Below are 72089 nucleotides of genomic sequence, written 5' to 3' on the forward strand. Positions count from 1 at the left end.
TCAAAACACCTGCTGCAGGTGTACAATGCAAGGAAAGTCTAGCGAGTTAAAATCAAATATAGTGAAAGACTTGCTGCAAACCAACATGCTATTAGGGAAAATATCGTGAAGGAAGTTTAAGGAAATTCAGCCAAAGGGGAAGAATATGGTTATGATGTTGTGAATGTTGTGATGTGTTGTCAAAGCAAGCAGTGTTGTCAAAGGAATTATGCAACCTGTTGACCAAAGAGGAAGAAATATCACAATGGACGACTATTTCGCCTCAGTGCCTCTTGCTAATGATTTATTTGTGAATCATCGTACAACAGTTGTAGCAACAATACGCAAGAACAAGCCTCAATTACCTCAAGAATTTGTGAACATCAAGGGAAGAGAAACCAGGAAGTATCATGTTATGGAAAGAAGCCTAACCACTGTCTTCTTGTTTCATGCGTCCCGAAGAAAAGTAAAAATGTTCTACTTATTTCTATAATGCACAATGATGACGCCATTGATCCTAAAACTGTGGACGCCCAGAAACCGGAGGAAATCTTTCAATCTAACCTTTTACAATCTAACTAAAGATGGAGTGAGTGTTGTAGACAGATTGAAATCCGAATATTTAGTGTCAAGAATCAGCAACAGAAACCGAATGACTGTCTTCAATGGTCTACGAAGTGTTAGTACAATCAATGTACATATTATCTACAAAAGTAGCACAGGAAGTATGACTACGAGAAGGTATTTCATAACAGAACTGGCCAAGAGTCTCAGCAAGCCTCATTTATTGAAACGTGCATCTCTCACTAACCTATCAACATCTCTTCGACAAAAAAATCAAGAATATTACTGGAATCGCAGCGGACCAAGCCAGATTGGAAGACAACGCAGTACTACCTAAACCAAGATGTGCTTACTGTCCTGCAATAAAGAACCACTTCACAAGTCATCGTTGTGATTCATGTGAACATCCGATCTGCAAAGAACTCACAGGGGTAACGAAGTATCTGTTGTGACTGCATGAGTTGCCAGGAAGACATTGGTGAATAAGCCAAAGTTTCTCATTGCGAAAACATGTTTAGTTCTGCAGTGTGCGTTTGCTTCCTAATATTTTAGTATTACTTTACCTGGCGAAGTTAAGGCTCCTGCATTATCTCCCACTTGACTACTACCCACAATATTGGTAGTAGTGAAAATACAGTGTCTATTAAGAGAACATTATCTGTTTAGAAATCTTCAAGATCTAACGGATTCACCAATTTTATTATGATTTTTCCTGAGTTTATTGTTTAGTTTATCTCGGTGTGTTTTAGTCTACTTTCAATTTTTATTGTCCTCCACTCGAAATATATTCTCTTGTCACTCTGTTCAAGAGACTATAAAATAAAATAAAAATACAAAAATGATAATAGCAGCCTGGACCAGTTTCATTATCCGTAAAATGTATATATAGTGTACTCTATTACTTACTTTCTTACTAAAACCGGAAAATAGATGTAGGAAAACAATAAGGCAACTCTGCAATATTTACGGGATGCTGAAAACGAGCGTGCCCAGAATTAGCAAGTATCCTAGCTTAATATGGATAAAATGGCGCGTTAGAAGACATATATACACGAGACCGATGGTGTTACTCCAGGAGGCGCGACTGATCGCGCGTTAAGAAACTCTTTCAAACAGTGATAATTTCAGGGGGTGACCTGAGGGAGAATTTGAGACGGTGTTGACCTAAGAAAATTGATCCTTGGTTAGAATCTTCTGAGATCATTGCTTATAAATATTTTTCATTACAAATCAGAGGATTAATGGAATATTGAACATATTGTTTTGTATGGATTTTTAGATTTGCAATTCATATAATGTTTTGCTTTAAACGAGTATGAAAGAAAAGTAGTTGCTAAAAAGTTATTCAAAGAAATGTTCTGAGTCTTCTCATGAAAATAGGAATAGACATTGAAAAACAGAAAAACAGAGACTTACTACGCAGTTTGGACACACAAACTTCTGACGATATAAACCTGAAAATAAAGGAAGAAAAGTGAATGAAGAAAACGTGTTGCAGAGTTAATTCTGCATTGGTTCTATACTTGATATTACCCGTTAATTTGGTGCATTTTTAAGTTGTTATTTGTTGACACTATATTCTTCCCTTTTCTCTTTGTGTCCCAATGTGTAAATTTTTACAAATATTATACAAATCAGGAAACCTTAGTTTATTTGCAACCTAACGTGAAATACGTTAATACGGATATCTTTTCCAAATCGTATGAGTGTTATCGAATTGCGCATTTTTAATATTTACAAATAAATTACTACATATCAATAGTTAGGATTTTCAAAAATCATTTAAGAAATAGTAAAATCGGAGAATTTCTTCTTTCGAAGTAGTATTATGTATCAATCAGTGGCACCGGTACCTAGGAGCTCAGGCCCTTTTCGACCCCCAAAATTTTCATTGGTGTTGAGTTCTTTCCCCCAAATCATCCATACTTTTAATTGATTTGCTGGTAGGACTACTGTAATAGTTTCAAAACTCAGCGCAAAGCTTTAAGTTAGTTACAAAATAACCTACTACATATACCGCATATTCTATCCATATATTATTGGATACGCGGATATATATATATATATATATATATATATATATATATATATATATATATATATATATATATATATATATATATATATATATATATAGTTATTTGAAGTAAGTAACTTCTTTTCATATATAATCCGTCATTTGAGTTGATTGTAAAATCAACAAAGTCCCGACTGTTATATTGATATCGTCGTTTCTAGTATCCGTATATATTTGTTTGAATTGTCTGTGTATAATTTTACGGGTATATCATACAAACAAGAATTACTGTGAGTACAAGGATCCACAGACTCTCTTTTTGTCATTCATCAGCCAGTGTTTCGCTCTACTTCTGCACAAAAACACTCTTAACTATTTGTGCTTTTAACAGGTGGGGACAACTTCATGCTGCTGTTCTAGCTACTCCATCAGACATAATTAATCTTGGAGCGGGCGTTAGTAGGGTTACCCAACTCACGGATTTTGTACCTGAAGAATGTATGTGGTTCATTGTACACAGTATGGCAGCCCACATCAATCTACCGAAACCGGAAGTTGTTGAAATGAACTATTTCTTCCGATATCAATATGATTTCAGTAGAGCAAAAACGATAAGAAATATTGTGAAACGTGTTTTCTGCAATAGTTTTATCTTTGTCAAGAGTAGGTTTCATCTCCTCATTTAACAATCTCTGCAATCCGGAAATAGTACAAATTGATGATTTCCGATTTCAATATTTATCGTATTCGAACAAAAGCAGGGGATACTGAATAGGTTTTCTTGGAATGGATTCAGCTTCCGAAGAACAGGCTCTATCTTCGTTCTTATTTATCTATTGCAGTACTATTTCAAGTTTGAGTATTGAATTGGCATAGTTTAGAAGTATAATAATCTCACCTGTTTATTCTTTTTTGTTTTTCTATAGAGAATTAAAGCGTTTATCTTAACGGAGTTTGTGAATTGAGTTAATCCGATTTTGTAAATGGTGTTAACGTCTTAATGGACAAGGATGACTTTAACATTCGTCTCGTACTATACATGATGAATCTGGAACTTAAGCAAAGTCTCATAAATACAATCGACATCTCGGCCTAGATTGTTAATTGAGCGAATCCCTTAATATCATAAAGGGTAGAGTTGACTTTAATGTCCATATGTTACTATAGCCTTTTCATTTCAATTGTGCCACTACTGGTGCTGCTGTCGATATGCGGTTTCCCTTATCTCCCTCGAAAGTGGAAGGATAAATTGTTGCGGTTGAGGTCTTTCAATAGTTGATTGCAGAAAGCGTTGTCACAATGATTTCGCCATTCTAAGTTACTGTGTTGTTAGGCATTTTAATTAGGCTAACGATCTTCACTCAGCAAGATCAACAACTGAATGACACGTTGGCAACATAACCAATGTTATTCACTTCTTTCCTCAAAGCAAAGGGAAGATTTCCTCTGTTAAAGGTCAACGGTCATGGAGCCGAAGTATTTTTCACATATTTTCCAATGGTACAATGGAAGTTGAAAAGTTCTATTGAATAAGTCTTTGTCAAAAACATTTAAATTTTTATTTGCACTTGATAGCTGTAGCGAGTGCGTCAGTAGAAGTCGTTAATGCAATAAATCGTTTAACATTCTAACGAAAAGCACCCTAGTTGCAGAGACAACTTGCAATACAATTGCTGTAACCTTGGATTGCTTGTCGGCGAAGTTTGCATTTAGCTTGGTTGGAAAATGTGCAAAGCATGCCTCAAGCTGGATTCTAGTAACAAAGTTACATGAGCCAATATTGCATTCAGTGTTCCGTTCAAGCTTGACGCAAGCGTTATACAAGTCAATTCAAGTCAATAGCCAATGAACGGCCAGTGTTGCTCTAACGCTCTGGGAAGGATCACTTGGAAGTATAACTAAAGGCAGATCGTATGAAAGCATGTGTTTCAATTGCAAACCTAGAAAGCCAAAAGCCAAAAGCCAATCTCGCGCCAACTAGCCGAAAGCTTTCTTACTACTAGGGCAGTAACGTTCAGATCGTTTCGATCACATAATAACTAGCAAACGAAACGGAACTCTTTCATTCGAGATAAATAGCTGTACCAATTATCTCAGGGAAGTTGTTAAGGAAATCAATGCGTTAACAACTTAGCAGGTAACGGTGACTTAAACTGTGGTTATCTATATTCCATTTAACTTCTGCGTGTTGAACTGTACCCTTGCTTTGACAGGGTTTATTTTACTTATGTATGTATAAACTTTTATTTCGTTTTTTCCATCAAAATGGGTATGAAATACTAAGGAAAAGAAACGATACCAATTCTTGCCGCATTTGGACAACCATGTTCAGAACTCAGTTTAACCACTAGGTCATGCCTGATATAGTATCAGTGCTCTAAGAGACAAAATCAGTCCCAAACTTCGAAACTGGTGTTATTCCTATCCTGACTCCCTTTGGTGCAAAAGAGCATGCATTTAATTTCCAATAAGATGGTCTTGAAATTTTCAGCGAATTTCAGTGATCCAAATTAAAGTTTTAACAGCCTATGTCTCTTATAGGCGGTAACTTCGATGTTGAAACAGAATGCTAAACTCCATCCACCAACCAGCCAAGTGAATCGTAAGAAACTTAACTCGTTCGCTACCACTTGACGCCATATGGCGTCATTCATACCTATTGCTGTGTGCAACTTAACGCCATATGGCGTCATTCATACCTATTCATGTGTGATAGTTAACACCATATGGCGTCATTCATACCTATTGCTGTGTGCCACTTAACGCCATATGGCGTCATTCATACCTTTTCATGTGTGCCACTTAACGTCATATGGTTTCATTCATAGGGGGATCTACCTATTGCTGTGTGTCACTTAACGCCATATGGCGTCATTCATATCTATTAATGTGTGCCACTTAACGCCATATAGCGTCATTCATACCTATTGCTGTGTGCCACTTAACGCCATATGGCGTCATTCATACCTATTGCTGTGTGCCACTTAACGCCATATGGCGTCATTCATACCTATTGCTGTGTGCCACTTAACGCCATATGGCGTCATTCATACCTATTGCTGTGTGCCACTTAACGCCATATGGCGTCATTCATACCTATTACTGTGTGCCATTTAACGCCATATGGCGTCAATCATACCTATTCATATGTGCCAGTTAACGCCATATGGCGTCATTCATACCTATTCATGTGTGCCACAACGCCATATGGCGTCATTCATACCTATTGCTGTGTGCCACTTAACGCCATATGGCGTCATTCATACCTATTCATGTGTGCCAGTTAACGCCATATGGCGTCATTCATATCTATTGCTGTGTGCCATTGACGCATTTGGCGTCAAGAGTTCTCATTGTAGACATTTTCTGTGAAGCGGCACGCAGGTGTAGAACTTTTATACTGTGGTATAGAAGTCAGCACGGGCTTGCGCCGGGCCGTAAATTTTTCATATACAACCATATTTCTCGGGCTTTATAGTGCCTAACTTTGTAAACATACTGGACAATGACATTTATGGTTCCATTTTTCCTGCAGAACTTTTAAAGCACATCTAAATTTCTAACTTGAGACGCCCACACAAAGACTCTGATTATCATTTGTAATTGAGAGTAAAGCTAGTCGTGTAATAGTGGAGAGAAATAAACAGATTAAGCTTATCTGGGAGTGAACGTTTGAGTAGCCAGAGTGTGGATTTAATTTTTTTCGTCATAGCAATCGATAATGACTTCTTTGGGAACTAACAGAATGAGTTCAGTTCACATCCCTTTCCATAAGAAGTTGCACACATTGTCACTTTGTTTTAAATATTTTGTGCAGCTGCAGATCTAGGACAGAGAGGGTTGTAAAACTGCTACTTTAAGAGCTCCAAACTCTGGGATGAGTTTTATTTATATGTAAAATAAGAAAGTTCCTCTTCTGGGGAGGGGCAATTGCCCCGTTCGCCCCACCCCCCTGATTAGGAGTATTCATTTCAAGTTGAACATATCATGAAAATTTATACAAATGAAATGAAATATTTAGTTTGACGTCCAACATTTATGCACCAAGGCTAAGGGAGACTGAATTTATATAACTGACCGTCTTCTTTAGAGAATTCATATAATTAGAAAGTGCAAATGATAAGCTTTCTTTCGTTATTCTCTCTAAATCATGTAAGGTTTTAAACTGTAAAATTAAACTTCTAACTGTTGTAAAAAAAATAACGTTAATTATTAAGTTTCTGTAATTCGGGCTTATTTCGGGCTAATTTGATTATCGCACAAGCTCGGAGAGGGCTCGGGCTTAAGAGATAAAGGATATTTCGGACTTGGGTCGGACCTCACAGTAATGGGCCGGACCGGGTCCGGGGTAAAAATTCCGGCTCGTGCAGACCTCTACTCTGATGGCAAACACAGTGTTGGAATGTCAGTTTCTGTAGTGTGCTTGGTTTCCGGTAGATGTAGCTAGTCTGTTGCAAAAGGCAGAATGTTGCGAGAATGTAGGTGGCACATTGGGTTGGGGTACTGAAATCAAGGTGGCAGCGAAAGAGTTAACACATCTTTCTTCTGTTAGTTTAATGATCTTCCTTCCCAATGGGATTTTACCCCTCGGAAATAACATATGCAAACATTTCCCTCTGACTTCATGAGTCATATCCTTCTTCTCTCCATCGTCTTACACTTTTACACTGTCATTATTTTCCTTCAAACGTTCTTATCTAGCTTTTCGTGAACGTAACAAACCCTTCTAAAAACTGGAAAGAGAATAACACGAAAAGTACGTTTGTTTCCATTTCAACAAGTTTCAATTTCATCCAGTAGGTGGCAAGTGTCCAAGGATGTCTGCTGCCATCTAACGGTGCAATTTGTAATATATTGTATCCTTCAATTTCATAATTTTATTTTAATTGCGGATATAGAATAAAATGAAAAATGGATATTTAGCATTAAAGTAATTGCCATATCTGAAGATATAATAATGGATAAGGGCTGATGTTCGTATTTAGTGTCAAAATCTTCAATTTTTGAAAAGTAACATTTTCCAGAATATTCGGTCTTTGAAGTTTCATTGCTGAAAGTTTCATGTTCGTACGACATCAGATTCCCTTCCGGAACTGCAAATGATTGTCTACTTCCATTGTATTTTCAATCTTAAATAAATCTATTTTCAGTTTAGACGTTCATTACAGATTGTTAGATGATTACAATTAGTGTATATCTTTCTGAAAAGAGTACACACACATCATTTTGTTCATTGTTGTTTACTGTTCTGCGTACACAGTTCTTTGTTCTCAGGGCCGGATTTCCCAATAGGCCCGGTAGGCCCGGGCCTATGGGCGCAAGCTCCCAGGGGGCGCACGGCCGAGAGAAAAAAATTTTAAAAAATATCTAGAAATAAAAATAATTAGCCATAACTTAACATATTTTTTGAATTGATTTTAAAAAATCAGGCTAATAAAACATTCTGATTTTGAAGTTCATTGGATCAAATAATTGTTGGTAAAGTTCACCAATCTTTTGTTAATACATTAACGGTATTTTGTTAAGCCCAGAACCAAGTAAATTCCTCAAAAAACTTGCAATGATAAAATTGCATCGTGGAGTGGTGTTTAATGGGCCATAGTACTGAATATACCGCAAAAATAACTGGAAATATGCAAAATCACTTGAATGAGGTGATGTGCAATATTGGATATCCAACTAGGTATTAAAACATTTTTCTTGCATCGAAGAAGGCTACAAGAAAGTTCCACATTATGTGGTGGCTGAATGTTAAAGTGATTATAATGTTTGTGTTTGAGAAGAAATATTCTGATTTTTGTACGTTAGAGTGAAAATTTTATGGTTTAATTTTTGTAAAAAGTTGCTGAAAATATACATGTTTCACATAGCATAAACAATATTATCACTCTACTTTACTGTAGTTCATAATATAAGATAAAATGCCAGTACAATGTGGTGGCCGAATATTAAAGTGAGTCTCTGTACATGTATGCGTACTCTCTAAATATAATAAAGTGTTAATAAAGTAACATAGTACCGTTCAGAATATACATTTTAAAAAATCCTCTGTGGACAACAGTAATCATATGCTGTGATATAAAAATTAATTCACCTTTGAAATCATAATATAGTAATAGAATGCAATTTTCTTTCTGATTGAACATAAATTCTCGGATAAATTCCCATTTTGGGAATCTTCCCGGGAATATTCCGTGGGAATATTCCCAAAAAATATCTTCCCGGGAATTTACCCATCACTAGACGTACGCAGGGTGGGTCCTGGGGGTCCGGACTTACCCGAAATTTCCATTTTTGGGCAAATTTAGCCTAATTTTAGGGGCAATTTTAGGAATTTTAATATAAAATATCCTAATATTGAGTTTGGACCCCTAACGAAATAGATTCCTGCGTACTCTACTGCTATCAAATAAACTCTTTTAAAATCATTTAGCTTTTAATGTTCGTTTCTAGCATTGAGATAACGTTATACGTTGTCTTGTAACTTCATGTAGGATCTAAACTCTATCAAACTCTGATCTTTTTGCACAATTAATCACATGTACAAGCAATATTAATCTGAAACACATTCTGACTCCTATGATGGATTAGCACAAGTTTCTACTTGTTTACACGGACTAGTGTAGGGTTTCATTTAAGAAAAGATCAGCTACCTTATATATGCTACTTTTCTTATCGTATTACGATGGCTCTTGGTACTATGAATCCAGTTTATACTAAAAACTACTAAGGGCAAATGAATCTAGTTTATGTAGAAAAGTATTAAGGACAACTTCTTTTAAAATTATCCTTGTATTTCATATGAAAACTGTAAAGAGATAAACATGTCATTCATTACAATATTTAACTTACCTTGTGTCATATATTACAGGTAAGACGGTGCTATAACACTTTAAGTAAAATAAATCATATATGCGAAAAATAATTAAATACGCATTATCAGTGGTGCTATTCAGCCGATTCGCATCGGTTCACAAGAACCGGTTGATAAAATATTTCGAGTTTGCAAAACCGTTTGTCATTCGAAATTATGAACTGACTCTACCTCACACACCCACACATGCAGATGGAAGAGAGAACTTATTGGATGTAAATTTTTCACAGCGAAAAACAATTTGTCCTATTTAGAAGAAATTCCTTTGCTCTGTACATACAAAAGTATTAATGACAGGGTTTGGAACGGTAAATTTTATTTTAAGTGTTTTTGTTTTTAGAAATTTTTATAGCTATAGGCTTAAACATATGATATTTCACAACAAGGTATAAGCATTTAGTTCTTAAGCTCAAATACTCAGATATCAAGAATGAGAACCGGAATCATATGAGTGAAGTGGCGAAAGTTATTTATACAGAATTGACACGCATACAGACCGATATCAACAATTGCCGATTCATTGCTGGACGAAAGTCTCTTCAATACTTTTTGGCAACCATCTATCTTGCACAATTCGTTTCCAATATATTCGTAGTCCTACTTAATTTCCTCACACCATCTTCTATTAGGATGCTATGTAGGTCTCTATTTGTTACTTGTGGTATCTAGTAAAAATTTCGGTTTTGCCTACTCTGTATCATGGAGCAGCACCAGTAACTACCTGTACATTTCAATTAAATTTGAATTTTCAAATGCCTTTAGGCATCTGCGTAAGTGAGAAATTAATCTTGAAATGCTCAGTGCCTTTTCGCGGGAGGCCAAGGAGTGACTTTCCGAAATCAAAGACAACGCTTTACTGAGCCACGACCGCTTTGTATCAGTTTAATTTTCAGTATATAATTAGTTGCTGCTTTAGATCAGAGTCTTTTTTTAAAAATCATGGACACTTATAATATAATGGATAAACGTACTGCACACAATCCTTAAGAAAGTTTAGCTACTTTCACTGCTAGCTTTCTAGTTTTAGATATTATATATTTACAACGAAGGGATGCGTATGCAAAGATGCTTCCCCCTAAATCCTGCACTACATATATAGGGTGTTTGGAAACAACACTGACAACGTTTGGAAGGTGATTCGTCACATCGAAATAAGACAAAAAGTATAGACCAACCTGCGTGCACAAACGCTTCCTCTCGGAGTTACAGGCTGCTGAAAACATGAAAAAATGAACTTTAAAGGTCCATAGCTCCAAAACTATGAGACCTACCGTAGTCGGGTCAAGACTTTACTAAGGTCCTAATATGTACTCTATCCAAAAATAAATTCTTTTGAATCCTGCAGTACTTCCGCTACAATTTTTATAGAGGTAGTTAGTGAATACTTCAGATTATATGCCTGTAACCAAAGTGCCTGTACAAAAATTGTTGCGTGAGTACCTTAGGATTCTGAAACTTGTATTTTTGGATAGATCACATTTTACTTCCTAAGTAAAGTCTTGACCCGACTACGGTAGGTCCCATAGTTTTGGAGCTAAGGACCTTACAAATTATTTTTTTTTTAATGTTTTCGGCAGCCTATAGCTCAGAAAGGAAGCATTTGTACACCCAGGTCGGTCTATACTTTTTGTCTTATCTTGGTGTCAGGAATCACCTCCCAAACGTTGTCGGTGATGTTTTGAAACGCCCTATGTATATATATATATATATATATATATATATATATATATATATATATATATATATATATATATATATATATATATATATATATATATATATATATTTTTTCAAGGTGAGTCAAAATAAATGTTACAAACCAATACCTTGCGAACATCAAATAAGAAAAATGTTAATAGTCAATGTATAATACTTATGAAGAGGACCGAATTAAAAATTTCAAATGGAAATATAGGTCGAGTGATACCTTGTTTGATAGATCGTGTAACAGCAAACACTTTAGAACAAAATTTGTTTTGATTTCGGGAAGCCTGTTTCACGATCTATCAAACAAGGTATCACTTGACCTACATTCCCATTTGAAATTTTCAATTTGGTCTCGCGACCCCATGATGGGGGCCCTGGGGACACCGCAACAACATCATTCCACGTTGCTTGTGGCTTTTTCCCTTTTTCATTTATTGTTTTGTCGTTTTCTACTCAGCCGTCTCTGATTTATAAGTAATGGAAATTTTCTTTGATACAGGGCCATTTTCGGGCGCCATCTTGGAAATCGTGGCCCATATAAAAAATTGTTTCCCATAAAAACTGTTGAATTTTCCTCTATCGAACGAGATATCATTCGAACTATGTTCCCATTTGAAATTTTCACGTACACCTCCTCCCCCCAAAATTTGGGGCCAGGAGGAGCCTCATGCGTGAGCTATTTTTAGGCCTCTCTGCATTGTACATTGACTCTTAATATTTTTCTTATTTGATTTATAGTTTGCCGCGAAATATTGGCTTTGAACACTTATTTTGACATATCTATATCTATATCTATATATATATATCTATCTATATCTATCTATCTATCTATCTATCTATATATATATATATATATATATATATATATATATATATATATATATATATATATATATATATATATATATAAGGTGGTCCATTAGTCTTAGTAGAGTGGATTACTTTGGAAACAAAAACAATTAAAGCAAATCTGAATAGCGGAGGGCAGACTAGGGTAAAGAAGCTACCGATTGATGCATCCGTGGTGAATGAGGGCCATCTTGGGTCCATGTTAAGTTTTTAAAATAGGAAAATATGCATTTGACACATCAATTAACACTGTTTTGTGCAGGGGAATGCAGTCCCGCAAGCAAAAAAGCGTTACCATGTCCCGTTCCAAAGTAATGACGCCCAAAGTTGACGGTTTTCTGTTTCTTGTGGTGAGAGCGACATGGCACTAACGCTCCAAGAAAAACGTGACGCCTCACATTAGACAGGTTTTCTTTTCGTTGCACGTAAACGAGATGGCGCTGACGAAGAAGGAAAGAATTGAGATCATAATAATGTCTAGGGAAAGAAACAGTTGTGTGATTGCCCAGGACTTCAACGAGCGCCACCCCGAAAGACCTGCAATAAGCCACAACACAGTTAGGTACCTCATTAGAAAATTCAGCGTAACTGGTAATGTTGCCAAAAGACCACAGTCATTTCCCCCACGAACCGCGACAGATGAGATGACATCCACAATGGTGCTTGCTGCGAGTGTGTAAAGTCCAAAGTGCAGCGTAAGACAACTATCAGCGATAACAGGCGTACCACGTGCTTCTGTGATGAGGATTCTCCATACGAACAAGTGGCATCTCTCCAAGCTGCAGCTTGTCCAAAACGTTTCAGAAGATGATCCAGACCGGCGCATGGAATTCATCAATTGAGCAATTGAGCTTTGTTACAATATGACCGAGATTCTCATTTCCCAGCCATCGTTCTCTTCACAGGAGAGGCAAACTTTTATTTGGATGTTAAAGTGAATCGCCAGAACATGCGATATTGGTCTGATGCAAACCCACATGCGATCAATCCCTGCAAGAGAGTTAGCCCTTTTCATATCATTAGGTGGTGTGCCATATGGAACACGATCATAGAACCCTTATTCATTCCTAGTACCCTAAATGGTGTCCTATATCTGAACATGTTATAGAAATTGGCGTTCCCGTTGCTTCTCCGCCCTGATGCCACATTACCGCTATATTTTCAGCAAGATGGTTTCCCACCGCACTATGCGCAGCCTGTGAGGGAATGCTTGGATCTGCACTTTCCTGGACGTTGGATCGGTCGCCGAGGCCCAGTGGAGTGGCCAGCCCAGTCGCCGGACCTCACTCCCTTGGACTTTTTTATGAGGACACTTAAAACACCTTGTGTACAAGGAGAAGATTCGGGATGTTGCACACCTATATGGACGTATTCAGGACGCCTGTGATTGTATTACCCCCACTGTGTTGTTACGGGTTCAGTAGAACTGGATTAAGAGACTCCGGTTGTGTGTTGCAATGAACGGGCAATATGTGAAGCAAATCATGTAGGTGGGATTTTGGCGCGTTATAACTATGGAACGGGAGATGATAACACATTTCTACTTGCGGGACTTCATTCCCCTGCAATGCTAATTGATATGTCACATGCCTACTTTCCCATTTGAACAAATTAACCTGGATCCAAGATGGCGGCCATCGAGATGGCTGCTGTTGACTACGCATGTATGAATCAGTAGCTCCTTTACCCAAGTCCGTCCTCCGAGTAGTCAGATTTGCTTTAATTATGTTTGTTTCCGAAATAATCCACTGTACTAACTTATGGTCCACGCTGTATATCAGTGTCTTCTTTTAGATCTTAACTTTTGCGTAGCAAAATGCGAAACATCACAATATGTAAGTTTTGTATCGCACTCTCGGCAGCAAAGGAAAACATTATTATTATTATTATTATTATTATTATTATTATTATTATTATTATTATTATTAGTAGTAGTAGTAGTAGTAGTAGTAGTAGTAGTAGTAGTAGTAGTAGTAGTAGTAATAGTAGTAGTAGTAGTAGTAGTAGTAGTAGTAGTAGTAGTAGTAGTAGTAGTAGTAGTAGTAGTAGTAGTAGTAGTATTAAATGAGAAGCAAACTAAGGAAAAAGTAACGGCAATTATATTCTTTTTGGGGGGAAAACAACAATTAGATTTTTAACTGTTACATTCTACAAATTGTAACTTTAGAATCCATAATATCTTGAAGAAACGGGTAATTGGAATTACTCACTTTACGAAGTCAACTTCATTTTTTGCGATAAAACAAAATAACTTACTTTACAAAAAGTCCAGTTTGTAATTGTAGGCAGTTGATAGTTGCGGATCCAATTCCTTTTTCATAGTTTAAATATTTTAATCCGAACACTGCGGATTTATCGTAACTTCTATGTAAAGTAAGCAAGCACATCTAGGTCAATTATATGAAACAAATATGAAAAAATAGAAGGGCAAAAAAGAGTACTGCTAAAACCTATTCTAGCTAGTAATCTAGTTTTTGAAAGAAAATAGCTCCAGTCTTGGATTTCAGGACTCGGTTGAACCATTTTCTTTTCAGATAGAGTCTAGTGTCGAAGAGGATATGGTATTTTCCATCAATTCTACAGGCTGTTTCTAATGATTTCGTATGTAGTCAGGAATACAGATTATGTTCTTGAGAGCCAACAGAAATCTAAAATAAACATCGGATTTTCAAGAAGATTAGTCACTAAATTCTAACCGTATGTAAGATCGAAAGAAAACCATTCTGTCATAAAGGAAAGACAAAGTGTTTTCTCTTGCAAAAATAGTCCGAAATTATGATCATGAATGCCTCGCATTTTGTGATACAATTTTTCATTTGCGTCGCGCTTCTAGGATTTTGTGTAGCAAACTCCGATGCGATACCCCTTAAATAAAACGCTGATATATACAGAACCGGTTGTTGAAAATCAGGAAATAACAACATAGGCTATTGTAGGCTGATTAAGTTAACAGATTCTGCTACAAAAAATCCTAATCTAATCTTATGTCTTCGTAACTGACGTTTGACGTGAATTAATGACACCAGAATATCTATTTTCAAATCTCTAATAATAGATTCCAGTGTGTGAATACAGCCATGTGTTGATAAGGTAATAACAGCATTATGTTAAGTTGACGATAGTGGGCCTCCAAACCACAGGATTCCTAATGTCACAGTAAAAGTTTGGTTAGCGTGACAGCAACTCTCATGATCAACTATCAATTTTTGTGCCACACATATATGACTCTAAAGTTCTCCGTTTATAGAAGAATTTTACCTCGCAACTGTTCTGTCACCTTGCTGCTAAATGCATTGAATCTTATGAGAGCGCACACACTCTGGCGACGGAGACAGAAATACTGTATCGCCAATATGTGACTACTACCCTTTCTTCAATGCTGCAGCTTGTGTTAAAAAAAAAAATCACTATATAGTGTGTAAATGTTTCTTTTCAGCAATCTCTCTCTGTATATAGGATGCACCTAGCATTTCTTTCTTTTTCGATTTTTTTTTAAATTTAGTAATAACAGAAACAAGAGCACATTCTAATAAATTAATCATATTGGTCTCATATTCAACCTACTTGTCAAACGCTAGGCAACATTTCTGTTGCTGTCGCCAATGTGCAAGTTTACGGCAATAAAACTACTTTGTTTTCGTAAAGTTGCTGAAACGAAATCGTTGTGCATCTGTGTATTTAACGGTGTTCGGAGAGCCTCAAGATTCTAGAAACTCGTACCTTAGAAGCAACGTAATTGTTTAGTCGATTTTGCCAGTGCAAGGAACTTTATTCAATAGTTTACCAAACACAGGGCAGTGCTTTTTTTTGTTGAGATAGGCACAGTGGATTCTAGAATTATTGAAAATAGAAATTGCGAACACTTAATATTACCTCGATATTCTGTTACTCGTTTACCTGTAAAACTATATGTCCCTGTTTAACTGCAGAACACGTATCTCCCTTCGGAACAGACATGTTTTGCATTTTTTTATCATCATACGACATTGAAATTTACTTGCTCACGCAACTTGATGTATCATCACTTCATCAGTGAGAATGCAAAGCAATCACATAACAAAGGGGCTCACTTCAGTTACAAATAGCTGACCATTCAAATAATCTTACATTAACACAATGAAAGGAAACACAATCATTAAATACGGATAACATTTTATTACATTTTAAAATTTTATTTACATTGAAATTTTGAGCTTTGCAATATTTGGAAAGTGATTCCACTGATCGACTGGCACATTCAAGTGAACATCAGCTGAAGTTCAAAATGCGAGGGTCATTCCATTAATCTTCGGATATAGCAACAGACTTGGCATAGGCATTACCTCCTTTATTACCAGGTTTGGGAGTAGGCTTTTCCTTAGGCTTTTCAGTAGTCTTTGTAGCCTTGGGAGTAGTTTTTTCAGACTCTCCAGGAGCTTAAAAGAAAGGTCAGAATTACCGCATTTTTGGCATACAATAGTATTGGAAAGTTAATCATAACTAAGATATAACAAGCGTGTTACACAGTATGTACTAATATTACATGAAACATGCCAAGAATATTCAAAATGTTACCTCTAGATCCGAACATACGGATTCATCGATCTGTTTATGCAAAAAAAAAGGAGTTATATAAAAATTATATAATTGGAATGTGTCTTATTAACAAAACAAGATGGCATTATTAATCACGAATAACAACATACGCCTTACTACCACATCGTATACTATTTACTATGAGATTCAAAAACTTGAAGATTGCTTTTCCCATTTCATTATGGTGAGTGATCGTAAGCTACGGAATAGTGCATTGTGAAGACAGGAGAGGAACAATCTGTAACTCGAATTACTTCCTAGGATATTATATGTGATTTTATCTACAGTCAAGATTCTAGCCAGTCCATTGGTTGGATGCTTTACCTTCAAAAAATGTCATGTGTATCACTACTACTTGTCTGCACCTCTTGACAACAAGACTGCATTCTGGCTCAGTGGTAGAGCGCTTATCTCTGGTGCGTAGGGGCCGTAGTTCGGTTCGGTTCGAATAATTTTGTGGGGGATACTATCGTGTCCGTGTGTTTTCTCGTGGTATTCTCGTTTCCTTCTAGATCTTCATTCCACCAATTCTTCCATCATTCACTTGCCTTAATGTCCATGTACCCTTAGGCTAAAGTACACAATCATGGAACGTTAAACTAGAAAATCACATTTCAGTTTTTCAATTTTTAAATCACACTTTTATGATTAAAAATTAAAATAACAAATGCTAAATTTTAGTAAGTTTATATACACAATAAATAATTACATGAGCCTTACAAAAAATCTTTTATGGTGCATAGGATTTTAGAACTAATTTTATGATATTAGTGGCTCTGAATCTAAATAAGAAAGCATGTTTTCTCTATCAGATATACATTTTTTAGACAATTGTTCTTTTAACGCGCAGTTCTACACGAAAGTGTATTCTGCAGTAGTAAATTATTTTAAAAAAGAGACACTGACCAAAGCTTAAAACCCACTTTATTTTAAATTATAATTTGTAACTGTTTCGGATATCTAGCACATCCTTCTTCAGACACTATCGAAAATAAATGAAAATACAGACATATATATAAATATTGTTATGACAAAGTTTAAATTGTTTAACCGTTATATATATATAGTCATTGTTGTATTTTTTTTAATTTTTTCTTTCTATATATAAGTATCTCTTTTGTTAAAACAATCAATCCAAAGCCATGAATAGTCTTACTAGTAAATTATATATAGAGAGATTACAAATCAAAGGAAACAGAGGTGATCAGGATAAAACCAGAACAGATCTTAAAATTTAGTACAGAATAATTCCGATGTTGGACCACTGGGAAAAGAAAGTGTCTAACAAACAGTATACTAATGGTTTAGACAGTGGTGCCCCCCCCCCTTATGTCCATGACGCACCCCCCTTAATTGTCTATCCATAGGTGTTCTTCCATGAAAAAAAATCTTTTCGATTAATTTTACACCACCTCAAGCATATTTATATCGATTTTTAACCCCCCCCAATTTCAATGACGCAGTTTGCGTCATAGCCCCCCCTTGTGGGCACCCCTGGTTTAGAGAGAACCCAGAAGCAACTTCAATGGCTTAATTCTGCCTACAAAAAATTACTGAACTCAATCGAAACAACAATAGTAAGTGGTCTAGTCTTATTTATTCTCTGCAAGACGCCCGTTTCCTCATTCAGAGGAAGTGCCGATCCCTACCAGACCTCTATAAGGACTAATGTTGTCCCTCTGATGAACATTAAGATACTAATAAAAGTGATAGTGATTATGAGGAAATGGTATTAAATAATTGGGAAAAGAATGTCATTAATAGGGCTCGGAAGTTGAGGAAAAATCCTACTTTTCACGAGTGCCAGAAGCGATGCTTAACATAATATACGTATATTCATTTTGGTCATTGTAGACTAGAAAATGGTTGATTTTACTTGTCCCTTTTTGACTTTTTTCGACGTTCTCTGATTATTGGCCTTTATTTTAAGCTTTTCATAGGCCTTAACGTCCTTTTTTGCACTTCATCTTTCGACAATAAATTTACTGGTTATTAACTCTAATCACCACCACCTCCCTAACATCTCATCTGAATTTTGTTATAAGACATTCTTCAACGACTGGACTGTTAAGACCAGATCTGCAACAATCGCAAGTCAGATAAGAAGGCATAACAATGTCCTCCAGCAAGGGAGGTGAGATGGGGAACTTTTCTTATTTTAGTTTGTACTTCAGCTTGTGGAAGAAGGACAGACCGTTAACCTACCAGAGCTTTGTATTTCTTGAGCATGATATTCATTAAATATGTAATTCTAATTAAATTAGATCTTATTTTTACGTCCTTTTCTTACACTTTTTAGGTCCTTTTTTTGTAGATATTTTAGGTCTTTTTATAAGTCCTTTTTCTGAAATTTTTAGGTCTTCAACTTCCGAGCCCTAGTCATTAAGAATTCCTTAAGTGAACGAAAGAAAATAATCTTTCCTCCGCTGCATATCAGGCTGGGCCTTATGAAGCAGTTTGCAATGGTTTTCGATAAGAAGTCATCGTGCTTTGAATATTTTAGGAACAAAATGCCTCAGCTGAATACGAAAGAAAATAAGGCACTAATTTTTGGCGGCCCACAAGTAAGACAACTAAATAAGGATCCTGTGTTCTAAATTCGATGAATACAGATAAGCGATGGACTTCATGTGTTGCAGTTGTGGCATTTTGGACAATCAGGAAACTGAAAACTATGTTGGTCTGGTAAACGAGATGCTTATCAATTTTACACCTCCTTGGGTTAAAAATATGGAGGGGAAAATGAAAAGGGAAATGAAATACGCACATAAAGGCAGATTACTGCTGGAGACTACAAAGAGACTTTTCCAAAATAGATTCACAGGAAAGATCCTTCCAAAATTTTGAGTGCCTAGTTGATGTTAGTCGTCACTTTTCGTAGCCACAACAGTAGCCGATCGGGAGGCAATATTTTCCTCAGCCAATTACAAGCCCCATTTATTGTTCCACCCCTAAATGGTCACCATATATATATATATATATATATATATATATATATATATATATATATATATATATATGGGGGGGGGGTGCATATCTCCGGTATCTTCATCACAATCCCTGAAAATAAATGCAATATGTATGTTGGAAACGCCGTATACCTGGCTTCACGTGGCTGATGGTCCGAGAACACTTCCTAAAATCTCGTTGCCAGGTAAAATTTAGTTCTTTCAATGTTGAATATTCATAAAATGTTCAAACACGGCTTCAGTTTTATGAGATATGTTTCATAAAACTGAATATTTTTGAAGAAATGTTTCAGATTTTTAAGATATGAGCCTTCTTCAAATTGTCTGAAAAATATCATTTTAGTCATAAGCAACAGTTCATTCTTTTTTCTTTTATATTGTTTTACTGAAAACCAGAAAGTTAGGGTATAATTTAAATATCTTTCTGTATGATGTTAGAAATTGGTAACCCTAGCATCACCCTGACCTACGGATCAAAATTAAAAGAGAAGAAAACTACAAAGTAAACTACGCAAGTAGTAAAATAATTTTGAAAAGACGCAGTAATTTCTCTCGTTTAAGAAGTCCGTATGAAACTCGAAAGGGAGAGGTAAGTAGAACCCAAAATAAAAGAAATAAGATAATAAAAACAAAACAAGAAAAGTTGTTCGTTTATCACCAAAAATTCCACTCCTTTATGTTTTAATTATTTATTTTATTTATTTAACAATCACCAGATACAGCTCAGAGGCCATTTTACACTGGATATATAACAACAACAATAACAAAGGAAAGGATTTGGGAAGGTATCGGCCAGAGCCTGTTTTAGTAGGTACCATCCTGACATTTGCCTCGTAGGACTGAGAGAAACACTGAAGAACCTCAGTCAGGATGGTCGGCAGCGGGATTCGAACCCACGACGTCCCGAATGCGAAGCCAACGCTCTACCACTTGAGCTAGTTGGATATGTTGGCAGTTAAATAGATCTCTGACTTATGTTTTATGTTATCAGATTGACATATCCAAATGTAGCTGCTGTGTCTCTTTTCTCAAATGACTTAAACCACTGTAACTTTAATTCGTAAGCATTTCTAAGTGCAAACAATGATGGATTATTGTTGTTTCTTACCGAGTAGAACATTTCTATGAGTAACAGAATTTCTAAACTTGCAAATATCATTCTTTGCAATATCAACCAAGTTGCAAGTTTATGTAATTAGTGTGCTAAGGTAAAAAGATGTAATGAATTTATACGCGTAGTTTATAGTTCTTTGTCATATACATTTTGTTATTAATTTCTTTGCAATTTGGAGTCCTTTTGTGCCTACAACATATATGAATCATTCGTATAAAAAATTAAAATTAGATTGGAGTTTAATGAACTTCCTCCAGCAATCGAATCCATGTTTCCTAAACCAAACGCACGTAGATTAAACATAAATATATGACAAAAGTCATGAAAAGCTTATGTATTATTTAACTTCCATTTACATTATAACATCTCAATGTTTAAGATTTCCTATCTTAAACTTCTATGTTTCTTCTTTCTTTTGACCACGTTTGAGGCTGGACTACTGGAAAGAAGCAAACAGTTTAGCAAAACTTGGATTTTCAGCGAAACTCGCGATTCAGTAGTTGCTTAAACCATTCTGATTCTGTGTGTGCGAAGCTGAGTGGAATAAATGAATGCATACACACTTTGTCCTAACTGGGTGCTGCATGAGCTAAATGTGTGTCTTGTTTTAAACATCAGTACTTTTGAAGAATTTATTCAGCAGAGCTAGTTCCGTTGTTCGGACGCATGCTTCATTAAAAAAAAAAAAATCGTATTTTTCTCCCCTTAGTAAAGTAATTATCACTAAACTAAATTACTGAATTTTTATATTTTAAACTTCGGACTCAGTTATTATTTTATTCATTTTCCGTTTAACAGCATGACTACCATAGAAAAATATTTCTGTTATTAAGTACATATTTATGATATACAAAGAGTACAAAATTATACATGTAGCCAAACAGCATGTAACAACAGACTCACAAAGTAATGTTGAAGAAGTATATCAAGCCGTCTCCTAAGACAAAGACGGCGTTGTGTAAAAAATACATAATGTAGTTCAAGCGTTATATCCAGATTTAAATTCAATGTTGTATCCTTGTGTAAATTCTTGTTTCTGTGTTCCGGATATTAACTCATTATAAACTGATTGCATTACATTTTATTATTATTTTTTTTTTTCTGGTAGAGATTTGAAAAAGAAATACAAGTTTAGATTCGCTGCCTTTACTCTTAGTCTGATGGTAAAATTCTTCTTATTCTCTTTTTTATTTTTTTTTAAATTTGGTTACCAGTATTAGCTCAAAAGTCGCATGACGTTTCACACTTAAGCCTTTAATTGGCAAACATTGATAGCATTACCATTAAAATATTTAGTTTACTTTTATGGTTGAACCATATCTTCCCGATCATAATTTCGTAATTTTTAAAGTATTTTTGTACTTTGTTCAGAAAATAGAGGATGTTTATTTCAAAGCAACCTTGCCATAAAAAAAAAAAAAACGTTTTATGTGTAGCTACTGAGAAGTATTACCCTATTATGGTAAAATGTCGTAAGAATACTTTCAGTAATTACCAACAGTTTCGTTGAAATATTTTCCTACAGATCAAGAAACCACAAATTAAAAAAAAAAAAAGTACTTTCGCGGAACGTAGGAGATAAACTTTCTACAATACCAAATTTCACTGCACCTGTTGACGAAGATTATAAGTATTTCAAGAAGCGACCGCAAATCGTGTATATTATAGTGTGTGAAGCAATAATACCAATTGAATAATCACTGAAGTTATAATTCGTGGAGATAACGCAATAAAAGGCGATGTTGCTTGAGAGCAAAACTGCCTAAAAACAAAGGGTTATTGGTCTACCCTGTACATCCATTCAGTTTAAACCCACCATTTAATTTTTATGATTCTACTGTCTAAAGTAGCTTTTTCTATTGTCATATACCACATATTAAGCTGTTAATTCAATCCTTCTATGCCAAAATCATTGTGACATTTATGAACAGATATGTAAACTGTACCTCACTAGGGCGTGTCGATTTTTTCAATTTTCAAAATCCTAAAATGAGGGGTTCTAAAAAGTTGAGACTTAACATTGTATTTCGAAGCATATATTTACAAATTCGATATAATGTTGTTTTGCTAAGTAAATATCAGTCCAAAGTTTTAACATTTTCGTTCTTTTTTTTTACAAATTTACTTTTGTTGTTCATAGATGGCGCCAGCGTTGTATTTCATTTATTGAGCAGAAATACATGCTTGTTAAGATTAGTTTTATCTATTTGCACCTTGCTGAATTACAGTTTTAATATTATGTGAAATTTAGATTCTACAATCATTAAATTAGATTTATTTTCAATTTTAAACGGGTGCTAAATGTTTCACATTTATTATGTTGGGTGTTCAGAAAGTAACTATGCAGTTCATGACCTGCATCACAATGATGTCACACAAGACGTTGGTCTTCAATCAAACCGGACCTTGAACAAATACAAATACCTGGTCAAATTGGGTACAATTATGGTTCAAATATGCCAAACAATGGAAAATGTTGTATAACTAATTTACAATCATGTCAGTCATCACTTAACACACCTCAACATGGCATTGCATAATTACTTTCTGAACACCAGTTATAATAACTCCAAGGGTATAAGGTTGAGGGCTTCAAATTTGGGTGTGTAAACTTTTTTCAACTAGTCCTTATATTAACATCGGGGTTTCTTGATGTTTCTTTACTATGACTTCTAAGACAAAAATAATACTTAATACATTTACACTTATGAGTAATTTGATTGTAACTGGCAGAGAATCGTTACCCTCTGAACTTCCCGTCACAAGCTATGTTGCCACGCAGAGCATTTGGTATGGTGTCGGCTTGCGTGCCATAGCTGCCGTATCTACTGCCGCCCTAATGGATGTTGGCTTGATCACCGACAAAGACCAAAGACTTGTGATCGATCACAATAAAGTGAAGAGAGCACAAGAAAAAATAATGAAATCCGTGGACCAAGAATTTGATGAGTTTTGTCAGCAAGGTAAAATCGACTGCATCTTCTTTGACGACCGTGAAGGTATTACGAACGTTATGTTGGTAGCAGAAAATTCAAATCACCAGTTCCCTGGGATTATAAGAGAACAACACTATTCTGTTTACAGCGAGCCAGGTTGACTCTACCTTTATTTCACTTCTCAGAAAGATTGTGACAATAAAACGCAAGCTAAATTTTTTGCTGATAATCTTGTACATTTTATAAAAGGCATTGATAAAATCTCACAAGCAGTTGGAGGTGATTTTACTAACGTCAACACTGGTTGGGAAGGTGGTACTGTGCATTGGGTAGAAGTCAAATACGGTCGTAAACTAAATTAGTTAATGTGCGCTCTTCACCTCAACGGGTTATCTTTCGATACTTAATCACAACACTGGATGGCGTAATTTTGTGTAGCAATCAGTGGAAAGGTACTATTACATATACGCTAGACGCAGTTACTGAACTTGAAATCGATCCTTCATACCAAAAATTCCCAATTGGAGAGCCTCATATTGCGCTGAGTGAAAATATCGTAAAAGATTTATCTACAGATCAAGCATACGGATATCAGATTAAACAGGTCATTCTCACTGGAAAACCTCCATGGGATCTGGCGCTTCTTGAAAAATGTTCAGTCAGTCTTTCAAGATGATTCACCACAGCAAATAGACTACGTCGTTTGTGAGTTTCTAAACATGGACTTAACGGCAAATATTTCATAAATCTCAGGCGGATAGTGGAATACATTGTTGATGTCTATTACCCTGCTGGTTCAACACCAAAGTCAAGCATTGCTAGGAGAAAGGGCCACGCCACATCTTGTTTCAGTGACTTAAAATGCAGAAGATTGTTGTTTATTATGCTGTACTTCAAAAGATACTTAACTTGAGAGGTGAGGCAACACAAGGAAATCTCTCTGTACGTCCGAAGAAAACACCCAAATGCCTCGTTCATGCTAGAGATGATCGACTGGTTTAAAGGTGTTTATGAACCTCCCTTGACATGCAAACTTTCAACAATAGTAAAGAAATTTGTAGACGTTCCGATGAAAGTACCACAGTCGCCATATCACACTTAATCTATAGAAAGGTGTATGAAACAAGTCTCAGAGGCAACAGAAAAGTCTATACGCATGAGAAATGTGAGGGGTACATGAGAGTTCAATAAGCAAGTCCACAGATGATGTCCGAAAATGAATCAAAACAGGCCATAATGAAACTTGTTTTGTGAATAACTTGTGCGTTAATGGTATTGCTTACTTGTTGCTGTTTCTTTAATACATTTGTATTAAGTAAAACAACTACAGCTTTATCACAAAATGTAACACAAATGTAGCATATATATATATATAGTAATACTATAGTAGTACGTAAGAAGTGTATAAACTGTATGATGCAGCAGTTACAAAATAATTCATTATAATTGAAAATTAGTAGTTTTTCAATGTGGTTGAGTGAAGTATTTTTAAAATCAATGAAAAATGTGTTTCTCACGATTTGTAACAGAAGCTACACACTTCAAACATAGAGAATGTTGCATGTTTTTACTAAAACAATTATAAAGTATAATAGTACGTAATCAAAATAATGCTTCCTTTCTGTTCGTAGTAACTGCAATGCAATAATATAAAGTCTAAATACAGTATTTCAGTACGTACGTCTATGTATGCAGAAGTTTTACTGAGTGTTTTCTCAAAGTATTGGTTATATACTCTTTCTTATTGTACCTCTAACTTTATCAATATGTTTGATGATTAATAAAGTGTTTCATAAGGAAAAATAATTATAGTATTGCATGGTATTTTCGAAAGTATTTCAGTATGAAATTCCGAAAACTGCTCTTGTGCTATATTCAAATCTTGATTTACCTAGCTAGAATTTATTCAATCGCAAAACTAAGTACAGATTTGAATTTCTCATACCTAAAAACATACTTTTAAGACCCCTCATCATGAAAATTTATGAAAAGTATATTTCACCTTCAAAAATGACACGCCCTAGTACCTCACAGTTAAACAATCAGCTCAAACTCTCGAGTCACAGAATTTCTTCTTCTTCTTCTTCTTCTTCTTCTTCTTATTATTATTATTATTATTATTATTATTATTATTATTATTATTATTATTATTATTATTATTATTATTATTATTATTATTATTATTATTATTATCTGTCCGTCTGTTGACAGGTATCAGAGCAAAAACGATAAGAGATATTGAAGTCTCTGTAATCGATTTAGTTTCCAAAGATTTGTTTTTCTTTCTTTCTTTTTTCCTTTTTCTACAAACAATTTACCACCTCAAAGTAATAGGACTAGCTCCTGAGAGTAATGCTCCCGGAAGTAGGAACAGAAAACACAGTTCTGATTGGTTGGTGTTATCTATGTCTTGCCATTCAAATAGCAGAATTCAGACAATTGTTATTGTCGGCAATGGTGGCCGAGTGGGCTAGGGCTATATGCTAGTAGCAGAAATCTCTTTTGGCGTGAATTCAAACCCGGCCCGAGGAAAGTTTTTTTTAACATTTTTTAACATTTTTATAACACTTTTTAAAGTAAAATAATACGAAAATAATACTCAAAAATGTGATTTACTTACTTTTGTTCAGATAAGTAGTAGTAGTAGTAGGAACGGGTTAGAAGCCCCGCAGGGCTCGTTTTGTTGCCCTTGTACTCCATGATATAAGGCTGGTTTTGTTCCCCTTGTACTAAATGATATAGATTTTGTGACCAACTTAAAACAACTGACTAGGATAGCGCGTAAAACAGCTGGTTAGATTAGCGCGCGAAAAAAGTACTTCCGGGAGTATTACTCTCCGGAGCGGGTCGTAAAATAATATATCATGACCAGGGCCCGGATCTTGTTGATCTAAAAAATTTTAAAAAGTGACCTATAAAATGACACTAAAATTCCTGTAAAATGACCCTAAAAATCACAAAAATTGACCTTAAAACTTACGTTTTCTCAAACTTTTATTTCATTACACATTGACATTTTTTATTATCCAATGGATTTTTAATTAACATTTCTCACTCATATTCGAAAAGTTTTGTTTCAGTTAGTTTCAGTCCATTGATCATTTATTTCTATTAATCAGTCCATTGTACGGCATTGTAAGTATTGAAAGCGTCAATTCACTCCCGAGTTGAAACTAGGAAGCACTCTTAAACAATAAAACTTAGCCCGCCTTATGCAGAGTCGTTTTGACGTAAGATTAGCGTCATACTAAAGACCTGACTACTGCAGGAAACTTATGTTAGTCGAACTCTTTAGTATGACCCTAATCACGCGTCAAAACGACTCTGCATAAGACCCAGCAAGTTTAGACTACACGAAAATAATAGATAAAAACGTGTTTTAAACCCTTGTACGCCTTCTAATGCATTTTTAGTTATTCACGTGATCACATTCTTTGTGGTCAATAATCCAAAACTATCTGTTTGGCCACCTACCAACCCCCACCTTTCGTTAACCAGCTACAGTTTAGTTTTCATTAGCTTGTTAAGAATGCAGTTTTTCCACTCAAATAGTCAGGAAGTGAGAAAAGAGATTATTCAACTTCGTCTTTTCCACATCCGTAAACTGTGTTCATTTAAAGATTTCCTTATGTAGAAAAAAAAGAATAAAAAGACCATAAGTGACCTAAAAGTTGCCTTAAAATATTAAAAAATGACCTGAAATTTCAAAACAGCAAAAAGTGACCAAAAGTTGACCCTAAAAAACTATATTTTTAGAATCTAGAGTTGATGGATAACGTTTTTATTTGAACTTGCCCTGTCCTATGCGTAACAGAAAAAAGTTGACTTGTCAACAAGATCCGGGCCCTGATCATGACTATCTACAGCATTTTACCAAAGACAGAAAGATTCAAATTTACTATTACTTTCAGCTTGAACACTAGTTTCAACGTTTATATTAATTCCTTGTCAGAAATCTGAGCACGTCATTACTGTAAGAAAAAAAAAGACATGCACTCTCATAAAACCTAGTTTGTTGGACTTATTCTGCAAAATAAAGAATAATTAACCATAAAATGATTTTAAAAGATATAAGTCCTGTTTCTACTGAAACACATTTATTGAGTATGTTGTAAGTTATGTTCATTGTGCTGTAAATATTGAGTTTGTTGTTAATCAAACAAATGCTTGGAATGTGTAAAGCCAACATTAAAATTAAGAATCTGCATTTTATTGTACGCAAATATACTCCATAAATTTGTTTCAGTAGAAACAGGACTATATGTTTTAAATTCATTTTATGATTAATTAATCTTTATTTTACGGAGTAAGTCCAACAAACTAGATTTTGTGGGAATAAGTTACATGTGTTTTTTTACTTAAATAGAAATCAGACGTCTGCTCAGATTTGTGACAAGGACTGAATATAAACGTTGAAACCTCTTTTGAAACTGGAAATAATAGTAAATTTAATTCACTTCTGGTTCAGGTAAAGTGTTGTAGATAATCATGATATGTTATCTTGAGGTGCTAAATCGTTTTCAAAACAAAATAATAATAATAATAATAATAATAATAATAATAATAATAATAATAATAATAATAATAATAATAATAATAATAATAATAAAATAAAGAAAGAAAAACATTTTAATTTTCATTTTGTGTTTGACTATATTAATTGTTGTTACAGAACAGAGAAGCTGAAATTGTGTGAGGTGGACCATCCTATGCGTCCTCTCTCTCCTCCTTAGAGCATGTGACGATTTTGCTTAAAAAGGCTAGTATCTCCTTTGAATATAAGTCATGTAATTGGTTAGATACAAAAATCAAATAGAAAAATAAAAGGATAAGAAAGATAATTTAATTATTATTTATTTAAATATATTTCTGAGCACAACCGTTACGGGCGTCTTTGGTTGGGGGATCGAGGGGGACGCGTCCCCCTTAATATACTGAAGTACAAAGTATTCAATATTGTATTCAATTTTGTTAACTAACGACAGAATAACATAAATAATAATAATTATGCTAATTTGAATGTAATATTCAGGTTATGAAACGATTATAACAGACTTCTTGATATACCTCAGGTGGTCCGTGAAGGTAAGGAGAAAGGTAACAAATAGAATCGAAGATAATAAAGAGGTTGGGTTTGGTAGTACCATTTAAATCACTTTCCTTGATGACCCCCCCCCCCAAATTTTACATGCCAGAGACGCCAGTGATAACCGCCATGTATCACCCTAAACGAGTCATTATGACGGGTGACGTTCTATGGAAAGCACGCTATCCGCATAAAAGGGAAGGAAAAAAAGTACAAGGAAGGAAATAAGTTAACTGAGACCTGTATACTTGCTGGTACTCGGCATTTGCTTGGTATGAATGAGGAAATTCTAGAATATTTATACAGAATGGTTGGCATTAAATCCCGTTATGCCTTTTAGACTGAGTGTTCCGACGGGAAATTGAATCTAGGATTGCTGTTACTAAAGGAGAGATAGTTAGGAAAAGAGAAAGAAAAGGAATAGAGAAAAATCACGATCAATCAGTTCCTCATCGTTCGATGTCATTTTAATAGTTATAGTTGTCCCTAGAAGCTACGCGCCTTCTTTGTGACCCCAATAAGTATCGCTAGTTATTAGAAACTTGCTAATTAGTCCTGGATCCACAGTACATGCCCGTAAAAATTTGTGGGTGCACGGAGTTTTGTTGTTGCATCGTGTTTTTCGACCTATCGTTATCTACTTTTTCTTGGGTAGACATCTCAATTATGGTCGCTTATCTCCACAGACGCCATTTTCCAATATGGCCGTCAAATAAGTAACTAACATGCATAACTAAGGAACTAAGTCACCTAGGAAAGTGATTTTGGTGTCGAATCATTACTTTTCGAGATCAAGGAAGTGAAATATTACCATAAAATTGCTATATATTGAAGAATTTTATATATTACAGACAAAAGATACACTATGTATATACAGGGTTGACCATTTTAATTCATCCGCGGGAATATCTCGGAAACCACAAACCGAATCAAAAGAAGTTCTCAATTATATTTGTTCACCACAAAGAGAGACACATTTTGGCGTACTCTTCAATACCAACATATTAACAGTGTTGCCAATCCATCACAAAGTTGTATTTTTTTAAAAAGTCACTATGTCAGATTATTACAAAATTCAAATCTACATTTAAAAAGAAAACAAACAATACCACACTTATTGTTCAGTGTTGTAAACTAACGACGCTACAATATCACAAACATTAAAAACAACCAAACATTGAAGGCTTCTGAAATAATAATTACGCAAATGAGACGTACGGGACAAGATATATCGAATGCACCTTAGTGTCTAATACTATAATCATGATTTGATTATTTCGAATAGATTTGAACAAAATTATAAGAAATTAAAAAATTAGTCTTTTTGAAAAGGCTTTATTTCATAAACAAAGTTAATATACAAAATGGCTTTACGTTTACAAATATATGTAAAAGCAGTAAATCAAATATTGTGCTATTAGTATCATTATGAATTAATATTTGTTAATGGTCCAAAATATCATTAATATAAACAAATTGAACCATTAGAAAAAGTGCTGATGTGGCTAAACAACTGAGTATTGTTACAATATTTCCCACATACACACAACATTTTAGCAGCCACAATATTTAGTCTCTAATATTATTTTGTCATGTTTAATCTATGCTATTTTTTGTGTCAAAATATAAAATATCAATATCAACACATAAAACGAAGTGGTTTCATAAAGAGCACTGCGTTACCCTTTTACAATTTAAGTCTTTCCCGCACATATCTTATACCTCACATTTGAGCAACCTTATTATTTAAATTACTAAAAGTAGTTTATTTTTGCAAATAAAGATAAAAGATTACCTAATATGAGTCCAAATTTATAAGTCTGAAACAAAATGTATGTAACTTACAGCTGAGAATTTTCACAGCGCTTGTAAGAAAGACAGTACATTGTACACAACAGTTGAAATTTCTTACATATATATTGATTACAATTGTTTGTTTTGCAAGAACACACTCACAATACAGCATCTGGTAAAGATCGGAAACACATTTTCGGTCTCAGGAAACCCATTCAAATTTCACAGGTCTTTCAGTAATATGTTCTTTTTCTAATCACAACAGAGATTCTCCGATGACCAAATACGCACTTTTAATGGGACCTCGAATAGTAGATGAAGTGAGTTGCAGCTCTGATGAGTTTAGGGCTCAATCTATAAAGTTCATAGCATAAACCATAAAAATATTTCTACTTTTGTCGATTTCGCCCACACTTTCGTAAAATATGTTTCTGCATTCCTCATGTCTTCAACTGAGAGACTGCTTGTTTCAGCAAAATGAAGAAGATAATTTGTTGGTTGTGCATTCAGTGCTGCATTGTTTGTACCCACTTTATTTAAAATGCCATTCCCAGTGAGAATGTGGGCCTTGAGGACGACGCTACTCATTTTGTCTCTAAGTGTATCATATAAGTGGTGAATAGGAATGAAACGATTTTTTTCTCCCATCCCAAACGTTACCTACAATTGTTTCAGCCCTTTACTACTCATGGTTGCAAAATATCTTAGTAACAAAATAGCCACATCAGTATCATTGGACAACTCGCTGCGCGCCGCGTTCAAGTGCCTAGTATGTGTGAGGTACAATTCTTTGGTCGGCTTCTTCAATCTTTGATGTGAGCATTTCAATATTAGTTACGTTTCCTTTTATGCGTACGGTAGCGGGAAGGGCACTGTCATTTATTACCATTCCGCTTGTAACAAGAATTAAGTCTGTTGAAGGTTTTTCAAGTATCATTTTTTTTTTTTTGCTAATGCTTGCAGCATTATTTTATTTTGAACGGCATTCCAGAATTTTAGTTTGGATTGGTATATGAGTGTGAGACTGAAGGCAAGCGAGATGAATAGATCCGGTAGTGTCTGATTGACGTTCTCTCTTACTTTCTTTGAGTGAATTGTCACAATAACTGTCAAAAATAAAGTGTATTTCTTTGGCTGAGCATACTTTAGTGGTTCGTTCAATAACAGCGTTTATTGCTTCCCCAAAGTTATTAAATCTGACATTTTCAACATTCTTATCTGCGACATGAAATCAAAAACTACAGTAGTCCGTGTTTGAAATTTTGGATGAAATGAGGTACTCTTGTCGATTTTTTCTCCAAATGCGATACTTGCTCATAGTATGTTGGTCTCGAAGGTGCATCACCTTCAAACAACTAACTTGAATTTACGAGATCATGAGAGAGTATTTCTTGCATTGTCAAATCTCTTTCATTTGCAATGTGATTTTCTTCTGAGTCTGTGCAAAATCCCTTGATTTGATTATGGCAGGTGTCACAGTTACGTTGTTTGTGATAAGAATTTCGAAGGTGGGGACATATACTTTTTCAATTCTGTCCGTCAGTTTCCTTTCTTTGGTAAAGAAGTGCTCTTTCCTAAATTTCTCATTGTTACTCCTTGTATCTCTTAATACACCTAAACTTTTCGCCCTCACATCCTCAGAAACAATTTGCTTTGTCACAATGTTGTGTAAAATAAAAGAACCATCAAATTTGAATGGATTACCTTCTGCTATTATGAACTGAACCAAACGATTGGCTTTGCTTCCCAGTTAATTCATGATGAACTGTTTCTGTGTGACTCACTACCTGTGCATTTATAAGATTGTTCCAAACATTGGCAATGGCGAGAACTTCGTGATAGGTCAGTTGCCATTCAGTGACGTACTGAGTTTTACGCGTTTGTCCAATTATTCCTCTCGTACTTTTTAGAGCTCGTTGAATTGTTTCATATCTGGGCCCACTGCGTGTAATGGTGCCGACTTTCCAGAAACTACATACTGACCATTCAAGAACTTTTCATGCAAGTAAGGAAATCTATTCCAAGGCGCTTCATTAATTCCAAGTATCATGATTCATAACGTAAATAATTCAGGTAATTGAATTGCTGAAATATAGGGATTAATGACTCAACGGTCTCAACATGTAAATTCCAGTCTCTTCGCGATCAGACGTTACAAAGATTTTGATGAGTCCTTCAATGTTGAGAAAATTGTTGAGGTAACTGCAAAGTTCTGATTTCTCGTTACATTTATTCACGAATCTTAAATAACAGTCTCTTAGTTGTTGACTTGAAACTAACAGTAGAGTATGGAGGAATTTACATTTTTCTTCTCTATTTTGCAAGGCCAGTTGAAACTGATTTACTTCTTTAAGCAAATTGTTGTAAGCTTCCTTTTTGTTACTACTCCAGAGAGCATCCCAAATCATTTTCTCGAGTACTTCAGAGACAATTAACATTCCTTGAAACGCCGAACATATTTTCCGTTTAGTACACTCTTTACTGAATTCACTCTGAAGATCTTTGTTTCAACCAGAGCATCATCGAAACCGCTACCAAGGAGGCACTTCCCACCACACCGTAGAGCCACTTTTGTGGAATGAAACATTCTAAGCATTGGCAATATGTCATAAAATTCCTTTGGGTTACTTAGAACTATGTACACAACTGTACAGAATACTCCTTCGTCGCAAAAGATCGGAAAGTTGGGTTGTCTCAATAGTTGTCTCACAGATTCAAAGATTTTAATGGCAGTACACACAGTAGCGTAATCGGTAACTGGGGAAGGAATAACTGGCAGAAACCCAACTTGTTTAATTAGTACAACTTTTGATGAAATTAAAGAGTGTATATTTCTCCACGTTGGTGATACGAGCTGATCGTCGCCTGAAGACACACCACATCGAGTAAGAGAAATAACAAACTCAGTTTTTAGAGCACATGTGGATGCCTCATCAGATGAATGAATGCCAACATCCTCAGCTACTGTAAAATTGTTCGGAAGAGCAAGATTGGTTATACTCTTCCCTCGATTTAGTTTTTCTTTTATTCGACACGGTAGCTCACACAAAAGTCTACAAATTCTGTTCATCAGTACAGTTTGTGAAATATTTTTTTTCTGTGGATCTCTTCTGATGTTTTATGTTGAAAAAGAACCACGACAGTACGATGACTCTCAAATGTACCTGGGAGCGGTGAATAGCCTCAAAGTCGAACTTGTCAAGAGCTCCTATTGTAAAGTTTTTTAAGTTGAAATGACTTGGTATCGGTGTGTCAGCTTTGGACCTCCTTCAAATAAATTCCTGCGTACGCCCCTGGCTATATTACATGCAAGACTTCAATATATCGCAAATGTAAGGTAATATTTGAATTCTCTGACCCCGAAAACCTATGATTCGACACCAAGATCACTTTCCTAGATGACTTAGTTCCTTACTTATGTATGGTGATTGCTTATTTGGCGGCCATATTGGAAAATGGCGTCTGTGGAGGTAAGCGACCATAATTGAGATGTCTACCCAAGAAAAAATAGAAAGCGATAGGGCGAAGAACACGATGCAACAATAAAATTCCGTGCACCCACAAATTTTTACGGGCATGTACTGTGGATCCCGGACTAAATGTGACGAAACTACTTTAAAATTGTCAAATAACCTCCCAGACAGTTTTTCCTTAATTTCTGTCAGCAAAAGATAAATGGAAAGGCACTGATATAAAATAAATATAATAAAAACAGATACATATAAAATAAAGTTAAAATATTTGAATAAATTAATTCAAATGTATGCACCTACCTCCATACGAAATGGCCTGGAAAAGAAAGAAAAAAGAGCATTATTCACCAATTTATAGATATAGCAATTCAGTATCAAAACTCAATTGTTAAATATGAAATTACATACGTCTCCTATTCTTGCGTTGCAATGGGTACACTTCCCGACTGGTCGATGAAAAAAACAATGAATGTTCAGTGAATTTAAATGCTACACTCAGTATTATGACATTTTATATATTGCAAACATTCATTAAATAATTATTATTGACTTTCTCCTATTTCAAATATTAAGGTAAACATGATATTTTAGTCTTTGAAATTGATTTTATCTATAACATCAGTGTTGGTATAGCACTCCGTTTATTAAATATTTTCTTCCAAGATGGTGCGAGTAATCTACTGTAAATGCTGTTCTCTCTTGGCAGAATCCTGAATTTAAAAAAAAAAAAAAAAAAAAAACTGATAGTGCGAAAATGAAACTTATTTACATGGAGCTCAGTGTTAAGTTAAGAAGATACTTGTTGAAGGAGAGTAATGCTCCCGGAATTATGAACGAAATACACGATTCTTATTGGTTAGGGTTATCCATGTCTTGCCACCTAGCATTCATATACCAGAAATCAAATGTTTACCGTTGTCGACACTCGTGGCTGAGCCTGCTAACGCTGCGTGCTAGTAACGGAAATCGCTTTTTACGTTGGTTCAAACCCGGCATAAGGAAAGAATTTCTTTTATTTTTTTTAAATGTTCATTGTGTATGTACATTTCTTTTTATTAAAATAAGATTAAAATAATAGTCAAGAAAGCGGTTAACTTACTTTTGTGCATATAAGTAGTAGTAATAATAGTAGTAGTAGCAGCAGTAGTAGTAGAGTAGTAATAGTAGGAGTAGGAGAAGGAGGGCAAGGAGGAGCAGGAGGAGAAATAGGAGTAGGAGTAGTAGTACGAACGGGTTAGAAACCACCCAGGGCTCGTTTTGTTTCACCTTGAACCACATGATATAAATTTTGACTAACTAAAAAAAGCTGGCTAGAGTAGCGCGCGAAAAAAAATGTATTTCCGGGAGCATTACTCTCCCGAGCGGGTCGTCTCTTTGAGTCATCAATCGCTGACGAGACAATCCAATTAAAAGCGTTAACCCGAACGCAATTTCTTCTCGGTCATCTATAAAACATTTCTAAATTTTCTAAAAGTTGCTAAAAATGATAGGATGAAAAAGTCAATAGAGTTCCATAGAATGCTTTATTCATTGTCTTCTAAGAGGAGTTTATTACATTAGAGGATTGTCGGGCTGCAGAAGGTAACGTCTTCTCTGGACCTACGAGTATCAATTTGCTACTTGGTCTATTTGCAAATAGGTATCAAAATTTCATTTTTTCCTTGCTCTTTAATTTACGCACACACAAGAAGGTTTCAGCATGACATTTAAAGTAAAGGATCAAGTGAAGTGCAGGTAACAACACAAGGAGGTTGTTGCGAGAAAGATGGTTATCTTCTGTTCTAGGACTATTTAGAGAGGGTTTTGACACTTAAGAGGCCTGTTAGTTAACGACAAGAAGTGCATTCATAAAGTTACATGCAATAAATGAAGAGGTAGCGACAATAAATGCGACTTATAGACAACAACGGCCTGATGACATTTGTGGATACCAATCAAATGACCTATTGGTGAATAAGTATAACGTGATAAAGTTAGTGTGTGGTCTAAAATTTTATGAACAATCGGATGAGCGTCTGATATGCAGTGTTGAACGTAGGAAGAACTGTGCAAATGGCATAATAGTGTTGATATTTTTGTGCGACGGTAGATCTCGGGAGTCGAAACGCATGGCGGCATCCGATTTCTGACATTGCGCTGTTCACTCAATGACTGCGCTGTTAAATATATTCTACGAAGTTGACCACCTTACTATGGGAATGTACGCATTTTCAAAGCTTAATACTAATTTTGGTATCACATGCTAGAGTATTGTCGGTGTGTAACTAGCCAAAAATTGTTTAAAGATAGAACAGATAATAATCGATAAGACTCATTCAGCTGATCATAATGATAAAATGGTGAGTGTAAAGGAGGGTAGTAAAGCGAAATCTTCTTTAAACATAAAATTAAGGGCTAAGTTTAGAGTTGCCCCTCCGTTTTTTGATAAACATTAGCAAAATTTAGAGGAGAAGTGAGGTTACAAATGATGATTTGGAGTTCTTATGTGATGTTCAGGTGTGTAAGTTTGGCAGTAATGTTATGTTTAATACGTGAAAAGATATATAGAAATGGGTACTATTTGCAACACGCGGAAGGTTTCGATGATTCAGCATCATGGTAGTCGTATAGGATGAGTTGAATGTGATATTTCCGCTTTCAGTTTTACAGAATTATATAAGAATAAAGAAGAGAATCCATTAATTTTTTATGAGAACCACGGATTACTGAATTTAAGTGATAATTGAAGCTTTTATGAGAACCGGTTCCAGTCACTGTTCTAGTCTAACTAGAGTCTTACCAGATAGCCTAACCTAACTTAAACTAGCCAAACCTAATCTAAGTTAACCTATCAAATCCTAAACTACCTAACCTATCGTAAATTAACCTAACTTAACAATGTTCGATGTTTTAATTGATTTTTTGTAGGTTTGAAACTGGAGGGGTAACATAAATCCAAAATTAACGCTGCTAAATAATGACGCCATCTGTTAAGATAAGAGATGTTCAAGCATTGTTTCGTTAAGCTCTCATTATGATATTCAGGCCCAAATTCAAATAAATGCTATTCTGTGCTCGAGCATAGGGCGGCAGAATTGAAGGGCGGTAAAATTATTGATTTTTCTTAAGTTTTAAAGCAAAGTAATATTTAAAATTAGCAACCCGCAGAGTGCCGCGGAAGTGAGAGAAAATGTGTTAATGTGATTAATTCGCTTTAATTACAGTAGTTACTGATTAGCTAGCTTATCTGATTACTCTTAGAAAGTTATCCTCTCCCACCCCCACCCCAAGGGATGAGGATGAACTTGAACATCATGAAAACTGATACCGATAAACTCAGCGACCTCGAAAACTATGAATTCAACATTAATATTATAAACTGTCACTATTCATCTCAGTGACCACAAAAATTGTGATTTTAATTGCAATATTGGTCGTTTTCGTTAGGGGAGGAGGCGGAAAATTATTTACAGCACAGAGGCGCACAGTATATAAGGCCTGATGATACTACTAAGGTAAGAGTAATCAGTAAGGGTAGTTAGATATTGGAAAATTGTGATTAATTATGATGGTTTAATTTCTTAGTCTATAATATTTTTGTAAACACGAGTGATATACTAGTCGATATGTGATATCTAGATAGAAGAAATGACATGTTTGATAGTGAATTCTATTAAGTTGTTTTCGAAATCATGAATAAAACAGTTCTTCAATTGCTAGAAGTATTTCGTTCGTTGTTAATTATAATTCTAATTCTGTTTGGGTATTTTCTCTTCCTATTTTTGTATTGCATCTATAACCAAAAATACAAAGTGAAGCTGCAGATTTAGATATTTAGGATTTAGATTTCTGTACTTTCGGCGTCTATGGCCATGTTAGCCCGTCACGTATGAGGGATGGCATCCCTTGGCGAGCACACTATCCGCGGAAAGGGAAGGAAGAAGGAATTGTAGAAGGAAGGAAGCGGCCTGTGACCTATTTGTTAGGTACCACCTCGGCATTTGCCTGGTGTGAATGAGGAAAACCTCTTTCAGGATGGCTGGGCTGCAAAAGCATTTTTCACTCGTTCGACCGAATTCAACCACAGGGAATGGAACCCGGAAAAAGCTGCACACTCTTTTAAAAAACGACGCAAATTTTCCTTGTTAATATCAGCATTGACACTGTGTCTGGTGCGGAGGATTCATGTAGATATCTCATCTCAATGCAGATATTTTATTCTCTTTTATCAGCCTGCAATGTAAACAAGTTTCGTAAAAAGATAATTAATATACGAATTGTACTATCAGTGAGAAACTTCTTGGAATCAAGTTTCCGTAAAATATTCTTTTCTGCAATTACAATCAAGAAAAACTTACATTTACGTGATCTTGACTCAATATGAAAGCTCTTTAGTCTTACAGTCTTTCCACATTCCATCAATAAATCAAGAAGAGCATGCTTAGTAATACCCTTTTTTACAGAGTTTACTACGCTTTAACGTATCTATTCATCGATTGCAGGTCCACGGCGTTTCAGTTGACCCATTTAACTAGAGTTTATTGTCCTTTGGAAAAGCATACATGTTTTATTTTATTTACAAGTAAGTACCTAGGCATATTAGAAAGATAATCATTAATTTGCGTGCGAAACAAGTGGCTTTTCTTTAACTGTATTGAACCAAGGTATAATTCCAATCTTAACTTATCGGAATTTAACATTGATTTGAATTTAAGTATAAAGATCAAATCTTCATTTGGAACAGTCACTCATATCGAGCAAGTAACAGTATCTTGTGAACACAAAGTGAAGGTTTTAGTTGGTACTAGAGAATATCCGTCCTTTGCACGGGGAGAATATCTTTTATTTTGGACATACAGGGCACCAAAACTGTCACCAATCAACTTAGGGACCGCCAAAACTATGAATACTAATATGATACTATGGATACAAAAACCACGATACTGATAGCGGTCATTATCAACTATATTTACATGTCACCATCCCTACTGAGGAGTAATGATGGGATCGGTATTTTCATTTAAAAGGCATCAGAAATGTCACTGTTCATCTCATCGACCCCCAAATCGAGAATTCGACACTAATATTGGTCATGTTCAATCATTTTTACATGTCTCCCCTCCCATTCCCCTACTTTGCCGGGCTCAATTTGGATTTAAACGGCATCGGAAGTGTCACTGTTCGCCTCAGCGACCCCACAAACTATGCATTCGAGAATAATATCGGTCATTTTCGATCATTTTCATATATCACCCCCTCCCCAAGTTGCGAGACTCAATTTCGATTTCGGGGGCGCGGTGGCTCAAAGGTAGAGCTTTCACCTCCGGTGCTTGGTTCCCTGGTTTGATCCCAGCTCGCGCCGTGAGGACAAATATCGGGTTTTCTCGGGGTTCTTCCATTTCCTCCCACTTTCTTCATTCCACCATTTCATTCATTTCTCATTTTTACCGTCTCCTTTAGCCTAACCGGCATAAACGTGGGACGTAAAACTTAAAGATTTCATTTCATTTTTTTTTAAATTTCGATTTGAACAGCTTCGGAAGTGTTAGTGTTAATACCACTGACCCCGAAAACTATGGGTTCCGCACTAATGTAGGTCATTTTCGATCATTTTAATACCCTCCTATTTCCCAAGTTTCGAGGCCGAATTTGGATTTAAAAGGCATCGGAAGTGTCACTGTTCATCTCACACAGCAGAGTGAAATGATAGAAAGCTTTCCAGGCCAGTAACTCGTCTACGTAGAAAAGTTTGATCAAGATCGGTCGGGTCGTTGAAAAGATTAAAAGTCGCAAACATAGTCACATAAAATTTTATAATATAGAATAGATAGATAGATGACGTGATAATTTGTCGATTAATATTGAAACCGATAAAGATATTAGACTTGTAATGGAATATATTTTTGGGACTACAAATTGATTGTAGAAAACCGTTTCCCGCTATTTGTAACCGTTTTTACTATATAGCAATCAAGGACAAGACAGGAAGTGTTTTATTTCTACCGCTTCAGATCTGAATAGATCGATAAGAAAGAACATAATAGAATGGTGAATCGATTAGAAAGAAAAGCTTCTTTCCATATCTTAAAGGCTTCTCCAAATCAATATTGAAATTGAAACTGATTTTCTCTACCTGTCACTATTAAAGGTTTATACTGATCAACATTAAGGGGGAAATATTTTTGTTTTTTACCACTTCCGCGGTAGGATGAAATGAAATGAAATGAAATCTTTGTTTTACGTCCCACGTTTATGCCGGTTAGGCTAAAGGAGACGGTGATTAGGACAGATGAGTGAAATGGTGGAATGAAGAAAGTGGAAGGAAACGGGAAAACCCCGAGAAAACCCACGAGCACGGTGTTTGTCCACTACAAAGTTCACTTGGCGGGGGCTGGGATCGAACCCGGGACCCCAAGCACCAGAGGTGAACGCTCTACCGCCATCAGGTAGGATAAATAACACTAACTAACTAACTCTATGGCTTATGGAACCCGGAGGTTCAATGCCACATTCAGAAAAGCTCTCCACTGACTTCTATCCTTACCTAACTGCATCCAGTTTGTACTTTGGATTCCAATCTCTGCGAGATCCATCTTAATATTGTTCTCCCATCTGCGCCTAGGTCTTCCTAATGTTCGTTTTCCGATTGGTCTTCCAGTCAAGACTTTGAAAGTATTTCTACCTTCTTCCATCCCACCTACATGCCCTGCTCATCTAAGCCTCCTAGACTTGATGACCCTAATAATGTTAAACCATATAAATTATGTAGTTCCTCGTTGGGAATTTTCCGCCATTCCCCATTCCCGTTCCTCTTGGGTCTGAATATTCGTCTCAGGATCTTGTTCTCTAATATTTTTAGTCTATGTTCTTGTCTTAGAGTAAACGACCATGTTTCACAACCATACAGAACAACAGGCATGATTAAGTTTTATATATTTTAAGCTTCATATTCCTAGACAGAATTCGCGAGGACAAGTGATTTTGAACTGAATAATAACACGAATTCCTTGTTTTTGGTAGACATTTAATTTCCTCGTGAATATGATTTTCCTCTGTTAATATTGATCCTACATATTAGAAAGTATCTACTTTATCAAAAGTATTATTTAATATTTTAATTCATCCATAATTTACCGTATTACGGTCCCGACGCACTTCCATGTATTTAGTTTTCTCTGCACTTACTTCTAAACCATGTAACGTGGGTTTCTGTCACCACGGCATGGGGCGTCCTCAGGTTGCGGATCGAGGAAAAGACCTCTAGATAAAGGGGTTAGCTGTGAATATACTGAATACGCAGTCGCGGACAAACGACAGGGAGTGGTCCTCCAGCTTAGGGGTTTGGGTAAGAATAACAACCTCATTCTTTGGGGAAAAAAAATGTACCTGTTCAGAAAATTTTACAAGAGCCTCGGACAAGGGTGAATGACACCCATTAACGAATTTTAGGAAACTTTGATCCTACGCATCCTGGCTAAAATTGATGTATATCTGTCAAGTAATTCTTGAATCATTTTGGGTTCCGGACAGATGAACATACAGGAAGACGTGATAAATATACGAATACAAAGGGATTATGTAAAGCCTAATTCCTTTGAAAATCGTGTATTGGTATAATGTATCATTTTCACTCTATGGCGACCTATACTGGAGCAGAAAGTAGATTATCTCGTCAAAATGAGTTCTAAGAGAGAGACAAGTTAGCAGCAGAAACTTATTCATAGGATTCTGAATTCCTTTTCGAACTCCATTTCTCGGTATACCTTATCGTTTTTGCTGTGACCTATTTCAATAATAATAATAAACAAAAAACACAGACTCAGTAAGACCTACATTCGTAGCAAAATTTGGAAACAAAATGCAGTCATGGTAATTGTCTCTATTGCACATTAACATCTGAAGTTTCAAACACGTACTTAAGTATGGCAACACTGCTGTCAAATAACGAAATATATATTGACCAATTCACTAGTTTAATGTTTAACGTTCCTTTCATAACGAGGATGAGATAGTTTCCAGCAAGTCTGCACGCGAAAGGTGCGTGTGGCTGCTAGGGAGCAACTATACTATTGATCTCTTAACGGTTTCTTTCGTGCGGTAATACTACAATGAAGCGACAGCATTTCAGCAAAGTTGTCAGTAAAACAAACGAACAAAAAGTAACTTTTTATGTGAAGTAATGCTTCAATCGGCTTCAATTGAGATATTTACGTTGCGTGAGTTTGTTTCCGACTTAAAAAAAAATCTACTACTTTAAAAACCATTATTTCGTGCGTATCCCTTCAGTGAGTCCCTTCTTAGCTATATAGTTAGCGTGTGCTCCATTGGCGTGGGAGACACGGATTCGATTCCCGTTTATATAACATGAGATATGGATCTTACGTTAATCTGTGGATTCACATCTCATTTAACCTTAATGCTGAAAAAATGCTAACCTATGAACAACAGGAAAAGAAACTTATGCCTACATTTGTTTGATACACACATAGTATGACCAAGTATTCGTGGGCGAATACTGAATTCAGATTTAGAACTTCATTCTAGATTTGAAATAAGCATCTTTTTATATGCAAACTACTTTAAAATATAAATTCTGCCAGTATCACCATTGATTTTATAAAGAGATAATCGAAGTCTAACCTGAAAAGAATAGGTTCTTCATCGCCCAATGGACTGTGCCATCAGAAATATGTATCTATTTATCAGAAAAATGAAACTTTTTTGCATTGTGCCTAACATGTGTCATAAGATATTGACAGTAAGTATTCCCCGAAATACCTTACATATGGATAACTTCATTGGGGAGTAAGTCGGTATTTTCTCTCATGTTTTTTTTTTTTCTTTTCTTTTTCAGAATTCTCAGGAATCTACAGAATAGTCTTGAAATGGAAGGGATGTTAGTGTCACAGCAGATTTTTAAGGGTTCAGGATTAGGACATTTTAGATCTACTTCATCTAAATATCCTAAAACAAAATAAATTTTAATTCTTTACGTCCCACGGTTATGGCGCCTAGGCTAAAGGAGGAGTGATGATGCGGGTTGAGAAAAATGGTGGAATGAAGAAAATGGGAGGAAACGGGAGAACCCCAAGATAACCCACGCATACACTGTTTGTCCACCACAAGGTTCACTTGGCATAAGCTGAGATAGAACGAAGGACCCCACATGTGCTAGAGGTGAACGCTCTACCACTGAGCCACCGCGGCCCTCTAAATAATATATTTAGTTATTTTGTCTATAATCTAGTTTGTTGATTATTAGAACTTTTGCGTGTTAATTTCAGTACAATTAAGGACTTGAGTGTTTTAGAGTTCCCATCGCATCCCAAAGGTAAAACAAAAAAATTAAATTCATTCCTGCACAAATATTTTTAGTTTGATTTGAGTTTAACATCCCTAATACGCCGAGGCCATATGGGATGTAGACTTACAGTTTAACGAGATATTTAAATCACATGAGTTTACATCAGGAATCGAAACTGAGTTTCCCGTGGCAAAATCACGTTCACCATCATATACACTGAAACCTCCCTTAACGGACACCTCTCAATAACAGACACCTCTCAATAACGGACACCTCTATAATACGGACGGATTTTTTTGTCCCAGCAAAAATATATGTTCTCTTACGGAACAAAACCCTCCCTTTTACGGACACTCTCAGATACGAACGCGGACAGCCCTTTTTTCCCAAACGTTTCAATAACCTCTTCATAACGGACAGGAATTATTCTCGGTTCTCCGATATATTACACTACAGTAGACAGAAAAGTCTTCCCCACAACTGTATCTATCATGAGTCTAGACCTGGTGTACCATCAAGCAGAACAGTTTTAAGCTGAACTTGAATTTTTTATTGCCCGCAATAAACTGCTTTCTGGTGGAAATTCTAGAAAACCTCCAGCAAGCAATAACACTCATGCAGGATCAGTCGTATGGCCAAGGAATCAATGTGAAAGATCTTCCCTTCTGTAACAAATTTAGTTCTTTTTCCTCTGGGCCTTTCACCTTTCCGGACAATTTCATAGATAACAAAACAAACATTGTTGGTTTTACAATAACATTTTCAATGAGCAGTGTTTCCTCTCTTACTTTTCTGGAAAAGCAACATTTTTCTTTTACTTATGATACTGGAACAAGTCTGGGTTGGAGATTTCCCGGCTTCCTTTTTCATTTTCCCTAAGAGGATATTTTTTTTTATGATTGGGCCTGGGTCAATAAACATATGCATTCCCAATAACTTGCCTTTTCATCCATTCCGCCAACGAAGACACCTCGCCAGTACACACACATGTTCCTTTCGTAACCGTACTGAGGATTCTCAGAGGATATTTGCAAATGAGTTTTATTACTCTTGTAGAGGAAAAAGCATGCCTTTTTTGCTAAACAAAAGAGTTTAGCCCGTTAGTTGGTTCCTAACGCATATTTTCACAAGGTTTACGGGGTGATGACATGTACTTAAGAAAATTATCATACACGCATTATCTTTTGCAGTATATGAATATATTAACACATCTCCATCAATAATACTATTTAACAGAAATGAATTTCTCCTTCATCCCTCCCAGTAATTAAAATACTGTACGTACTAAATGGAACATTTTCATATTGAATTTTAAGGAATTTACGCCCATACATAATGTATTTACTATATGGGTCCGTTGTGAGAAGCAAATTTCTGTAACCTCTTTGTAACGGACACCTCTCAGTAACGGACAAAAATTCATGTCCCATTGGTGTCCGTTATTCAGAGGTTTCACTGTACTTAAGATGAAGCTGGGTACAAATATTGTAGTTTTGATTATCTGAAAACAACGTGGAAAATCAACGCCCGGTGCGAGATCATACGACGCCGCCCCCGTACATGTGATAGTGATCGCTAGATAAGCCGTAAAGCGCCACTATGTTTGGCGCAGAACGTATGGAAATTTTCAAAAATATACTCTTCTTTCTCTTGATTTTTAGCATTTTTATTACTTTTCCTTCTTTTCTTCTTTTACTTCTGAATTTCGCGCCTCCTTACTTTGGCGCTCTGAGCCACTGCCCCGGTCGCTCCCCTCACGGCACGACACTGTCTGAAAAGCATTTTAAATTGGTTATAATATTAATTTTTAACAACCTAATATGTACGTAACTAAAATAAATTTCATAGTTCTTCAGTAAGTCCATTTTAAAAGGAAAGAAGAAGATTGAGGATATGACAAACGAATGGAATTAAACAATTTATAAGAAGTGTGTAAGACAATGTATGATTTCAAGGAAAGAACTGCTACCAGCTCACAAATAGTTCAATGTCTTTTGGTTTTTTGATGAACCTTAACGCCTATTTCTAGCACAAAGACTACATCAGATAATGACTCATAGTTTAATAAAGGACTCTGAAGCGCATGAACTCTCAGGACTAACTTGAACCCAAATCTCCCATCCCAAAGGAAGCACTAGGATATAACAACGTAGGACTTCTATATTTTACGTTGACTTTTTAATAATCCAGTTTTCGTATTTTCCTTTGTTTTGAAATCCTACAAGCAACATGCCGATAGCATTGGAGGGCGAGTGCATGGAAGCTCTAGGTGATACAAGAAAAGGATATAGTTCAAAAACCCTTCAACGGAAGATATATGGAGTTTATCTTTCCTTATATCGGTTTATCATTCCAATTATTAATGGCCGCTGTGGCTCAGTGGTAGAGCGTTCCAACCCCAGCTCGCACGAAGTAAGCTTTGTGGTGGACAAACACCGTACGCATGGGTTTTCTCGGTGTTCCTTCGTTTCTCTCGTTCCTACTTTCTTGATTTCATCATTTATTTACAATCATCACCATCTCCTTTAGCATACACGCACATCCGTGGGACGTAAAACTCAAAGTTTTTATTTCAGTTTTCCAGTTATTCGTAGCACCTTCTCCTTTGATGTTTTATTCAAGCTGGTACGAACAGACATCTACCACTTTTGATTGTAACGTTGGTCTCTTCATTGTAAGCAAGTAACTTTCTTTCCACAGAATGAAAGTACAGAAAACTTCTGAAGTAGTTGTATTCATCATTCGAAATTCAAGTAGTATATCTATAACTAGAGCTTGAAATAAAAAAATAAGGTCAAAGATGGATTATGTTCCCCGAACACTAAATCCAAAGCAGAAACTTAATATTCACACTTTTTTCTTACTACATTTTTCCTACGTAGAATAACCTTAAATATGGTGTCTCAAAATGTGATTTTCAATCTAAAGTAAAAGTTGTTTTTTTTTTTTTTTTAATCGGACGAGCCGTTTGGGCTGTATACTCTTTATGCGTCCAATGTTAACTGAGAATGCAACGTTGTCATTTACCTGGACCCACAACATAAGTGAATGAAGTTACTGTCTTTTAAACTAATGTGTCGATGGCCAGCCCCCATTTCAAATATGTCCTCATTTACTTTATGTTCTTTGTCCAGGTAAACGGTAACGTTGCATTTTCATTTAAAGAGCGTACAGCCTTAACGGCTCGTCCATTTTTTTAAAATAAAGTTCTTATATTTGGAGACGGTTTCCCCTCTTACATTTTGTGCCTTTGATAATAACAGATTTACCGTATGTCAGGCTGCTTTTCAGACATTCTGTATATATATATATATATATATATATATATATATATATATATATATATATATATATATATATATATATATATATATATATAGACCTATATATATATATATATATATATATATGGGGGGGGGCAAGGTGGATCAGTGGTAGACCGTTCAACTCTGATGCTTGGGGTCCCTGGTTCGATCCCAGCTCTCGCCAAGTGAACCTTCTGGTGGACAAACACCGTGTACGTGGGTTTTCTCGGGGTTCTCCCGTTTCTTCCCACTTTTTTCATTCCACCATTTCATCAATTATTTCGTAATCATCGTCTTCTTTGGCCTAGCCCGCACAACCAAAAAATTTCGTTTCACTGTGTGTGTGTGTAAACTGTTTGAGCTAACTAATTGTTTTATCCGTTATGCAATCAGTGTTGTATTCAAATAAACATAGACTTTTACCACTTTTTGTTTCAACAGATACATAAAGATCGATAGAAAACTCATTCTTATGGTGCTGAGTCTATGTCATAAACAGTTTATGGATATCTCTTGCCTCCTTTGCTGTATGGTAATAAGCATTGAAACCAGAAATACTATTATATTCTAAACACTTTTAGCTTACACAGAGTTTAAGTTGAATATGCTGGAAGTACAGCATGTTCTCCTAATACCCTGACACAAGGGCTGAAATCAGGTTGTCACTATCTACTACCGCATTTGTTCTGTAGCTATAAACGTTAAATTTGGAAATTGTTGGTTTGAACCACTTCTCGTATGAATAGATAATTAATGAAGTATCTGGACGATATTCTTGAGAGACTGATACGACTATGAAAAATATGATCTCAATATAATTTACTGTTCTTTGTTCTATATGAAATAGTATTGAGACGGAAGTACTATAGTTTGCAGTGTTGCCACATAATAACGTAACGAATATCCAGAAGAGACTTTGCTTAGCAAAATTTTCTTAAATATCCCTCAATTATTTTTCCTTTCTAATCAGAAGTGTCCTTTTCATTACGGAAACAGAAAGTCTGCACTCCTACAAATTAATCGAGGTATGAATTGTTCCAGTGTTGCACTAACGGTCTCATCTATGGTCATTAAACGAAATCCCATCAATGTCTGTAAAAATATACGGGTGCTATAAGTTAAGGGCACCAAGACCCAGGTGTTTCACTTATATGTTGACCAAAAAGTAGTTTTTTGATTCTAAGGTCCGTAAGGAACATTACTAATACAGTGCCGAAAATTCCCCATGGGGTGGAGGAATTATCACCCTTAGCCCTTGATCTACTAGAAAGTATCAACCACTTCCGTATTTGACACAGTGTTGCTGATGGTCACAACGTACTTCCTTGAGAGACTGAATTGACTACAGAAAGCGACTTATCGCTATCTATTGTTACTTTTGTTCTAGGGCGAAAAATTTTGAACGGAAAATGGAAAATTTTAATCACTTCTGGTTAGAGTAACAGGTTAGCAGACGAGACAAATGCTATTCTTGGGACGCTGAATTGATTGCAAAGTAACCGTTTCTTGATACATTTTATCGATTTTGCTGTGATATTTGCCAAATCATACAGACGGACAGTCAAACAGAAATAGCCTTCCTGAATAAGAGATGAGAAAATTAAGTTTTACGTCCTACGGTTATGTTGGCTAGGATAAAGGAGATGGCAAGCATGAGAAATGAATGAAATGGTGGAATGAAGGAAGTGAGAGGAAACGGAAGAATCCCAAGAAGACCCATACACACAATGTTTGCCAACCAAAAAGGCCACTTATCGCGAGCTGGAATCAAACAAAGACCCGCATGCACCAGTGATGAACGCTCTATCATTGAGCTAACAGGACCCCATCGTTTCTATAAGACTTCCGATACTTCTGTACAGCATAGTTTGGAAGTAAAATGGTAATAGATAGTTAGAAGCGCAAACAAACCATTTGCTGACTAAAACACTATATTCACATTTAAAAACTATATACGTGTGACAGTTTCGTCAACTAACACATTTTCTAGGTCAGAGACTATCTGGATAGCTGTTTACTGGATAGTGTCTGAAGCCAAAGTGTTAGTTGAAGGAACTGTAACACGTATGTAGTTTTTTAAATATGAATATATATTGTTTTACTCAGCAAATAGTTTGTTTGTGTTTAATTATATACGAAGCAAAGCTTTTACTTATGAAAAGTATTCCAGTGAGAAGCAATTTTCCGGAATCAATTAAGGGTGTCAATTAAGTGTATTCCATTAATCTGCAATCTCTTTACTCAAACCAAAAGTGGTGAAAATCTAAGATCTTATAATATCTTAGATTGAATAGCAGTTCAGAAAATATCATAGCATTAGTAAACATAAAATATAATAGAAATTTGTTTCCGTGGTAGCTCAAAGCAAAACAATCTCCGCTGCGGTGTGTACAATGTAAAAGTATTTGTTACGTTAACTAAAAAAATGAAGTTAATTGATTTTCTCAAAAAAAAAAAAAAAAAAAAAAAATTGAAACCTACCCTCTAGCATGCAATTTCGTTAATGTCGATGGTAATTATGGATTTGTATACGTCTCGTCTTTCAACATTATTTTATCTTTACTTGTATTAACTTTCAGAATTCTGAATGCGCTTGTAATCGAGACTCGAAATAGTATTGCGGGGTACGACGTATACCGTGATAGCTGAGCTGGTATGATGATCTTTGCATCCAACAATTGCATCGCATTCAAACATCAGTTGCAGATTGAAGCCATGTTGATCCCGTTCTTAATACCTTTAGTATTGTATGATGGTCTGAAGCTCGAAAACCCAAACTCAAAGAAATTGATGGATTTTAATGTATATTTTCTAGATATAATACTCAATTGCTTACTAATTTTATATCCTAAACCTACAAATAGAGTATGTATTTTAAATAACAAATAACACGTTACTTACTAAGTAGATCATAACAATAATAAGAAACAAGAGGTATTTCATGTCTGCTAGTGCCCTCTGAGATGTTTCTCCTCTATACTTCAACTAAACTGCAATGCCAGCAGTTTACTTGAATGTTTATCGTGAGCAAAGCAGAAACAAGTGAAAATTAGATACTTGATAGTTCTAGTTCACCGGCACAGTAGAGGCGCCTTCTCTGTGTTCATCAACCGTGTACCATATTGACGTATTCCTCATTGTGTAAGTTTCAATTATTCATGAAAAATGTTGTTATAACGTCCGCACATTGTGTCATCTCATTGGTCACGAATGAATTGTCATCTAAATTGTTCTTTGTCAGTTAGGGATGAAGCGATAAGTAAATACCTTTTGATGGAGAGATGAGATGACAAGTAAGTAATGTTCAAGACTAATTGCAAAGATGAGCATGCAGATATCACGGTTACTGGGTAATGTGCATCAAATTTCTTACTCAATGGCGGTGAGAACATGGAAGCAGTGTTTGTAGTTCTTCACTTTCACTATTTTATGGGTTCCATTGAAACTGCTCTCATTAGTGCTAGTAATACACTACTGAATATATACAGTGCGTTATACGAATAACACTAAGGTCCACCTCCTGAAGAAACGAAGGCAGATAGAAACATGAAATCTTTTGGAACCTTCAAGGGACATAAAAGGCAACATTATGCTGAGAAGGAGAATCCAACACAAGGGAGCTAAAGGGGGTTACTGGGGGTAACTCAAAAATTTTAAAAAGCAACCCCCATCGTGTGGTACCTCGTTTGAAAGGTATCACGTGTATTGATCTGTTCTGGAAAGTGCATGTTGATTGCATGTCAGTTGCCAACATGGCTGCCATCCGTAAACTATGATCGAAGAAACATTGCAAACATGTAAGCAGAGAGTAACATAGTATGATTTGGAACATACTTCATTAATGCAGGAGATTCTCGAAGTGTGCACCGCCCACTTCCTGGCAGTAATGTAAACGTTGGACGAACTCCTCTCGAACACGGGTAAAAGTCATTACCGGTATAGAATGACAGGCATCAACTATGCGTTGGCGCAACTCCGCAATGCTGTTCGGCTGCGTGCGGAACACTATAGTCTTCAAATAGCCCCAGAGAAAAAAGTCGGGTGGAGCAAGGTCTGGCGAACGGGCTGGCCATTCAATGGTGCCGCGACAACCAATCCATCGTCGCGGAAACTCACTATCTAAATAGTCACGTACAAGGGCAAGTGAAAATGGGCAAGACAGCCGTCATGCTGAAAAACGGGCGGAATCTCTTCAAATTCTTGCGGATTCTCTTCCATGTTTCGACAATCAACGTTGCAATAAAGTCTTGCAGCAACGCCAGGTACTTCTCACCCGTTAATATTCCATCGATGTAGAGGGGCCCGATTATGTGATTACCTAAGATACCCGCCCAAACATTCAGCGACTCTGGGTGTTGAGTGTTGCCTTCACGAAATACATGAGGGTTTGTGTCACACCAATATCGGCAGTTATGCCTGTTGACCTGGCCATTCAAGTAGAACGTACTCTCATCGCTGAAACACACGTTTGTCAGCACTATGGTCCCACGTGTCAATTCTTCACACATCTGCTCACAAAACTCGATACGCATATCGGGATCATGTTTACTTAACTCCTGGACCATATGTAGTTTGTATGGATGGGAGGTATGTTTTTTTAAGATTCTGTATGTCGTTGTGCGTGACACACCACACGTTTGAGTCACAGTTGTTATGGACTGTAGAGGATGCACATTCAGCTCCGCCAACACTTGTATCTGTGTTTCTTCCGTAGCAACACTAGGGTTTCAAAGCTTTGGGGCATTGGTCACACTGCCTGTCTTAAAGAATTTGATTTATAAATGGCGTACAGAAGAAACACTAATTTGGTTGCGCACATTTTGTTCATTGAACAACCGTGCTGTTGCACTGTACGAACGATTCGTAGCACCAAAGAGTAACACAATTTCAATTCTCTGTTCAAGAGACCACATTATGTATGCAATGTAGGATGGTCAAACGCACCAGTACAAACACACGTCTACGTCCTTCAGACCTACTGTTCTGGGTTGTAATGTAGGGCACTGTTGGTCGGAAAAGCACATCTGATAGTGGTACACGAGTAAACAGAGAAGCTTTGCTAAAGTACGTGTGTCCAACACCAAAGCGCCACCACGGGCAACTCGTCGTCCTGAACTACATCTCCTCGTCCGTAAGAGTAGCAGTTCGATAGTAGCGCAATGGTAAAGTGTTGGTTCAGTACACGTGCGGTCCGGAGTTCGAGCCTCGGAGGGTTCAGATTTTTCAATAATATGATGATACTCTCTTTTCTATCGGTTTCAGTTCAATTTGTATGTTTTGTATTTGCAATACTGTTATAGTGTTAGTTGTGTGGTATGTGTATTGTGCATTCGTTTCGAACTAGACCTACGTTAGACTTTAGAGTTTGTTGTGGACACGGTCTGGTCTCTATACGCGATTACTTTTCCAGTGAGGTACCACACGATGGGGGTTGCTATTCAAAATTTTTGAGTTACTCCCAGTAACCCCCTTTAGCTCCCCTTGTGGGGGATTCTACTTCTCAGCATAATGTTGCCTTTTACGTCCCTTGAAGGTTCCAAAAGGTTTCATGTTTCTATCTGCCTTCGTTTCTTCTGGAGACGAGCTTTAGTGTTATTCGTTGAACGCACTTCGACCGGCCTTTACGGATGGCCGCCATGTTGGCTACGGACATGCTAGCGACTTACAATTTTCACAAGTGGTCTTTACTCGTGATTACCTTTCAAACGAGGTACCACACAATGGGGGTTGTTATTTAAAATTTTTGAGTTATCCCCAGTAACCCCCTTTAGCCCTCTTGTGGGGGATCCTCATTTTAAGCATAATGTTGCCTTTTATGTCCCTTCAAGGTTCCAAAAGGTTTCATGTTTCTATCTGCCTTCGTTTCTTCTGGAGACGAGCTTTAGTGTTATTCGTTGAACGCATTTCAACGGGCTTTTACGGATGGCCGCCATGTTGGCTACGGACATGTTAGCGACTTACAATTTTTACAAGTGGTCTTTTCTTGTGATTACATTTCAAACGAGGTACCACACGATGGGGGTTGCCATTTAAAATTTTTGACTTAACCCCAGTAACCTCCTTTAGCCCCCTTGCGGGGGATTCTCCTTTCAGCATAATGTTGCCTTTTACGTCCCTTGAAGGTTGTAAAAGGTTTCATGTTTCTATCTGCCTTCGTTTCTTTAGGAGGTGGACCTTAGTGTTATTCGTGGAACGCTCTGTATATATATATAGATGGTGATCAGAAAAATGGAAACACCTGTAGTTGGCAACATGTCAGAGTTATGGGTTGGCAGTGGTGTCGTGGCGCCCGCAGCGCCGGACCGCTTGTGGTGGTGTGTTAGGTCGGTCTCCATACTACGTCAGGTGCAGTGGAACAGCAGTGTCAAGTGGCTGCAGCAGACGGAGGTAGTGTAAAATGGGAGACCTCTCAGATTTTCAAAGAGTTGGTGCGCGGTTATTTGGAGTGAGTGTGACGGCAGTGGCTACTGTGTTAGGTGTGTCGCGTGGGACAGTGTCGAAGGTGATGACGGCCTACTCAACACACTGGAAAACCACATCGGGGAAGCGGAACAGTGGGCGGAAGAAAATCATGAGTGACAGGTCACGCCAGGTATTAAAGCGCATTGTCACGCAGAACCGTCGTGCCACTGCGGAGGAAGTGACGGAGGAACTCAATCAGCACCTCCCCCACCCTGTTTCGACAATCACAGTCCGCCGCGAATTACATGACATGAACTTACGGGGTCGTGTTGCACCTGCCAAACCGCTCATCAGGGACCATAACGTTTTCGCACGCCGCAAATGGTGCCGTTGGACCGTTGAGGACTAGAAACTTGTGATATGGTCGGATGAGTCATCCTTCCCCCTATTCCCAACCACGGGCCGTGTTTATGTGTGGAGAACGCCCAAAGAAGCTTATGATTTGCAGTGTCTCCGTCCAACTGTGAAATATGGCGGCGATTCGGTGATGCTGTGGGCCGCCATATCATGGTTTTCATTGCGTTCTGTGGTCACACTTCGCGGACGAATCACTGCCAACGATTATGTCGCAATTTTAGGAGACCACTTGCATCCTATGGTCCGGATGTTGTTCCCGGACAATGACGCCATCTTCCAGGATTATAATGCATCCATTCACACAGCTGTCGTTGTTGTAGCGTGGTTTGAGGAACATCGGGATGAAGTTCAACACCTCCCCTGGCCCGCCCAATCCCCAGATCTCAACATAATTGAACAGCTGTGGTCCGTCTTGGAAACACGACTCCGGCGACGATTTCCAACTCCATCCTCTCTCACAGAACTGGGCGATGCCCTGCACGAGGAATGGTGTAAAATTCCACTTGCTACCATTCACGACCTCTATGCCTCCATCCCAGGCTGTTCTGAAGGCGAAAGGTGGCCCGACACCATATTAATCTGGTAAGTTGCAATTTCGTTCAGGTGTTTCCATTTTTCTGATCACCATCTATATATATATATATATATATATATATATATATATATATATATATATATATATATATATATATATATAGTTGCAGACTAGAACTGGACTGAAATGTTTCGAAACTTTCATTAGGGTGAACCATATATATTGGGTGGTCCTTATTTTTCAATTTGCTAGTTTTGTTAGTTTCACAGAATAAATTGTTCCATGTAAGCCCAATTAAAAAAAATAAATATAATATTAAATGTTAATCCAAGCATCCTTTATTTTTTTGAATGCTTTACAATGTACCGTATGAGAGAAGTTACCTGATACCTTTTGGACTGCTGGAGTGAGTGACGCCATATTTAGCTAGGGGAAGTGTTGTTAAATTTTCCGGAAATTTTGGGCCTGTTGGTAAAAAAACAGTTTCTTTCCGGTTTCTCCCGGGACATTGGAAAAATTGCTAAAAGCAAAAATATTTGTATTAGTTTAATTTTACTAGTAATACAATAGTTTCTTTTCGAACGCGACTAAAATGTAAGTTGAGAAATTTTAGTATTGCGAATACTAAAATTGCTCTGTAATTGCAATTACTCTTGAAAATTAATAGTCTGCACTATTTAATTTAGATGATTTTCAGTTATTTATTTGTGAATGTGCATTCATTACCGATCTATTACAGTTCTATACAAGTCTACCATTATGAAGCGTTTCTGTTGCAACATATGGCACTCTTGAATGAAACTGAGTTCTTAATATGCTCTTTGATCTGGTGAAGTTCTGTGAATTTTAACTAAATTACTTCTTAAAAGAGAAATACGCAAATTTCACTACTCACGCACTAAATATATATAGTATTATTTAATATGCTAATATAGATTTTTATATAAAATTTATATACAAAATCCTGTATCAAACGCCCCATGCTGTAAGTGGATCATCGTTGGGCAACTAGTTACATCATGACAAAACTTGGCCGCCCCGCAGCGACGATACGCGGTGTAACCGCTTCCGATCTGAAAATTATAACCACCAGCGGCATAGACGCGACGAAACGTCAATGAACCACAAAATGACTCCACCAAAATATATGAAATTGCCTATATGCGAGATTTGTTTACATTAAGGCGAGTCTAAAACAGTAGAAAAACAGAGTATACCGGCGCAAACCACCAACCTTATGATCAAGAGTTGCGTGTTCATCCGTCTTGGAACAGAGGCGATGAAGAAACCTCGCTTATAGTGGAATAAACCGTTGAAATCGTTTCAATTTGGCCAACCAGAATGCTTTCTTAACGTTTATTCGACGATAACGTTTTGGGCTCAGATAAAGTGCGTTCGCCATGTAATTTTATAACGAAAGGACCATCTACTTATACCACATGTCCATTTACTTTATTTCATAGTTCTGGCATATTTCCTTTCTAATGATCGGTGAAATTTGCCACCTAAATTCATGCAATTATACATACTCATCTCAAGACTTATCACTTCATGATGTAGAAGCAGGGATTACTCTTGACCCCGGATCTCACTTTAGAAACAATGTGTCAGGAAAAATAGAATATGATAATAACCGCTTGCAAATGACTGGCGATAGTTCTCGTTGGTACCTATCCGATTCTCCTCGACGAATCGAAGGAGCACATTAGTGGCAATACTTCGACGCGTATCTAAATCACGATCGACATTTGCCGACAAATGGGCCACTAGGTGTTGGCGACGTTTATCATATGGAACATATATCTGTTCGCTAGTGTGACAAATTTATGAGTATAAATAACGAAATATTTTGTGAAAAAAATAACGCATATTACTGAAGCAACTTCAATGTCACTAACTGAAAGAAATGACTTTCATTTCGTTATTGTCGCATATGTGTTGTACCTCTTGTAGTTATATAAACGAGACCAAATAAACTTATATACTGTGACCGGAAAAGAGATTTCACTGTGAACGGAAAACTGAAACATTTGAGTACTTAGATATTCTTAAGAGGTAACAAAAATGAACCAAGGGAAATGTGATTCCTTCACTTAGCAAGAATACGAACTTCACACATGAAAAAAATCCTAACACTTTGTCTTCATTCATACACGCCTAAGTTTCCTACTATACACATTTCACTATAGAACATTTGTTGAAAACAAAAGCACATTTGACTTTATTATTATTATTATTATTATTATTATTATTATTATTATTATTATTATTATTATTATTATTATTATTATTATTATTATTATTATTATGTGCTTTCACTGTAGGATTGGTCCGAATCTCAAGAGGAAATTGTTTCTGGTTACTGTTATGCACTGATTTTCAATTTACGGTTATTATGAATAACTAACTGGTTTTTTTTTTTTTTTTTTTTTTTTTTTTTTTTTTTTTTTTTTTTTTTTTTTTTACGTATTTAGTAGTAAGACTATTAATTTTCTTCGTGTGATGTTTTCTAATCCAGACTAAATTCTTTCAGAAGCTGCTGATGTCGGAGGGACTTCCAGAAGACAAATTGCTACTGGAGTAAATGGCTAATTTGTACACAGATCTTTCCACTACATAGCAGGATCTGTATGCTTGGCTGAATTCCAAAGGATATTTCTTTTCCAAAAACCAATGAACATTCTAAATTCAGTTAGATCTGACAATATTCTAGCAATAACAAAATCTAAATGGCCTGCTTTTTCCTAATAAGTTGAGTTTTTCAGAAAATTTTCACAACACAAGGAAGACATCTCTACAAAGTATGTATTTGATTTTAACATATTAAGTAAAATGATTTCGGCCCCGATGTTTTAACACTCCACTGGCATTAGGCGGGAAGTTTATAAGATCATTTAAGATAATTTAAATGTGTCTACATTAATTAATATCATAGGATTATATTTTAGTATAAAGAGTTTGGTTGAGTGATGCACATATATTTCTTGCCACAAACTTTCCCTATTCTAATACAAGAAATATCAATTCTCAATGATTTTGACTGTAAACTAGTAAGTTAAAAGAAAAATTCATTTTAAAAGCATAATATAGTATATATATTGGAAAATTTATTGCATATATTCGAAAATTTAATTTTTCCCAAAACTTTCTGGTTCTTTCTATGATTCGAAAATTCACGGTAAACATTTATTAACCTAAAATTTCCGTTTTTTCCGAGGGCTTCACAACACTACAACACTAACTAGGGGTAATGAGAATAAACATCTATTACTGTATAGCATAGTCGTGGATGCCGTCCTAAAGCCTGCTATCTTTGATTTAAGTCCCAAGTTCTTTAAAGGAAAAGGATATTTGACATCATTAACACGTGACCAAAGTAGTTATTCTTCATTTCTAGTAATCATAATTTTAATAAATCTTTGCTTTAAATGAGCCCGTTAAAAATATCATCTGTTTCCAAAAGCATCTTTTCAAGAGAAATAAGTACAGACTTCACTGTTATCAACGAAAAGATGTGTTCTCTTAAATTAATTTTCCGCACATCAATCCTCAAAGAAACATTGGAGTATATTATTCAGTTCACAGTAAAATTTTCAAGAAATACATTTTCACTTCGACACTGGTCATTATGAGCTGTTTTGATAGAAGTGATTAGCTAGCATACACTACTAAACTGCAATGGCGAAAGAAATGTAAAAGTTGCTAATGATACATAATATATAGCGACAAAATATTAGAAATAGTATTTCTGGAAAAGTTGCTATTTTTTGCCTGTTATACTTATATAGGCCTATATTACAGCACTTTTCTCTAAAAATAAAGGTGCTGGCACAATAGACTTCATGTTAATAATGAATCATACTATTATTATTATTATTATTATTATTGTTAATAATAATAATAATAATAATAATAATAATAATAATAATAATAATAATAATGCCTAGTAGTATATCTCTAGTCTTGTAACTAAGAGCTATTACGTACATATATGTGAAGTCGCTTTGAAAAATCTGATTCTTATATCTTAATTTTATAACACAGTAAACGTAATGAATCAATATTCCTTAGTGATTTGTTTTCTGCTTTTTTTCCTATTCTGTAAATGGGCGAAAGTAAGCTGATATTGTTTGTTTTCTAAAGTGAGGTGAGCGGACGTGTCAGAGCGCGAGAGATAGAAGAGCCCAAATATGTTTAATCCCTGAATACGAGAGAATGACTTCAAGAAGAAAGAAAGATTCGCAACTCTTTCTGTAGAAAGAAAAAAAAGAAAGGGAAAACAATACAAACTCTAATTTTCAATGAAATTTTAAATTTAAAATACTATTTGGTATTTTCGAACTTCCTCGTCTGTCTGTTTTTAAGACAGAAGACAAAATATTCCCTTTCCATAAAAGAGTGCCGGTACCCCTTACCGTTGAGTATCGCAAAAAAAAAAAAAAAAAAAAAAAAAAAACCTTCTAAATACTGAGAGTGAAAGGCTTTTCAAAAAGTTCGTGGAAAGGTGCATTTTGCAGGATGCCAATAGATAAAAGGATATCTAGGAAAAGGCTTACATAAAATTTTTGAGGAAAACTAGAGCCAGTACGGAATAGAACGTTGAAGAGTTTGTGCCTTTCCTACTGACATAAAGCCTTCGGGCCACGGGGTCTCCGGATTCCATTTGCGAAGAGAAAACCTTTAAACTGAAGGCATTACTGTGGTTCGGATTCCATCTAAATATGTTGATTCACATCTCGTATAATTTCGGTGGTGATGCTATGCTAAAACCACTCTTAATCAACAATTGATTAGGATTACAAACAGTAGCGTACGCAGGTATTATTTCGAGGGGTCCAGACTCAATATGAGGGTATTTTATATTAAAATTCCTTAAATTGCCCCTAAAATTAGGCTAAATTTACACAATTGTCAAAATTTCGGAAAGGGGGGGTACCTGATTTCGAATAATGTTCACTGAGGTACTTATCCGTCAGAGCGTTGAGGGTAACCGCTTCTATCTATTGTTTTCAGCTCTTCATTAATGAAGATGCACTAAATTCAGCGAAAATTCTCGACAGGATACATGTACATTATATACAAACGTTTGCAAATACTAATAAGTAAAAACTAAAATACAAGAGAGGTTTTAAACATCTGTAGAAAGAAGTTCTCTCTCATCCAATAAAACAAAGATGATAGAAAATTATTAAAGCTTAAAAATGGTATTTTAAGCGTAGGTAAATTAAATTCTTTTTCAGTGTTTCCAACTGTAGGGACTGATATGTAATCGTTGGACATTGTTGCTAACCGTAAGGACAGATTTCGTACATTGGATGTTGTCCACCACAAACTTACTTAGCAAGATTCCAACCAGGAACCTCATGCGACAGAGGTCAACGTTCTACCCCTGAGTTACCGTGCTTACAAGGAACGAACATAAGCATGTCATCCGGACATCCGAATCAAACTTAGTCCATTCGCTAAACATAACAAACATATGTTCATGCACAAAATATTAGGTGCCATGAACAACGGAGCAAGCCTGGGGCCCATTAACTTTGTTAGTATAAAGAAAATCGTGGACTCGTAACGAAATAGCTATTGCATCAACACTGTTCATTGGAAAGTCGTAGTTTATAGTTCATTCTCCTCAGCGTCAAACAATCTTTCCGCAGGTGCTATGTATTGGGGCTCATAATGTACTTGAACAGCGAAAATTGGGAGAATGTCGGGAAAAGTCCCTCCAAAAATCCTTCCCATCACCTTTGAACCGCTCTGGAGAAGCTCCGGTAAAAGAACACAATCCAAATGTATCTTGAAAAATACTATTGGAGACAAGAAATATGTGTACGAAGTTTCATATTAATAGACAGAATAGGTAAGAGAGGAAAACGTGTATTGATATACAAACTTTTCCCTCGTATCTATTCTCTGTATCATTACAATTTTTCGTACATACATGTCTTATCCCCTATAATATTTTTTAAGATATATTTGTATTGTGTGCTTTTACCCGGGGTCTCCCCAAAGGGATCCCAAGTTGATGGAAGGGATTTCTGGAGGGATTTTTTTTCCGACAATCTCCCAATTTTCCTTGTTCAGGTACATTATGGGCCCCAATACATAGCACCTCTGGAAAGCTTGTTTTATGCTGAAGGGAATGAACTATAAATTATGACTTCCCAATAAACAGTGTTGATGCAATAGCTATTTCACTCCGAGTCTACAATTTTCTTTATAGTAACGGGTTAATGGGCCACATTGACTTACTTCGTTGTCCATGACACTTTTTTTTTTTTTTTTTTTTTTGTGCATGGACATATCTTTTTATGTTTATGGAATGGACTAGGTTTGATTTGGATGTCCGGCTGACAGGTTCATATACGCTCCTTGTCAGATTAATTTAGTTGTAAGGACTTAGTAAAAATTTTGCAGACAATACTTCTTATGTTTCGTTAAAATGAGCATCTTCATTCTTAAATAGTTTTCACAAATTGTGGCCATTATATTGAATAATATGTTCAATTGCACCGTATATATTTGTTTCTATTCAGTCTATATATTCATAGTAACGCGACTGTTTAACATTACTTAGAGAACAACTTTTAATTTTCGGTCTAGGGCATCCCTCAATAACTCGATTCGGGGCAAATCGAGTTTTCTTATTGTTTTTTTTTTTTTTCCTCTTTTTGTTCGAGAAATTCTTGACACTATTTACTAGAGGCGTGCTTTTAAAGGATGTAATTTTGACATTCAGAAGTATGGGAAATACTGTTTTATTTAGGCACTATAGCATGTTCTCGGAAAATTTCAAATACTCTTGGTTTTGTGGTATATTGTCTATTCTTACAAGACTCAGGCCGGTAGCCAGCCCAAAACTATAGGACGGCGGTAGAAGTTAGAGGGGGCCCGATCCAACCATATCATAGTTCATCATGTTGTAGTTCATTTGCAAGCCTACCGTGAAAATTTTAGGGGGCCGATAAAAATTTAACGGTTGCCCGGCCCCTCTAGGCCCTCCTGCATACGGACCTGACAAGACTGTCAGGTTCGACTAGACATCATTAATCTACCTCTTGCCTATTTAAAAGGTGGTACGATGTACACAGTAAGTACCATAGGCATTGTTTGATGATTGTCTCATGAACACTTTTCCATTCGAACCAGATGGGGGCATTATTTATTTAACTTTCCAAGAACTTGTTTCCATTGGTCTATAATTCAGTGTTTCTATATTTGTGCCTAGCTAAATATATTTTTGTCATGTTCAGCTTTTAATTTTATTTGCTTAAAGGCAAATAGAGAAAGTTCAAAACAAATTATTGAAATATACTGTCTATGAAATGTTGGTATAAAAGCACAATGTATTTCTCACGAAGTACTTCTGAAAATTTTAAATTGTTGTCACCACAAAATGGGAGATATATACAAATAGTGCTATATCTTTTTTAAAAAATGATTGATAGTATTGAAGGTAATATGTTTTTATTAGGCAGATTACCTTTTTATTTTTTTCAACAAAATCTAAGAGAAAGACATATTTTTTTTACGTCTCACAATAGAATAAACACTAATAAAAATTCTCTACTTATAAATTATGTAATGCGGGTAACAGAATTGCAACTATGGGTTTAGATTTATTTCAGCATAGATTGAAGACTTTCAAGCAAAGTGTTTTCAGATGTTAATTGATAAATTGTAGATTTGTTTTTTGTACTTTTTAATCTGAAGAAGAAAAAAGGGATTCTTATTGTAATTTCATGTTTAAATACTAACTATATGTATATTTGGTGTTGCACATCCTTGATGGTTGTATATAAAATTTTCTACTTTGTAATAATAAGATTTATTATTATTATTATTATTATTATTATTATTATTATTATTATTATTATTATTATTATTATTATTATTATTATTATTATTAATTATTATTATTATTATTATTATTATTATTATTATTATTATTATTATTATTATTATTATTATTATTAAGCGTTTTCTCACACCAGGATATGCGGAACACCTTTCTACCATATTACAGGATAGCTGAATTTTGTGTGTTTCATTTAGAGTAACGGTGAGTTGTGATGCAGAATCATTTAAGATAAAACTCTAAGAAATTGTTCTTGTTGTGTTATGGACGATCCTGTCATTTACATTCTATGCATCTTTTCTGTACGAGTCCCTCGTTTACTGAAAAGAACATGATGTACTCTTTTAAAAGATTGGTTGATCTTGTTGATAGTTTTTCGTTGACACCGATTACAGCTATTAGATCTTCGTTCAACCCTAAGGAGCTTTCACCTAGACATTATAAATGACGGAATAATATTATGTACTTATAAGATTAGTAAAAGAGCACTGAACTTCAAATGTTCGCTAAGTCTATGAAATATCGCTGCTTTTATCCACATTTGCTAATTTTGTTCTTGAGTGTTTCAATACAAGTGTAGTGACCCAAAATTATTTTAACTGTTGGTAATTGCAATGAATTTTGCCAAGTAGAATGATTGTCACCTATACCTAGGTACTGAGCCGTAGCTAAGAAAGGTGCGAGCGGGGCGGTTGCTCCGGGCGTTCATACGTGATACCAAGGGGGCGCCGATACCGTGATACCTGGTTAATACCATTAAACTCTAGGCTTGGTTGCTATATTTAATTTTCCTTATAGCGTACTCCAGAATAAAATTGAATAATAAAGTCGACAACGCATCTTCTTGTTTCAGGCTATTCTCCACGACGAAGCTAGTGTACAAGAATTTTCCTACTCGGATTGTACTTTGGAATTTGTTAACAAATCTTAATTAATCTAACTAGCTTTTTACGGTACTCCGTTCAGTATTTGTCGAATGGTAAATATTTGGTCCATAGTTAATTGATTTCGTCAAAATCCACATTGATTATATCGAATAATTTCATTCGCGTATGGGATCAATCTTGCTAATAAAATGTTTGAGAGTATTTTATAGGATGTTAACTCAATAGAAATATTTCGATAATTATTACAATCCGCTTTATCGCCTTTCTTGTGAATTGAAACATTGATTCATTCTTTCCACCCTTGTGGTAATTCTTCCTTGTTCCAGATAAGGAAAATGAGTTTGCGTATCTCGTTCCACAATTTTCCCCTCCAGCTAAAATTAACTCAGGCAGAATTTCGCCTACACCCGGATATTTATGTTTCTTTAATTTCTTTATAGCAGTTTCTACTTCTATTCGGTTAGGATCTGGATAATACTGTTCTGCGGTGTATATCTCCCTTTCTCACGAACATGAGTTTTTGGCTGCGTGTTAAGCAAATCGTCAAAGAAATCTTTCCATCTATTCAAGATGCTATCTGTATCAGTAAGAATTGTTCCGTCATCTTTCTTTAATACTGTATATACGCGCGAGGATGGTACCCTTACTTAAATCCGTTGATGTTTTGAACATGTTTCGAACTTTTTCTTTTACTATTATCTTTAAGTTCATTAATTAATGCTTTCAAAAAATCGCGTTTCTGTCTTCTAAGCATTTTGGAAGTTTCCCGTCTGATGTTATAGAAATTTATTGTAGTTATAACGTTCACACTGTTCGACAACACCATTTCGTCTACATTTTCTTCCCAATTAGTTTGGTGCATTCCTGGTCCAACCGTTATTTGTTCCTATGTATTTCGCCTGTCCCAATTTTTCTCTTGCTGAAATTTTAATGCGATTCCTAATTTGAACCCAAATATCCTCAACATTAGGGCTCTCAAAACCTTCTAAGAAAGAGAATGTATTACAATTCAATCTAGTTTTTCCCTCTTGCCTGGTTCTTTAATCTTTTTTTTTTTTTTTTTTTTTTAAAAAAAACTAAACCTCTCCGTTTTCAGATGTTGAATGTTCTCTTTATTGAACGATTCTCTCTCTCTCTTGTTTTCGCTGCTATCAGATAGTGATCAGTGTCACAGTCGGGACTTCTGAACGAGCGCAGGCTGTTTTTTATCTACTAAAATGCGATCGATTTGATTGTATGTTCTTTCATCTGGCGAGGTCCAGGTGTATTTATGAACGTCTCAGTGTGGGAATTTTGTACTCTTCACTACAAGGTTTTTGGATGTTCTAAAATTTATGAAACTAGCCCCGTTGTCATTAGTTTCCTTATGCAGACTTTCTTTCCCTATAACCGGTTTGAAAATATCCTGTCGCCCTAACTTCGCATTGAATCCCTCTAATAAAATTTGCATATGATATCGCGGGACTTGGTCGAATACCTTTGATACTTCTTAAAAAATATATTTTATATCGTCATCCTTATCTTCTGTTGGGGCATGTACACTCATGTCCATAATTATTGTCGCATGTCTATAAATATGTTGTTATAGGAATATAATTTAGTAACGAATTCGCCCGGCATTTCTTATAATGTTACTACGTGTATAATCGGCAAAGACATGTATGTGGAAAATTTCATGTAAAACAGCAGTAAATAAGAACAATAAAACGAAAATAAAACTTTCTGCTCCATTTAGCAACATTTTGTTTTACTCATTCTAATTTTCGTATTTGTAATTCTTTTCCTATGAAATTTAACACAAATACAGGGTGGTCGTGCATGAATGTCGGAAAATTCGTGAGATGAATCTACAGGTAAAAACAAGCAAAAAATGTCATATGAACATTGGGTGAATGCGGCTTCGTTTGGACGCTAGAGGCGTCTGAAATGTCACCTTCCGAGGCGGCAATTTGCAATATCTCAAGAACAGAGAGAAATACGAATGTCGGGTCAAAACATATCAAAGGAAACCCTATCCAAAGAATCCAATTATGCATAAGTGGTGGCGAAACAGTGGCGGCGCTAGAGACGGGCACAAAGAAAGTGAATGAAACATGGAGAAAAGTGAACAATTTACACTGAAAAATTGTAGGAGGGGATGTTACTTGGAATATGCAACAACAAATGTTAATGAACAAAGGCAACAACGGCTAGTCTGTAGGGACTTTATGGGAGGCGGATTGTAGGAATACAGTATCTTTGTAATGGTGAGAAATAGGAATGTCGGGTCAAAAGATATCAAAGGAAATGCCATCCGAAGAATCCAATTATGTATAAGTGATGGCGAAACAGTGGCGGCGCCAGGGGAAGCACAAAGAAAGTGAATGAAACATGGAGAAAAGTTGAAATTGGTGAAAACGCAACTATTTGAAAGCAATCAGGAAACAAGGAATACAACTCTAGGTGTACTGTATGATACATGCCCGATGACAGAGGGCGCATAGCTACAGTAGGTGGAACAAGGGGGCGTGCAGAGCGTCGCGTAGTAGAGTTAGTTATAGGAGTAGTGAAAGCGTGGGTAACGAGAGCGTTCGTATCGAAGGTGCAGAGGACAGCGCACAGTTCATTCGTACTGAATGGGGCAATGACAGTAACAGCACAAGCGTTTTAGTGCTACACTTTACAGGCAGGGCAGTAATCCATGTGTATGTGAATGTGGTTTACTTTGTGTCGTGTGAAACAGTGCTGATGTTGACAAGCGCTATGTGTAATGCACCACAATGAATAGGGTAGTATACACTAACGCCAAAATGGCAGATATGCATTTGGTGTACGGCTTAGCGGAAGGTAATGCAGAAGAAGCACGTAGTTATATGCGGAACGCTACCCAGATCGACAAATTCCAGCACCGGGGATGTTTATTCGTATTCATCAGCGATTGCGGGACACTGTGTCATTCCTTCCCAACACAGACATTCCGAGACGACGACGCGTTCGAACACCCCCCCTGGAAGAGAGGGTACTCCGACATGTGACCCGGAACCCGAGTATTAGTACCCGACGAATAGCAAGGCAGGAACACGTTTCGCATCAAGTCGTGCTAAGCATCTTGCATAGTAATAATCTCAGACCATACCACGTACAACGAACGCATGCGTTATACGATGGTGACTATGAAACCCGACGACGTTTCTGTCGTTGGTTATACCGCCGCTGCCGTGTATCACTAGCCTTTCTAACACAGGTATTGTTCTCGCATGAGGCATTATTCACACGGGATGGCATCACAAATTTCAACAATGACCATCGATGGGCACCCAACAACCCGCATGCAATTGTAGAGACGAAGCATCAACAGCGTTTCCAGTTGCACGTGTGGGCTGGTATTATTGGCGACAACGTTGTGGGACCACATTTCTTACCACAGCGATTGAATGCAATATCGTATCTCCAGTTTCTGACTCAGAACCTACCTATTCTGCTTGAAGATGTGCCACTGAAGACACGACAGTGTATGTGGTTTATGCATGATGGCGCCCCTGCCCACTCATGTCACATCATTCGTGCATATCTGAACAAAACATTTCCACGCAGGTGGATAGGTCGTGGTGGAAGACAAGCATGGTCCCACGTTCACCCGACCTGAATCCCCTAGATTTTTTCCTGTGGGGTTACGTGAAGAGTCTCATGTATACACGGCCCCTGCATGATGTTGAAGATCTTCGCCAGCGTGAATGTGCTGCATTTGCCACATTACGGCAAACGCCAGCGATATTGGCACCAGTCAGAGAATCCTTCCGCCATCGTGTAACTGTCTGTCTCGAAGAACAAGGAGGACATATTGAACAGCTGCTATAGAATGGCATTATGTTGACCATGGTAAGTACAATACCTTTTGTTTTTACAGTACACTGGGTCTCATCTTCCATACGTGTTTTTTACGATCTGCACGTTTCATCACTAAGAGTGTTTAACAGTTTCTTTGCAGCTCCCATGCGCCGCCACTGTTCCGCAGTACGTGTGCATAATTGGATTCTTCGGATGGGATTTCCTTTGATATCTTTTCACCCGACATTTCTATTTCTCTCCGTTAAAATGATACTGTATTTCAACATTCCACCTCTCAAAGTGTCCCTACAGCGTAGCCATTGTTGCCTTTCTTCATTAACATTTGTTGCTGCATGTTCCATATAACATCTGCTCCTACAGTTTGTCAGTGTAAATTGTTCACCTTTCTTCGCATTTCATTCACTTTCTTTTTGCTTCCCCTGGCGCCGCCACTGTTTCGCCATCACTTATACATAATTGGATTCTCCGGATGGCATTTCCTTTGATATCTTTTGACCCGACATTCCTGTTTCTCACCATTACAAAGATACTGTATTCCTACAATCCGCCTCCCATAATGTCCCTACAGACTAGCCGTTGTTGCCTTTGTTCATTAACATTTGTTGTTGCATATTCCAAGTAACATCCCCTCCTACAATTTTTCAGTGTAAATTGTTCACTTTTCTCCATGTTTCATTCACTTTCTTTATGCCCCTCTCTAGCGCCGCCACTGTTTCGCCACCACTTATGCATAATTGGATTCTTTGGATAGGGTTTCCTTTGATATGTTTTGACCCGACATTCGTATTTCTCTCTGTTCTTGAGATATTGCAAATTGCCGCCTCGGAAGGTGACATTTCAGACGCCTCTAGCGTCCAAACGAAGCCGCATTCACCCAATGTTCATATGACATTTTTTGCTTGTTTTTACCTGTAGATTCATCTCACGAATTTTCCGACATTCATGCACGACCACCCTGTATACATTTCCCGATTATACACATAGTATCAGTATTAGAAGTACCCTGCAAAATCATTATCAAATTATATTCTTACGAGAAGTCAGTATAGATAAGCGACAATAATTTTGGACATGAGTGTACATTGAAAACGATAGTATCACACCACCGATCCTTAAGAATAATAAAAGAAAGTCTATCACTAACAAACTCAACATGTTTAATTGCTGATATTAAAAGAATCGAAATTAAAATGGTATTTGTGTGGTCACAATCAGAATAAAATTACAAACGTTTACAATTATTAGTGGAAATTAATGTTGTCACCCATTTCGAACATTTTAAAATCACATTTTTTCTAATTATTGAAATTTCATTTCTTATCGAATGTACGAAACTTTACTGATAGTTGTATTGTAAATTTCCTTCACTGCTCTTCAAGTGGATTTGCATTCAACCAAAGGGAGTTTTGTCAAGTATAACAAAATGTCCAAAATATGTCTCTTGAAAAAAACTGTTATTTGTAAAAGAATCATACTGATCGCTTTTGGCTGTTGCAATGGTCTGCTCAAGCAACTTAATAAAAATTGGGTGTAGTATAACAATATATGCCGCTTTTCCTGTAAGTAAAAAAAAACTTTGCATGGTGAATGTAAGGGGCGCCGAATTCTACTTCGCCTCGAGCGCCGAAATGTAGCTACGGCTCTGCCAAGGTAATAAGCTATGGCAAATAACATAAAAATAATAATAAAGAACCTAAGCAGCCAACAAATTTAAATTTTGCAGTAAACACGAGAAGGAGATTCTCATTCCCAAGTTTGCTTAATTTGGTGACAGGAAACAATAAATTCTTTTTTCGCAATATTTTTAAAGCGTAAATTGCTATTGACATATAAAAATGTGAATGCTTTCAAACTTTTGAACAGTACTATACATATTACAAACAGCGGTTAGCTTTTTAACATGGAGAAATAATGCTATTGCATTTCACTATGAACCGCACTGTAGGAAAACAATGTGATGCATGTCGAAGGAAACAAAGATTTGTTCCATGACTGAATTTCACGAGTATTTGAAACACAAAAGATAAAGCAGAGAATTACAGAAACACACACTAATTAAAAAACAAACAAACGAATTCACTGAAAATATTTTTGGTATGCGTACATCATAATATGAAAATAACATAAAAGAGGTAGTTTAACTCAAAGTTGAATGGAGTATTACAATTTGAAGTGTATTAAAAACGTATGAACATTAGAAGGTGTATAGAAGAACAAACAAGTTTCGTAACCGTGGCAAATGACCAATAGCTAATAAGGATGATTACCAGCTATTAATGGACTTCTTTGTCAAGGTATAAATTCCTTCAACAACAATACCTTGCAAACACTTCCGCCAGAAGGAACAGCGTAAGATTTTCTTGTTTCAATCCAGGAGAACAAAGGTTTCGGAACTTCACTTGGTTCTAGAGTAGGGTGGATCGAAAAAAACTTTTTTTTAGTTTCCGAGTTGCTATACCGCGGAAAAGTTGTGGTTAGTGATGACTTGAAAAATAAAAAAAGAAGTGTCGAAATCGGTTAATATCTTCCGATCGCGCAAAGCGTCTGAAAAATTTTAAAAAAACATGAAAACTTGATTTTCTCGTACTCTTTATTAAAATAAAAGAAGAGGTGGAGAAGAATACTTGGCTTCACTCCAGTCAATCATGTCAATGTAATCTGAGGCTTCAAAATTCACAGTTGGAGTAAGAAAGGTTCTGATGCTTTTTCCTTTCGAATCAGACTGCCTGGCTTTCAACACTCTTCTAAGCCCTAGTTCTCTAATGTGCTTCCTCTCATCAAACATCATGGCTATTAAAAGATTTTCGGGGTGGGCAAAGAACGAGTTCCTTTCAATGGCGGGGAAAACAAATTGCTTCAAATTGTCAGGCAAGTATCGAGATGTTTCAATTGTTCTATATATATGAATAGGTCCACTTATGAAGGTATTGCTGTTTTTAATTTCAAACCACACTGGCATCTAAGATTTCAAAATGAAAGTCACTATGGTTTTTAACTCATTTGAAGGATTTGCTGCACTTATATATAGTCTGAAAACTCAATTTGCACAAGTGAGCCATCTGGAATGTGAAAGTGGTCCGGGATCACGAATTGAAAAATCACTTCGACATATGCCACTTTTGACCGCCTGACATATATCTAAAAGATATCTCTGGTCTTTACTCAAAGAATTTCTGTCAACTTCTGGAATTACACAATCTATTGGTTGAAAATCTATCGCTGGCAGTTTCTCACACCCGCTTAGATTATTTGCAATTGGTCCAGAAAATGTTGTGGTCCCAACTGTTCCTCTATCCAAATGTTGAAAAAGTTGACGGAAAGGTAATTCATTGAAATCGAGTAGGCAAATAGGCCATTGCAGAGGTCGCCCAACATGGATCTCAAGATGACGAATAACACCATTTTACCAGCCAGTATTTGTATTAGTACCATCACAACCGATGATATTCAAGTCTTCCACTGAAATTCCTTGTTCATTAAGGCAAGATACAATGTCTTTAGCAGATCCAGAGCTCGGCGACCCATGGCCAATGTATGCAGAACCAGGTTCTTTGATGAGCGAGTAATGGTAATCCTTAATAGTACGACGAAATTGTTTGGATTCAATCTTATCTATAACCAAGGTGTCATCCTTTCTTCCATCAAAATAAAGACCACGCAGTTTATCTAAATCATTTTCACTGTTGTTTTGCAAGTCACTTCTAATTTTGCTCCTTTCCCTTCTAATTTTACACCTTCAATAACCATAGACGTATCTGCTTTGGTTATTATACCAAAGTCTTCTAGCACACTAGGTGCTATAGCAGAACCTGCACGGTCACTGACTCCATATCGATCGTAGGTTAATGCTGTAGCTCCTAGTTTAATTCTCATTTGCCATGGAGATGGAGATTCCTTTTTCTCAGAGTCATTTAGTTTGTATTCAGATTCAATTTCAGAACACACTTCGGCTGAACAACTTGGCTCTTCCACAAGTAAACAACCAGGGTTACCTCTATTTAAAGTATAGCTTCTTCTTTCAAGTCTACGTTTCAACTTTGATGTCTCCTTCCAATCCAAAGCACTAATTTTTCCTAACCCATGCTCCCTCTGAAGATATAAGAATTTTCGCTCAATGACAGGAATCTTGTTAGGTTTCTCACACGTGTGCGATCGGAAGATACTCCCTAAAAACATATAACATGTGTTTTCCTTATTAAATATTACTAGTTGTAACATTTTATCACTATAGCATTAAAAATACGAGAGTATTTTGTTTTCATAAAAAGTATGAAAACATTAAATTTTTCGTGCTTTTAAAAATTTTTCAGACCCTTTGCGCGATCGGAAGATATTAACCGATTTCGACACTTTCTTTTTTATTTTTCAAGTCATCACTAACCACAACTTTTCCGCGGTATAGCAACTCGGAAACTAAAAAAAAGTTTTTTTCGATCCACCCTATTCTAGAGAACACATTTAAAAGAATAGAAAGAGAACACAAACACAAAGCATCAATTGTGTACGTTCTATTATAACTAGTGAAGTATTGTGTGGTTTGTATAAAATGAAACAATATCCAATGCAGTGTCTGTTACACAGTTACTCTTGGGAGTATGTAATGCAACTGTTAAGCTTAACATTCTTCCAAAAGCTATAAAAAATCGTGTTCTCATTTCTACTTCTTACGCTCACACATACCATTTTGTAGATTACGATTTATTCTATCGATTCTAATTTCTCATTTACGAGCAATATATTATTAAATAAAAAGCTAATATTTAGTTATAGGTTACCATATTTTTGAAGTATTGTCTAATTAATCATTCTGTATGGTGTTCTTTTGCTATTATCACAATTATAAGTTTAATTAGTGTACTTTACTAAGGTCATTCTATTTCAAGCCTGTCCGTCCCGATGTATGTTTTCCCGTATTTCAATTTTGAACAGTGCTGCACACTTGGTACAATTGTACCAAATTCAGCCCTTTTTGTCATTCATCGGCCCGTTGGTACCACGCAGACATTTTCAGCCCTTTTCGTGCAAAAGGTTGGTACAATTCTACCCAATTCAGCACCATTTAACAAATACTTGTCACATTTTCAGAAGTGTCAGTAACACTTTCCTACATTTCATGTTACTTATACTGTGTGTTGGACTTAAATAATGCTGTTGAGCATTCATTTCTGTGACGTTACACCGCATAACGCTACGAACTTTGTGTAGAAAATTCGTAATTCGAACTATACCGGAAAACAAATGACGCTATGTGAGCGCATCCGCACCGCGCATGAAGAATACGAGAAAGAAGCAGTGTGGTAGAAATTTTAGTCGTCCTGTTTGGATGTTTTTAAAAATTATTAAAAAAGAAAAAACTTTCTTGATTTAAACTCTTGGAAAAGTGGGGGGACTGTTATAGATCTTTACCTCTGTCACTTTCATGTTATAAAGCCATGTATTACACTCAGGGATAAAAGTAGGTCTGAAAAAGTAGGGGGATGCATGACGTCACGCCGTCCCCCGTGCCTATCATTGTCCATTGTAATTTTTTAGAAGTGGTTGACGCCACAGATATTTTCTGAAAGTGGGGAGACGGCGTCCCCCGCGTTCCCCGACACTTTTACCTCCGATGGTATAAAATAATGAATTCAGCCCTTT

The 72089-nt window shown here is 36.2% G+C and overlaps 1 long non-coding RNA gene across 1 annotated transcript; it reads right to left on the minus strand.

Annotated features, from left to right (window-relative positions):
- Positions 1-16143: 16143 nt before the first annotated feature.
- LOC145683265 (uncharacterized) lies at positions 16144-49628 on the minus strand. The gene is made up of 3 exons (XR_014130991.1): positions 49427-49628; positions 34238-34253; positions 16144-16405 (listed from the first exon to the last, which is right to left on the minus strand). It is a non-coding gene; the product is annotated as an uncharacterized LOC145683265 (long non-coding RNA).
- Positions 49629-72089: the final 22461 nt, after the last annotated feature.

The sequence above is a fragment of the Thermobia domestica genome, chromosome 4 (assembly GCF_964235325.1).
Source record: "Thermobia domestica chromosome 4, izTheDome1.hap1.1, whole genome shotgun sequence".
Classification (NCBI taxonomy): Eukaryota; Metazoa; Arthropoda; class Insecta; order Zygentoma; family Lepismatidae; genus Thermobia; species Thermobia domestica.